The 72,089-nt window shown below is 38.6% G+C and overlaps 1 non-coding gene across 1 annotated transcript; it reads right to left on the bottom strand.

The window, feature by feature from the left end:
- Positions 1-49,764: 49,764 nt before the first annotated feature.
- LOC121213205 (small nucleolar RNA R71) lies at positions 49,765-49,871 on the bottom strand. Its single transcript, XR_005908578.1, has one exon. It is a non-coding gene; the product is annotated as a small nucleolar RNA R71 (small nucleolar RNA).
- Between the last annotated feature and the right edge of the window lie 22,218 nt (positions 49,872-72,089).

Here is a 72,089-nt window from a genome sequence, read left to right as displayed (position 1 = left end):
TATGTATCATTAAATCACCATACACTTGTCTATTTCCAATTTATTTCATAATATATCAATAATATTTATTATTTTAATAATAAATAATAAATATCCATTTACTTAAATTACAAGAAAGTACATTAGTATTTTACAATTGTCGACATATATTTATTACACATGTAATTTATTAACACCATACATATGTCAATTATTTAGTTTATTTATAATAATATAATATAATATAATTAATATAATTCAAAATATGATATAATAATATAATTTAATATTTAACCAACATAAAAATCAAAGATTTTTATGCACATTGCCACCTCTTTCATTGAAATAGGCTTAATTGCCTATTTAGTCCCTTTTATTTTCTTTTAATCTATAATTCAACTTTTACACTTTATTCAATTTAGTCATTCTTTCTAATTACTATTAATTACGCTAAATTCACCTAATTAAAACTTAATTACACTCACTATTAGACTCATAATTACTTTTAATAATTATTTACCAATTCAGTTTACTAAGATGGAGGCCTGATATTGCACTTTTTCGATGCTCGTGAATTTTGGGTCATTACAACTAAAGTTCTTACGTACCAAATGATAGGTAGATAATGTGTAGCAATCTCCGACGACCCTTGAATCCGAGCTAGATTTGAATTCACTATAAAATACGGGAAAATAAACAAAGTAAGCTATAAAGCTTAGTAAGCTCGTATGAGATAAACTTAATGCAAATGCAATCACATAAACACAACTCAATAATTTAAATACATCATTATGTAACTTTACTTAACTATCAAACCTTTCAAATACTCATTCACAAAACTATATACTTTCATCATCATTTCTTTAATTCAATGCTAAAATAGTTTATACACATACCTGTACCATCTTGTACCAATCTCATATACATTCTCATCTTTCATTTACCCGTTGAACCATTTGAAATAGAAGTTGAATACTCAAGGGTTTCATATAAGTACCTATACCATGGCCCGAAGCCAAATCAAGGTAACTTATCCAAAATACTAATATCATGGCCCGTAGTCAAATCAACGGATATGCATGGCCCAAAGCCAAATTGGTTTATCTCGCACCTGAAGTGCTATATCATGCCCCGAAGCCAACCCAAACTATCCCTAATGACATGTCACTAGCATCTTAAATTATTCCTAAGGTTCAACCGGGCTTCCAACTGTCGAATCATCGTCGAATCATTCCAAAACTTTTCTGAAGTCACATAATCAAAATTTATGCTATATCAAAGCATATAAAATACATTTGAAATGAAATTATAACATACGAACTTACCTCGGATACTAAAACGATGAATCGAGTCAACTATTCTGTGACTTTATTCTTTCCCCCGATCTAATTCCGTATTTCTCCTTTCTTGATATAAATATATTCAAATTTGACTTATTCAATCATCTATTCATTCAATTTAGTCCAAAATACACTTTAAAACACATTTACACTTTTACCCCTAATATTTCACATTTTTCACAATTTAGTTTTTATTTCATAAATTCACAAATAAATGAAATTCACATTAGACCCATGCTAGCCTAATTACTATTATGCCCCTAACAGCCCATATTTTTCATTTATTTCACATTTTAACCACTAACTTTACACATTTCACAATTAAATCCCTATTTTGCATTTTCACTGAAAATCACTTAACAAAACTTGATTAACTATCAACAACTATTCAAAATCTATCATCAAACATCAAAATACTCATGTATTCATCAGTGGAATCATTCAAAATCTTTAATAGTTTTGCAAATTAGTCCCTGGGCTAGCTAGACCTAGTTGCAACGATCTGAAAAACATAGAAATCACTAAAAATTGAACAAAAATGGACTTACAATCAAGCTTGCATGTGGCCGAACCCTAAAATGGAAAAAAATGGCTTTTTTCCTTGTTTTTTTTTGGTTGAAGATGAAGAATTAAAGATGAATATGGTTTTTTTTATTTTAAGCTTATTTACAGATTTACTTATTTAACCTTAATTAATAAACATTATAATCACTAATTATATGCCATAATAGTCCAATCACAAATCAAATGGTCCAATTACCACTTAAGGACCTTAAATTTAAGGTTCTATAGCTATTAAACACCTTTAGCTAATAGAACACAACTTTTACACCTTACGCGATTTAGTCCTTTTTATCAAATTGACTAACCAACGATAAAATTTTTAAACCAAACTTTCACACAATCATTCAATCATGCTGTAAAAATTAAAATAATAATAAAATAAATATTTTGCCCTCAAATTTGTGGTCTCGAAACCACTATTTTGATTTGACTAAAAATGTGTTGTTACACTCAACATTCCTTTCTCACTCACTCTAATTTCTCTCAATTTCTTTTCCCCTTTTTCCCTTGCATAGCCATCTATCCACTCTCCTTTATTTAGCCTTAAAAGCTTTGTCAGAAGAAATCTTTACTCGACTACCTTCTAAACCCTTAACAAAAGAAGCTTCAATCAGAGCGGAGGAGCACTTCAATTAGAACAGATTCGAAAGGCTGCTGAGCTGAGTCTACTCTTTCCTCATGTCATTTATTTTAAACATATTTGCTTTGAGTTTTATGTTTTTGACATCAACTATGAATTTTTAATTCTATCTACTAGGATGATTATATTAATTTAATGAGATTTGTTTAATTCATGTTAACATGTTTTGTGCCTCAGTCAATTATGTTTTCAATTAATATCATGATGCATTTCATTCATATGTGATTGAGTGCACTCAAATTAGCTGAGCGATCCTAACCAAACGATGGCTAGTAGACAGATAATGGAAATTTAGGTCATTAAACCCCACTAAGTTGTACTTCGTAATATCTTTAGTTAGCTCTATTGCCTTGCATGGTTTTTAGGTTTATGTACTTGAACTATTGCAAATTTAAATGTCCTTGTGACCTTGCATAAATTCTAAGAAACCATTTAATGTTGATTTTTTTTTTGCTAAAGCTTTCATTTCATACATTTTGGTAAATTGCATCTAAATTAGTTTTGCATTAGGGATCACTTTTACATTTAATTAATCTAATCATCACTATCCAAATTTATTGAGTTTTTTACATCAAATTGATAATTATAATGTTTCAATTAATTGCTTAAGCTTATACAGTCCCTGTGGAGACGATAACTCATTTATACTTACTTATTACTTGAAAAACTCCATTCACTTGTGTAAACACGTTACAAAATCATTACACCCACTCCTAAATCGATTACTGAGGTGAGATATTTCCATATAGACGTTTTTTGAAGGATTTCTCTACTATTGCTAGCCCATTAATTGAAGTTATAAAAAAACAATGGGTTTCAAGTGGGGTGAATATAACAGCCCGTTTTTAGTCAAATCAAAACAGTGGTTTTGGGACCATAAATTCGAGGTCAAAATATTTATTTTATTATTATAATGTCTACAGCAAGATAGTATGATTGTGTGAAAATTTCGTTAAGAAATTTTATTACTAAAATGTTTAATTTGGCAAAAGGGGCTAAACTACAATAAGTGCAAAATTTGCATGACAGTAGCAAGAAGGTGTTAAATTGCTATGTTTTTTAATTATGGTGGCCTTAAATGGTAATTAGACCATTTATAATTTTAGTGGACACTTTTGGACATGTGTTAGTGAATTTTAATGTTATATACTTAAGGTTAAATCAGTAATTTATGAAATAACATAGTAAAATAATAACATAATGCATAAGAATATCATCTTTCTTAGTTTCTTCCAAGAATTATCAAAGATTAAAAGCCATGGGAATGAGCTAGGGTTCGGCTACTTTGAAAGCTCAATTGGTGAGTAAATTTTCTCCTGTTTTTAATGATTTCTATGTTTTTGAGATCATTGCAGCTAGGTCTAGCTAGCCTAGGGACTATTTTTACAAAATTGTTAAAGATTTTGAATGTTTCCATTGCTGAATGCATGTGTGTTTTGATGTTTGATGATAGATTATGAATATTTGTTTATGAATTATACAAGTTATATAAAGTGATTTTTAGTGAAAATGTAAATTAGGGATTAAATTGTGAAATGTGGAAACTTAGAGGTTAAAATGTGAAATAAATGAAAAATAGGGGCTTGTATGATTACTAGAGAAATTTGGCTAGCATGGGATAGTCTTGAAATTCACAAATTTATAATTTTGTGAAATAAGGACTAAATTATAAATATGTTGAAATATTAGGGGCAAAAATGTAAATGTGCTTATAAATGTGTTTTGGACTAAATTGAATAGAGGGATAATTAAATGATCTCAACCTGATATTATATAGATCAAGAAAAGCGGAATTTGGAATTAGATTGGGGAAAAGACAAAGTACATGATTAATCGAATAATTTTCTCGTTTTTGAAACCGAGGTAAGTTCATATATTATAAGTTTTAATAAAAATGTATTTCATATGCTTTGATGTTACATAAATTATGAATATGGGATTATGGATATGTTCGATAGTGATTCGACGACGATTCGACATTCAAAAATTTGGCTTCAGGCCATGATATTAGAACATCGGGTGCGAGTTATACCAATTTGGCTTCAGGCCTTGAATATCGGCTAATTTGCCTTCTGACCATGATATCAGTACTTCGAATATAAGCTACCTTGATTTGGCTTCGGGCCATGGTATAGGTACTTAGTGTGTGAGACCCTTAAGTAATCTGACTTCTATTCTAAATGGTTCAACGGGTAAACGAAAGATGTGATTGAGTATGAGAATGATATGAGATGGTATAGGTGTAACACCCCAAACCCAGCCTAGACTTTACGGCCAGATCTAGTGCGCCACATCAAATCGTTCGTTTTGTAAAATTAGAACTTTCCGGTGGAAATCCATTACTAAGCCTAATTCCTTTTAATTTTATTAATCTAAGAGTTTACCCATTTGTTTTTCTAGGATATATTACCTCATTCTAAACCGCGGAAGCATTTTGAAAATTTTGTTGTTGGAACTCAAGTTCCTTAGGAGAAAACATACCTTTTTGAAATCCCGAGTTTTCCTAGACTAGCAGTTTAGTGTAAGAACCACAAACCAAATTTAAACTTAAAACCCACCAACGGCCTTATTACATAAATTAAAACTCAAAACAAAAACTAATAGTAACAAAAGAAATAGAAACAATAATGTGGTCGTCTCCGAGTCCCTCGCAACTCCAAACAATCTAAGCTTAAGGATTACCTGCACAGTAAGAAACGGGGGTGAGTTTACGAAACTCAGTGTGCAGTCCCCTAACAAACTACAGGAAATAGTGCATGCAATAGCAGTCCGGGCCTGAGCCCTAATACAGTATCAAAACAGTCCGGGCTTTAGCCCATAAGCGGTAACAATGTGGACTTAAGCCCAATATAGTCTCAGCGTAGTGCAAAATGCAACCTAACCCAAAGCCATCCAACACACCACCCATACCAACCAACACTCCATGTGGGGATATAAATCAGCCCACCCAACCAGCACACCAATATCGGAGCAAAGCTGCCAGTAAATATAATGCAGCATAGCTGCCAGTAACAAGAAGTGTGGCAAGCCACCAGTAATAATAAACGTGACATAATCACCAGTACAGTACTTCCTCCATATCGTAAACCCAACCCCATGCAGACGTCGTGTCATAAATAATATATACATGCAGTATGGCATACTCAAGCATTCATTTATATATATCGTACATACATCAACTCACCTACCCCTAGCGTAGTATCGGTTATAGTATCAGTTAGGGGGTAAAACAGTAATTCTTCCCCTCAGGGTATTTCGGTCATTTACCCGATTTTAGGGTCTTAAAATAGATTACGACCCTATTGTAGGTCTATAATTGTCTCGAATAGCTCATAACGCCCTTACGGCCAAAACCATATGAGTGGGCCTAAGGCCCATTACTCGGCCCAACAAGGCCCACAGCAGCCCTAGCCCACGAGAACGCTCATGACAGCCTCTACTATCTGTCACCCACGACTTGGGGCTTGGTTCACCACACGAACGTTTCCACGCTCGTGAGTCCACAAATACCGACGTTTCAGCTTTTTAGCTTTCACTGTTCTGCAATAAAATAGAGGTGTGGAAACACGTCTTTCGGCTTTTGGGCAGTATTAACAGTGGCGTACAGCTACACACCTGGTTTTACGAAAGCGACGGAAACCACCACGAACCCAAAGCTTCGATCGAGGGGAAGGCGATCAACAGTGTCTAGACTAACTAGGATCGACGTCGCGTATCTTGACCCCCAACTGCGCAAATAATAGTTTAGCAGACTCAACCAACTGATGAAAAATAGCCTAAAACCCCAAAACATAACATTCTTAAAATAAGGGATAATCGGCCTACCCAAGTGTTGGAAGTCAGGATTCCGATGGCTCAAGCACGTTCTGCGCCCCTGGCTCCTCAGCGATGGCTAAACCCCGTGAACATACATCATAAAATAGGAGACACCACACGTTAAACACAGAGAACTAAGAAAGGGAACATTTCGGCTTAGAGTAAATAACAAAAGAAACAATGTTAGCCATTGCTACATGATAATCTTACCACTAGCAGAGGGCACTGAATCCACTCAATCAACCAACCAGGTATCCCCGAGATTTAGAAAGTGCCTAAAGAAATTGGAAAGGGTTTAACAGATAGAGAGAAGAGATATGCGACTAACCCAGAAGTAACCCAATTTAGAGACGATCTAGATGAACAAGGATATTCAGCCAAAGTCTTAAGGATGAAATTGCAACATAGATGTGATAGCGAAAGGGTTTGAGATGAAGAAAAAGAAGAAGAATATTTCGGCACAGTGGTGGGTGAAAGTTGGGGTAGTGTTCGATCAGGGTCTTAGAAGAGAGAACAAAAGAATGAAAAAGATTTACCAATCGGCGCAACAACGAAAAGAAAAGAGCAAAGGTTTCGGCTCCTCCAAAAGACACACAAAGAAAACGACAAGCAGAATGGTACCTCAAATGACCAAAATGAGAAAGGAGAAAACAATAACCCAAAAGAAGATTTCGGCTTGTACTCTCTATCCAATTGCCGAAAATGCAAACTAAAACCCTTGACTGAATTTGCACTCCCACATCCCTCCATTCGGCAACAACTTCCCCCCAATTTAAACTCCATGACCATCTCCACGATTTCCTCCACATAACCCTCCCCTTTATCTCTCTACAATCTTCTCCCAACAACCCAGACCAATTCAACCTCACACATGGCAGAGTTTGAATTTGCCACAAACTCTTGCCACCCCCAACTAGGAAAATGACGCTCTCATGCAGCACCTGGGATTCGAACCCCAGTCCCACCTGAAGCCATAACATGCCACAAGCCACCAAGCCATAAGGCTTTCTTGTATTGGCAAAACACCTCATTTATTTAAGAGGCCTAGGTGCCAACGCCCAAGTTCCTTCAAAGAGAGAACCAAAATTTCGCAAAGGCCAGAGCTCGAACCCAGACCTTCCCAAACACCCCCAAGCACGCCCACAACATCAATCCGCCCCAACAACACATGATTTGGGTTAAACTTGGCAAAATTGCAAACCCTAAATTCTAGGGTGTTACAACTCTACCCCCTTAATGAAATTTCGGCCTCGAAATTTACCTAGTCCAAAAAGGTGAGGGCATTGATGCCGAAAGGTTTCTTCTGATTCCCAAGTGGCCTCCTCAACGCCATGATTACGCCATAGCACTTTGACCAGTGGAACAGACTTCTTTCTCAATACCTTAACATCATGCTCCAATATCTGTACTGGTTCTTCCTCAATGGTTAGATCAGGCCTAACTTCAATTTCCTCAACTGGTACGACGTGCGAAGGATCAGAACGATATCGCCTAAGCATCGAAACATGAAACATGTCGTGAATTTTCTCCAGCTCTGGAGGCAACTCAAGCTGATACGCAACCGGTCCCACTCGCTTAAATATCCGGTAAGGCCCAATAAATCTGGGGCTCAGCTTGCCCTTCTGTCCAAATCTCATAATCCCCTACGGAGTACTCGATCGCTTTTCGCTTTAAGTTTGCATAGGACTTTTGTCTATCAAACGCCTATTTCAAACGATCACGAATTAGCTTTACCTTGTCTTCTGTATCAGCAATTAACTCCGACCCCAAAATTCGACACTCACCCACTTCTGTCCAACAAGTAGGGGTACGACAATTACGACCATATAACGCTTCGTACGGTGCCATTCGAATACTAGACTGGTAGCTATTGTTATACGCAAACCCCGCCAACGGCAAGTAATCCTCCCAGCTACCCCTGAAATCCAACACACAACTTCTTAACATATCTTCCAATATCTGAATTACCCTCTCAGACTGTCTATCCGTCTGCGGATGAAACGCAGTACCAAAATCCAGTCGTGTACCTAAAGCCTCGTGTAATGTTTTCCAAAACTGAGATGTGAACCTAGGATCTCTGTCTGATACGATAGACACTGGTACCCCATGCAGTCTTACAATTTCAGCCACATACAACTTGGCCAACTTCTGTTACAAATAATCAGTGCAGACCGGTATAAAATGAGCAGACTTAGTCAATCAGTCTACAATTACCCAAACCGAATCTTTCTTAGAAGGCGTTAAGGGTAACCCACTCACAAGATCCATTGTCACCCTTTCCCACTTCCAGATTGGAATCTTAATTTGCTGCAACAACCCAGAAGGCACTTGATGTTCCGCCTTAACCTGCTGACACATCAGGCATTTACCCACATAATCAGTAACTTCACGTTTCAACCCAGGCCACCAATACAATTCACGAAGATCCCGGTACAACTTATTTCCACTAGGATGCATGACATAAGGACTACCATGCGCCTCTCGCAAGATAACCTGCCTCAATTCGAAATCTTTCGGAACACACACCCTTCCATGGAAACATAACACCCCTTCCCTATCCAATTCAAAATCTGAAGTCTCACCTTTCTCCACCCGCTGAAAATGAGGAATTAGCGACTCATCGAACCGCTATTTCTCTTTAGCCTGATCAATCCAAGTCAGTCTCACTTGCAACTCAGCTAGCAAGCTACCATCCTCGTACAAGCTAAGACGAGCGAACATTGCTCTCAAATCAGAGACCACTCTACGGCTCAGTGCGTCAGCTACCACGTTAGCTTTTCCTGGATGATACTCAATTGAGCAATCATAGTCTTTAAGCAACTCAATCCATCTTCGCTGCTTAAGGTTCAGCTCCTTCTAAGTAAGGAGGTATTTGAGGCTTTTATGATCCGTAAAAATAACCGTTCTTTCCCCATATAACTAATGCCTCTAGATTTTTAGTTCAAACACCATCGCTGCCAACTCCAAATCATAAGTGGGGTAATTTGCCTTGTAGGGTTTAAGCTGTCGCGACGCATAAGAAACTACCCTTCCTTCCTGCATCAACACACAGCCTAGCCCAATGTGTGATGCATCACTGTAAACAGTAAATTCCTTTCTAGGCTCGGGCTGAATCAAAACAGGGGCCTCAGTTAGAACTTTCTTTAATTTCTCAAAACTCTCTTGTTGACTATCGGACCATACAAACGACACCCCTTTCCGCAACAACTTAGTCAACGGTGTAGCTATCACTAAAAAACCCTCCACAAAACGTCTATAATACCCTGCTAAACCTAGAAAACTTCGAATCTTAGATACTGACCTTGGTGGTTTCCATCCTAACACGGCTTCAATTTTTCAAGGGTCGACCTTAATCCCCTCGGCAGACACCACGTGACCCAAAAATGTTACCTCTTGCAACCAAAACTCATACTTACTGAATTTTGCATACAACTGCTTCAGTCACAGAATTTGAAGAACAGTTCTCAAATGTTCATCATGCTCTTCCTCGGTTTTTGAATACACCAAAATATCATCTATGAACACCACCACAAACCGATCCAGATAGGGTTGAAATATACGGTTCATCATGTCCATGAAAGCTGCTAGTGCATTCGTTAACCCAAACGGCATCACTAGGAACTCGTAATGACCATAACGAGTCCTAAACGCTGTCTTATACACATCAACTTCCTTGACCTTAAGCTGATGATACCCAGATCGAAGATCTATTTTGGAGAACACAGCAGCCCCTCGCAACTGATCAAATAGATCATCAATCCTCGGCAAAGGGTACTTGTTCTTAATGGTCAGCTTATTCAGTTGTCAATAGTCAATACACATGCGCATGGACCCATCCTTCTTATTCACGAAGAACACCGGTGCTCCCCACGGAGACACACTAGGTCGAATGAACCCTCGATCTAACAGCTCTTGGATTTGAGCCTTTAACTCCACTAGCTCTTTTGGTGCCATACTATACGGGGCGATAGACACCGGAGTTGTTCCAGGTAGGAGCTCAATTCTGAATTTGACCTCACGATCTGGAGGCAAGCCTGGAAGCTCTTCAGGAAAAACATCCGCAAACTCCTTAACAGTTCTAACATCCTCAACAGTGAGGCTTTTAATTCAGAATTACTAACATACGCCAAGAAAGCTTCACAACCTTTGCGAACCAACTTCCCGGCTCTTAATACTGATATCACATTAGACAAATAATCCCTTCGCTCCCCTATTACAACCACCTCCTCATCCTCTAAAGATCTCAACACCAACCGCTTAGCGATGCAATCCAACTTTGCATGATGCTTTACTAGCCAATCCATGCCTAAAATAATATCAAATTACCCGAATGGCAATTCCATGAAATTCGTAGGAAATACGACCCCTTGAACTTCTAAGGGAACATCCTTGAGCAACCTATCCACGCTGACCGATTGCCCTAACGGGCTCAACACTGTCATTTCACTAGCAGTGCTCTCAGACTAAATACCCAACAATCCAGACACAGTGCACGCGACATACGAATGCGTGGATCCAATATCAATTAATGCAACATAAGGAAAATTATAAATCAAAAACGTACTGGTTATGACATCCGGGGCGTCACCATCCTTCCGGCGACTGACAGCATGAACCAAAGCTGGTTGCCTCACCTCAGTAACACCTGCGCCCCTGCCCGACATTCCACGTCCTCGTCCAAACACATTTCCACCTCTGGCCTCTCATCGACCTCTCATTGGTTGACCCCCTCTCATCGACCGAATATGACCCTATCCTGCAGCTTGCATCTGAGTAGCCCTCTGAGGGCAATTCCTGACTTGATGCTCTGTTAACCCACACCTAAAGCACGCTCCAATCTTTTTCCAACACTCACCTAAGTGAGATCTCCCACATTCAGCACAGGGTTGCAGTCTTGCAGAAACAACAGGATCTCCAACTCGAGCTTGCCCATCAAATCTGGCCCTCTTATTAGGCCTACTCGCTAAACCTGAGAACCCCGCATCCCTTTTTCCTCTACCCCTATCTCTCTCCCGATTCTGTCGCTCAGAACGCTTCACGTCCTCAGTAATCTTTGCTTTTTCAACAAGGGCAGCAAAATCCCGCTCCCTCTGCGGAGCTATCAAGACTCTCAACTCATCTCGAAGGCCATCCTCAAAACGCAAAAAGCGTTCGTACTCCGTCGCTACTATTCCACAAGCATAACGACTCAACCGTAAAACTCTGCCTCATATGCCGCCACAGTCCTACTCCCTTGGGTCAAATTCAAAAATTCCTTCCTTCGGGAGTCCACATAACTTGCACCCACATACTTTCCTTGAAAGGACATTTTAAAGAAGTCCCAAGTTAAACGATCGGCTTGTGTACCTTCCCACACAGTGAGCCACCATTGGTAAGCCTCATCTCGCAGTAATGACACTGCCCCCTTCAATTTCTGCTCCATGGTACAGTCCAGATCATCCATTATCCGTTCTGTAGCCTCTAACCAATATTCTACCACATTCGGCGCTACTCCAGAAACACCCCTAAAAATCTCTGCCCCATTGGACCGGAGTCGCTCAGAAATTAACCCCTGGGCCACTGATCCCGTGCTCACTCTAGCGACCTTTTCCAGAACACGTAGCATCGCCTGAGACAGGGCATCATCTCCAACTGCTCTATCATGAGACACTGTCTCGGTTACCAGTGAAGTCAGTGTCTCCCCTGCAGGCATGTGTCCCGATGCTGATGACCCAGAACCACCTCGACCTCTACCACGGCCTCGTGTACCCTTTCCACGAGCGCCTCTAGTACTCATATTACGCTTTGTTTGAATTGAAAAGTTTTATGCTATTAGTTTATAATTCCGATTTATTATTAAAAGATATTTTATGATAAACAATATTCAGAGTTTAGTTCTCACAGATCGAAATTTTGCTACCATTATCGGTCTTCTGCAGTCTCAGTTTGCTCTAATCGAGGATTTAATGCTACCAACTATAACAACAAAATTAAATACTAGCAGAGAACTTACAGATTTGGCGCCGGAGACTCGGTGTGCCACACTTTCCTGAACCATATTTCAAAACACCTTACATACTTTAAAAACAGTCTTATTATCTACCAAAATTTTGAAACCCAATCCACAGTCGAGTTTTGTAACCTGGCTCTGATACCACTAAATGTAACACCCCAAACACAGCCTAGACGTTACGGCCTGATCTAGCGCTCCACATCAAATCGTTCGTTTTGTAAAATTAGAACTTTTCGGTGGAAATCCATTACTAAGCCTAATTCCTTTTAATTTTATTAATCCAAGAGTTTACCCATTTGTTTGTCTAGGATATATTACCTCATTCTAAACTGCGGAAGCATTTTGAAAATTTTGTTGTTGGAACTCAAGTTCCTTAGAAGAAAACATACCTTTTTGAAATCCCAAGTTTTCCTAGACTAGCAGTTTAATGTAAAAACCACAAATCAAATTTAAACTTAAAACCCACCAACGGCCTTATTACATAAATTAAAACTCAAAACAAAATCTAATAGTAACAAAAGCAATAGAAACAATAGTGCAGTCGTCTCTAAGTCCCTCGTAGCTCCAAACCATCTAAGCTTAAGGATTACCTGCACAGTAAGAAACAGGGGTGAGTTTACGAAACTCAGTGTGCAGTCCCCTAACAGACTACAGGAAATAGTGCATGCGGTAGCAGTCCAGGCCTGAGCCCTAATACAGTATCAATACAGTCCGGGCTTTAGCCCATAACCGGTAACAATGTGGACCTAAGCCCAATACAGTCTCAGCGTAGTGCAAAATGCAACCCAACCCAAAGCCATCCAACACAACACCCATACCAACCAACACACCATGTGGGGATATAAATCAACCCACCCAACCAGCACACCCATATCGCAGCAAAGCTGCTAGTAAATATAATGCAGCATAGCTGCAAGTAACAGTAAGTGTGGCAAGCCACCAGTAATAATAAACGTGACATAGTCAACAGTACAGTACTTCCTCCATATCATAAACCCAACCCCATGCAGATGTCGTGTCATAAATAATATATACATGCAGTATGGCATACTCAAGGATTCATTTATATATATCGTACATACATTAACTCACCTACCCCTAGCGTAGTATCGGTTATCGTATCAATTAGGGGGTAAAACAGTATTTCTTCCCCTCAGGGTATTTCGGTCATTTACCCGATTTTAGGGTCTTAAAACAGATTACGACCCTACTGTGGGTCTACAATTGTCTCGAATAGCTCATAACGCCCTTATTGCCAAAACCATATGAGTGGGCCTAAGGCCCATTACTCGGCCCAACAAGGCCCACAACAGCCCTAGACTACGAGAACGCTCGTGACGGCCTCTACTGTCTGTCACCCACGACTTGGGGTTGGTTCACCACACGAACGTTTGCACGCTCGTGAGTCCACAAATACCGATGTTTCGACTTTTTGGCTTTCATCGTTCTGTAGTAAAATAGAGGTGTGGAAACACGCCTTTCAGCTTTTGGGCAGTATTAACAGTGGTGTACGGCTACACACCTGGTTTTACGAAAGCGACGAAAACCACCACGAACCCAAAGCTCCGATCGAAGGGAAGGCGATCAACAGTGTCTAGACTAACTAGGATCGATGTCGCATATCTTGACCCCCAACTGTGCAAATAATAGTTTAGCAAACTCAACCAACTAATGAAAAATAGCCTAAAACCCCAAAACATAACATTCTTAAAATAAGGGATAATCGGCCTACCTAAGTGTTAGAAGTCAGGGTTCCGATGGCTAAAGCACGTTCTACGCCCCTGGCTCCTCAGCGATGGCTAAACCCCGCGAACATTTCGGCTTAGAGTAAGAAAAGGAATTAAGAAAGGGAACATTTCGGCTTAGAGTAAATAACAAAAGAAACAATGTTGGCCATTTTGCTACACGATAATCTTACCACTAGCGGAGGGCACGGAATCCACTCAATCAACCAAACACGTATCCCCGAGATTTAGAAAGTTCCTAAAGAAATTGGAAAAGGGTTTAACAGATAGAGAGAAGAGATATGTGACTAACCCAGAAGTAACCCAATTTAGAAAGGATCTAGATGAACAAGGATATTCTTCCAAAGTCCTAAGGGTGAAATTGCAACAGAGATGTGATAGCGAAAGGGTTTGAGATGAAGAAAAAGAAGAAGAATATTTCGGCACAGTGGTGGGTGAAAGCTGGGGTAGTGTTTGATCAGGGTCTTAGAAGAGAGAACAAAAGAATGAAAAAGATTTACCAATCGGTGCAACAGCAAAAAGAAAAGAGCAAAGGTTTCGGCTCCTCTAAAAGACACACAAAGAAAATGACAAGCAGAATGGTACCTCAAATGACCAAAATGAGAAAGGAGAAAACAATAACCCAAAAGAAGTTTTCGGCTTTTACTCTCTATCCAATTGCCGAAAATGCAAACTAAACCCCTTGACTGAATTTGCACTCCCACATCCCTCCATTCGGCAACAACTTCCCCCTCAATTCAAACTCCATGACCATCTCCACGATTTCCTCCACATAACCCTCCCCTTATCTCTCCACAATCTTCTCCCAACAACCCAGACCAATTCAACCTCACATACGGCAGAGTTTGAATTCGCCACAAACTCTTGCCACCCCCAAGTAGCAAAATGACGCTCTCATGCAGCACCTGGGATTCGAACCCCAGTCCCACCTGAAGCCATAACACGCCACAAGCCACCAAGCCACAAGGCTTTCTTGTGTTGGCAAAACACCTCATTTATTTAAGTGGCCTAGGTGCCAACGCCCAGGTTCCTTCAAAGAGAGAACCAAAATTTCGCAAAGGCCAGAGCTCGAACCTAGACCTTCCCAAACACTCCCAAGCACACCCACAACATCAATCCGTTCCAATAACACATGATTTGTGTTAAATCCAGTAAAATTACAAACCCTAAATTCTAGGGTGTTACAATAGGTATGTACGTGACATGTATAAGCTTTGGTTTGAAGAAACTTGTGAAAAATGTGATTGATATCATAATTGTGTATATGAAAGGTTTTTTAGCTAATATGTGCTAAATGTTGATATATTCAAATTGTTGTATTATAATCTTGAGATTGAATTAAGTTTATTATATATGACCTTACTAAGCTTAAAAGCTTACTTTGTTTATTTTCCCATGTTTTATAGTGTTATTAAGCTAGCTCGAATTCGGGGATCATCAGAGATCGTTTCACACTATCCACCTATCACTTGGTACTTATTAACACTGGTATTTTAAGTATATGGCATGTACCTGAGACCGCGATAAAGTACGAGGCATTACCAGACACATACTCAGACATTTCAGAAAATATGGGTTATAAAATTTCATTCTAAATTAAAACCACTCAAACAACATCATAGTTTCCCTAATATGGACTACAAGGTCCAAAACATACATTAAAATTGATCTAGGACTAAACCGAGAACTATAGAAAATCTTAAGAAAATTTCCAGGTTTAAGCCTCACACACCCATGTGGAGGCAATGCACATGCCCGTGTGCTTGGGACACCCGTGTCCCTTACCCGTGTGGAATAATTGAATTTATTTTCCATTTCGAACATACAAGGTTTTTCACACGGTCGAGCACACGCTCTGTCTTTGGCCCGCCGTGTCCTTCACACGGCCTAGACACGCCCTTGTCCAAAAATTTGAGCATTCTGTTTATGACATCATCATGCATTTAACGGCACATGGACAAGACACACGCCCATGTGCTAGGATGTGTCCTCCACACGGTTGAGACACACGGTCGTGTCTCTGCCTGTATGTTTACTACCATGCATACTGACCAAAAACTTTTAGGTGCAGGGGACACACAGATGTACCACACGCCCATGGAACTGACCATGTGTCACACACGACCTAGACACATTCCCGTGTGTCTATCCGTGTGGACCTTTTTGGAGGCTACAATCCAAGCCAATGATCACTCTCAACATCCACACATATCTGTGAACTTCTATGGTATTTAATAGGGCCTAAATATGCCCAATGACTACCTTCAATGGTCCAATCCATGTTAACCTCATCTAATTGGTTTTATACATGGTAGATTATCCTCTTTGTATTAAGGATTACCATATCATCAAACACATTTAGACTTGGCTCATTTTATAACTCATTGCCAATTATAACCTAGCCATCTCCAAGTGATTTGGCCACATTCCACATGTCCATTTATGATATACCACATTTAACCATCACATGAACATTTAAACACCAACATGCACAATTAGTAAGTTAAACCTACATCAAAATGAGCCATGTCTTATGGCCATATACAAAACGAATAGGTATATCATTCAAGCCCTTACATTGGCTAACCAATGACACATATAACAAAATAACCAAAAACCTATACATGCCATTACAACAAAATAATATATCTATATACCAAAGAAAGATAAGCTGATAGTGTTGACAATACTCCAATCATCTTCCAATCTTCACGAATCCACGAGCTCTATAAAACAGGGAAAGGAAAGGGGGTAAGCATTAACATGCTTAGTAAGTTCGGATAACAGGGAGGTAAACTTACCGGTTCTTTTGCATACAACCATAAAATATATTCATGCTAAACATGCATAGTATAAATCCCCTATCACATACACTTAATCATCAAGTTAGTTTCATCTCAAGCAATATAGCATTAATCTTAGGTGAGCTCATCAATTCAAACATTTCCATTCTCGTGTCTTATTATAGTCCAGTTGAGTTTCTCGAAAATCTCGATAGGAATCTTGTTTACTGTTAAGTCATGCTAATGACCATTTTAAATATACACTACCGTGAACCTCACTCTTACGGCGGGATTACCAATCCAGGTTAAATCCCTCATAACATAAATTCAAGGAGTATTGTCGGGAGTACCATTCTGGGCTAAATCCCTTACAATGACAATTACTCCAATACACTCGGATCTTAAATGCCAGTCCAGGCTAATTTCAGTCCTTAATCGTATTACCCATCCGGGCTAAATCCATAATGCACATATATTCATCAGGAGATTTGATCACTTGAGGAACACTTGTCCGGGCTGGATCCTTACTATACTGAGATCATCGGATTACCTGCCCGGGCTAAATCCCTTTCTGCAACACATGCAAGATCTCATGTCATGTAAACAAGAATTTACCCACCAAATCTCCCTTTTTTCATTTTACCGGGACAATTTTCATCTTTTTCATTTTGCACTACCACATTTCATGGATTGTCATGCAATCAATATCTAAGTTAACATACATTTAAGAATATGCATTTTCAAGTATATTTAAATTTTACTTCGAGTTACATGGACTTACCTGGTAATTACTTCGGTTTAGTATTTCGGTTATTCCGAAACCTTTCGTTTTCCACGGTCAACCTCCGGAATTGGTTCCTCAGGGACTATATTAGTAAAAATAAATTATTAATACCTCATACTATTCATTTCAAATCTAAATTTTACCCTTGGGAAAAATGACCGTTTTGCCCCTAACATTTCGTATTTTTACAAATTAGTCCCTAGGCTCGTATAATGGAATGCATGAAATTCCTTGTTTACCCATGCCTAGCTGAATGTATCCTAAGCTCATATCAGCCCATATTTTTCTCTACTTCACATTTCTACCACATATTTTATACTTTTTACAAAATGGTCCTTTAAGCCATTTCCATGAAAACCTACCTACTAAAAGTTGTTTACCATTATTTAAACTCTCATATTCCTCCATAAATCATCAAAACAAAAGCATCTCATGCATGGATAAATTTCCAAACACGAACCTTAGCTTGAGATATGGGTAGAAATGGATAGAGCATTTTACGAAGATCTCAAAATTAAAAGGAACATTAAAAAGGAGGCTAGAGAGCACTTACTATTGAGCTTGAAATGTTGAAAACACTAGCTTATGGAGCTCTAGGAATTTCAGCAGCTATGGGGAAGAAGATGGCTGATTTTGGCTTTCTTTTTCCCTTTTTACTAAGTTTATTGCCAAATGACCAAAATGCCCCTACTTATAAAACTTTCAAATTTTTTATGCATGCCCATTTTTGTCCAAAACCTTAGAATTTCGGCAGATTTCTATTTAAGACCTTCTAATTTATAATTCAAAGCAATTTTATGCAAATTGCTTCTAGAACCCAAGTTTTGCAATTTATTCAATTTGGTCCCTAATTTCCAATTAGACACCTTAGGTTTATAATTTCTTCATGAAACTTTAACACATGCTTATTTTCATATCCTAGAACTCATAATAATCATAAAAAAATATTTTAACCTCACATTCGTTGTCCGAAACCACTATTCTAATTAGGCCCTATTTTGGGATGTTACATTTCTCCCCCCTTAGGGACTTTCGTCCTCAAAAGTCTTACCAGAAAACAGGTTCAGTTATTGACTTCTCATGGCTTCTTTACGTTCACATGTGGCCTCTTCCACCCCATGTCTATGCCATAACACTTTCACCAAGGTTATATTCTTGTTCCTCAACTGTTTGACTTCTCGAGCCAAAATTTTAACCGGTTCTTCACCATAGGACATGTCCGGTCTAATCTCAACATTCGTCGGTGAAATCACATGAGAGGGGTCCGATCTATATCTACACAACATAGATACATGGAATACATCGTGAATCATTTCTAATTCGGATGGCAGTGCTAAGCGATAGGCTAACGGTCCAACTTTCTTAGTAATCTCGTCAAAGGAGTCACAATCATCGAAAACCCTTTTACGAAGCGATGATGTGACCAACTAAGCCCAAAAAGCTTCTAACCTCGGTTACAGTCTTTAGAAGCTTCCACTCAACAATAGCAGATATCTTATTTGGATCAACTCGGATGCCATCTCCCGACACAATGTGATTGAGGAGTCCAACCCCTCGGAGCCAAAACTCACTCTTGCTAAATTTAGCATACAACTGTTTGTCCCGTAAGATCTGGAAAATCGTTCTCAGATGTTCCACATGCTTAGTCCCATCCTTGGAATAAACCAGGATGTCATCAATAAACACAACAGCAAACTTGTCTAAGTATGGCCAGAATATCCTATTCATCAAGTCCATAAATACAGCCGGTGCATTTGTCAACCCAGAAGGCATCACAAGAAATTCATAATGGCCATACCTTGTTCTGAATGCAGTCTTAGGTACATCTGACTCTTTTACTCGTAATTGGTAGTAACCGAATCTCAGATCTATCTTAGAAAACACAGTGGCTCCCCTCAATTGATCAAACAAGTCTTCAATTCTTGGCAACAGATACTTGTTCTTGATGGTTACCTTGTTGAGTTGTCGATAGTCTATACACAGCCTCATCGAACCATCTTTCTTCTTTACAAATAATACTGGAGCACCCTAAGGTGAAAAGCTCGGTCTCACAAAACCTTTATCCGTCAGTTCTTGCAACTGTGCTTTTAACTCTTTCAATTTAGTTAGTGCCATCCTATATGGAGCAATAGAAATAGGAGTTATCCCAGGCACCAGCTGAATACCAAACTCTACTTCCCTAACAGGGGGCAACCTAGGCAACTCTTTCGGGAACACATCCAGATATTCACGCACTATTGGTACCGACTCAGTCTTCAATTCTGTTTCTTTAGTATTCAGTACAAAAGCAAGGTAAGCTTAATATCCTTTTCTCATATACCTTTGAGCCATCACTGAGGTAATCAAAACCGGCAGAGTATCCAACTCGCTTGAATCAATCTGGAGAATCTCACCATCTGAGCATTTCAATTCAATATACTTGCTACCACAATTTACAATAACATCATGCACAGCTGACCAATCCATGCCAAGTATTACATCAAACTCATCGAATGGCAATAATATAAGGTTAGCCAGAAAACAATGACCTTGAATCGTTAAGGGACAATTCTTATAGACCTTATCAACAAGGACTGACATACCTAAAGGGTTTGACACCTTAATCACAAACTCCGTAGGTTTTACAGACATATTCATGCTAGACACCAATTTCATGAAAATATACGAATGGGTCGATCCTGGATCAATCAAGGCAATAACATGTACATCATTAAAAGAGAATGTACCCGTAATTACATCAAGAGCAGAGGCTTCCTCTCTAGCGCATATCGTGTAAGTTCTCACCAGGGCCCAAGTCTCTAGTTTTGCAGTTGTGTCCTTGGCAACATTTCAACTGCCACTTGCACTTCCAGGATGTCGGGGTGGCCTACCTCGTGAATTAGTAGCATTAGACTTTAGGGCTAGATCCACCTCTTTATCAACTCATTCCGGGCAGTCTTTAAGGAAGTGGTCGAGAGAACCACATCTATAGCATGCACCATTCCTCTTTTGACACACATCGAAATGGAATTTGTTGCAGCTTTCACACCTCAGCTTTTGATCATCCACACTTCCCACACTAGTTACCTTGGGGGAGGAACACCCGTCAGGGCTGGATCCTTACTATACTAAGATCATCGGATTACCCGTTTGGGGTAAATCCCTTTCTGCAACACATGCAAGATCTCATGTCATGTAAACAAGAATTTACCCACCGAATCTTCCTTTTTCATTCAACCAGGACAATTTTCATCTTTTTCATTTTACACTACCACATTACATGGATTGTCATGCAATCATTATCGAAGTTAACATACATTTAAGAATATGCATTTACAAGTATATTTAAAGTTTACTTCGAGTTACATGAACTTACCTGGTAATTGTTTTGGTATCGTATTTCGATTGTTCCGAAACCTTTGTTTTCCACGGTCAACCTCTGGAATTGGTTCCTCGGGATCTATATCAGTAAAAAAAATATTAATACCTCATGCTATTCATTTCAGACCTACATTTTACCCCAGGCAAAATGACCATTTTGCCCCTAACATTTAACATTTTTACAAATTAGTCCCTAAGCTCGTATAATGGAATGCATGAAATTCCTTGGTTACCCATGCCTAGCCGAATGTATCCTAAACTCATACCAACCTATATTTTCCTCTACTTTACATTTCTACCACATATTTTATACTTTTTACAAAATGGTCCTTTAAGCCATTTCCATGAAAACCTACCTACTAAAAGTTGTTTATCATCCTTTAAACTCTCATATTCCTCCATAAATCATCAAAACACAAGCATCTCATGCATGGGTAAATTTCCAAACATGAAACATAGCTTGTGATATGGGTAGAAATGGATAGAGCATGCTACGAGGATCTCAAATTACAAAGAACATTAAAACTGAGGCTAGGAAGCACTTACTATTGAGCTTGAAATGTTGTAAACCCTAGCATATGGAGCTCTAGAAGTTTCGGCAGCTGTGGGGAAGATGTGACAGCCCTAAAGTGACCCTAGTCGGAAAGCGGTTTCGGGACCGCTAAACCGAGTCACCAAATTATTTGAATATGATATTTATTGTCTAAAATATGTGATTATGACTGTGTGAAAGTTTTAAGCTTCGATTTAGTAAATTGCATGTGAAATTAGTCAATAGGACTTATGTGTGACACTTTTGAAATGTGATAGGTTAATCTATAAGGATCTATTAGTGCATGTAATCAAAGGGGTGGACTTGCATGTCAATTTCCCCCATTTAATTACTAGTGGCTGGCCATGACAAAGGGTGATGGGCAAACATGTCATAAAACATGTTGTGATAATGGTTTGTGTTAGAAAAAAATAAAATAAGGAGTATGGGCAATAAAATAATAATGGGAAGGTAAATAATGATGAAAAAAGGAAAAGAAAGAAAAAAAAAGCTCTCATGTTGTTCTTGGCCGAATAGAAGAAAGAAAAAGAAGAAAAAAAAAGCTCCCATGTTGTTCTTGGCCGAATAAAAGAAAGAAAAGGAAGGAAAAAGAGCTTTGAGGAAATCGGCTATGGTGGTTTGCTAGACTAAGGTATGTTTGATGATGTTCCATGAGATGCATGCATGTTTTAGTTGTTAGCTTGAGTTCTACCTAGCCCATGGTCTAAATCTTGCTATGTGATGGAGATGACACTCGGCCATGGATGTATCATTCTTGCTTGGTGTTGATGTTGTGTTGATGAGATATCAAGTTATTTTTGTGACCCAAGTTGAGATTTGGATTTTCGAATGAGTAAGGTTTTCTGCTATGGTAATTATAAGGGTGATGGATGTTGTTTCATGCTAAATCTAGATGAACAATGTTAGTGCTTATATCTCGATATTTATGAGTTTCTTTCTTGGTTTTACCTCAAACCCATGAAGTATTCTCAATTGGTGTTGTTAGAGGTTTCGGTCATGGGATTATAAGCTTGTTAGTTTTGATGGTGAAAGTTATGCCTTGTAAGGGTAAATGGTTCAAAGGAACATTCGGCCATGATGTAAAAATTATGGTGGAGTGATGTTAAATGCTTTGAATATTGAATATATATATTGTTATAAGTTGAATTTAAGGTTTGCTAAATTGTCTTTGTCATTGCCGAATGTGTGTATAGTTAAAGAGAATTTGTTTAAGTGCTTAGTTAATTGATATTGAGTTAATGATATGTGTATTCGGTCATAAAGTTGCACATGAGGAAATGTTAGATTAATGGTATTAAATTGCTTAATGTGATTAAAAATGCGTATAACCATTTTGTATTTGAGCTAAAGGTGGCCATATGACCTATCAAATTCATTGTCATATTCAGCCATAAGCTAGCATAATGAGACTTTAATAAGTTAAATTTGTTTGAATTAGCTCAAGAGCTTAGAGGACCAAAGTTGGATAGGGGAAAGGAAAAAGTGATCGAATAGTCGTCGAAATCATTCGACAACATCCGAGGTAAGTTTTCGAGTAACGAGACTTAGTTTACGATTTGATTAAGTCATGACGTATGAGCATAACAAATATACGGTGATATGATGATTCTACTTGAATTATATGTTGAGTTAATATGTCTATACGTATGACGGGTAGCCGTATGTGCATAGAGATCGTGTCACAAAGCAAACTAAACCATGCTGTTTGTATGTGGCTAGTGAGCCGAAAATGGGATTGCTTAATACGTGACTTGTGTTTGAACTCTAATTATGAAAATGAAATATAGATGTGTCATGATTTATTGATATGAGCATGAATATTTGGATGATAACCGGGCTAAGTCCCGAAGGCATTTGTGCTAGTGACTAGTTCCGGGCTAAGTCCCGAAGGCATTTGTGCGAGTTACTATATCCAGGCTAAGTCCCGAAGGCATTTGTGCGAGTTACTATATCCGGGCTATGTCCCGAAGGTATTCGAGCGAGTAGCTATATCCGGTTAAATCTCGAAGGTACTTGGCTTGGGAATGAGCGACCTTGCTGTAATAGTTTCAATTAATACGCTCGTAAAATCCCAGCGATGAGGTATGTTTCGTATATGCTTTGAATTAGTTGATCCCTTACAAATAGTATTCGCTCAGTTGATAAATGAGCTACCGGCCTTTGGCTAAGTTGATCTTTTGTGTATGAATATAAGGGTTGGTAATGTGAAGTAAGTATGATATTGAGAAATTGTGCATATGAAATTATCCGTTTAGCCATATGAATGTTACGCTTTAGTTGTGTCAAATTTTATGGCTCAAAACTTACTAAGCATTAAATGCTTACTTCGTTTCTTTGAATCTCTGTTTTATAGATTTTGGTTCGTCAGCTATCGGACTCGGGATTGTCGAAGTCGAAGTCGTCCACACTATCAAAGCCCCTTTTGGTACACTTTTGGTTGAACTTTGAAATGGCATGTATAGGACTACCCTTCTTGTTGTGGGTCATGTACCCTTTGGTTTTGTATAAATTTGGATAGCCATGCGAAAATGGCTTATATACACTTTGAGCGTAGTATTATAATCGTTTTGTATGTTGTTCATTAAGAGGTATGGAAATGTTTGGAAATGATTAGCCATTGGAATGGTTAATCATGATCATATTTTGTGCTATATATATGCTAAAAGGGCTAGTTGAATCATGGAAACTATGAAATAGGTAAAGTCTACCTTAAAGGCAGATGCTGACAGCAGCAGTGATGTAAATTTGAAAATCACTAAAATTAATAGGAATGGAATTAAATAGTGAATAAATTATGTAATCGAACCTTGATGAATCTACTTTCATATGGATGAAACGAAATGATCATATGAGTCATATGTTAAGAGATATTTAAGTTTTCGTGAGACAAGGCCAGAACGGTTTCTGGATTCCCTGTTCCAACTTTGGAAATTCATTATAAATTAACCAGTGATAATTAGAAGTCATGCCATATATGTATAGATTCCTTTTCGAGTCTAGTTTCTATAGAAACAAACTTCATCAGTATTGAAGCAATGTACAGGGAGATATCCAAGTCGTAGTGCGTGAAGGTCAAAGTAGTCGAACCCTGAAACAGGGGAGACTTTAACTAATAAACTGTACTAATTGGCTCGACCAAAAATTCTAGAAAAAAATTTGTAGATGAATATATGAGTCTAGTTTCAGGAAAAATTTACGAAACTGGTTTTCGAGTTTTGAAACTCAAGATATGATTTTTAAGGCGACAGTGATGCAGTAACCAGCTTGTCTGGAAATTTTTAAATGGACTGTGAAAATAAGTGAATTTAGTCTGTGAACCCCTCGTGTCCGTCTCCGGTAACGGTCTCGGGTACGGGGTGTTACAATTAAATTGGTATCATAGCTACAATTTAGTCGATTCTAGGACTACCGTAATACGTTTGGGTCTAGCTATACATGCCATTATGTGATTATTTGATAGTGTGGTGATTTCTGACATTTGCAAATGTGTTTACTTATAGTAATGGATCCCGATCCCAACCGAGCGGTAGCTGATGATCTTGAGAGTGTAGCGCCTGCTCCCGCACAAGGGACAGCTCCGGCGGACTCTCAACCTATTTCTAGTAATCCGAATGATGAAGCTAGACAAGCTTTCTATAGCGTGATGAATGATTGGTTTAACCAATACATTCGAACTAATACGGCTGTTCCACAACCTCCATTCCCGAATAATACCACCCTCGCACCTACAATACCTCTGGTAACTGACCAAATAAGGTCAAATAAGCCCCCAGTTGACAGAATCTGAAAACACGGGGCTACTGAATTTAAAGCTACTGACAGCGATGATGCCGAGCAAGCTGAATTTTGGTTGGACAACACTATTTGGGTACTTGATGAGCTATCTTGCACACCCGATGAGTGCCTAAAGTGTACTATCTCCTTGCTACGTGATTCTGCCTACTATTGGTGGAATACGTTGACTTCTGTTGTGCCCAGAGAGCAAGTAACTTGGGAGTTTTTCCAAACCGAGTTTCGGAAAAAGTATATCAGTCAGAGATTCATGGATCAAAAACGGAAGGAATTTCTTGAACTTAAACAAGGTTCCATGTCGGTTACCGACTATGAATGAAAATTTTTGAGGCTTAGCCGGTACGCACGAGAATGCATTTCTTCAGAAGCTGTGATGTGTAAACGTTTTGAAGATGGACTGAATGATGATATAAAGCTGTATGTTGGCATTTTGGAAATCCGAGAATTTGTGGTACTTGTCGAGCGAGCTTGCAAAGCCGAGGAGCTCAGTATGGAGAAAAGAAAAGCTGATATGGGAGCAAAGGAGTTTCGTAAGAGGTCTTTGGGGAAGCCCTTCCAACAGTCATCGAAGAAATTTAGAGATTGCTTAGGCCGGTCTAGAGACACTTCGGGCTTTTCTAGACGAGATCGTGATCGACCCCCTGTGGGTACACGAGTCACTTCAATCGCCATTGTTGGAAATGATCGTCGAGACAGAACGGAGTGCCAATATTGTGGTAAATTCCATTCGGGGAGTTGTAGATTCCATGACCGATCCTGTTACAAGTGCGGATCAGTTGACCACTTTATTAAAGATTGCCTGAGGTTGGCTGAACAGAATGTAAACCAGAGTGGGAAACCGGGTGCTACCACTGCTCGAGGTAGACCATCTAGAAACACGGGAAATCCTAGTGGTGGTCAGAGAGGATCTAGAGATGCTACAACTAGATCTGAGGCTCGTGCTCCTGCTAGAGCTTATGCTATACGCGCACGCGAGGATGCTTCCTCGCCAGATGTTATTACCGGTACTTTTACTCTCTTTGATACTAATGTGATTACTTTGATTGACCCTGGTTCTACTCATTCTTATATATGTGAATCCTTAGCATCCAGTAAGACCTTACCTATTGAGTCTACTGAATTCGTAATTCGGGTGTCAAATCCCTTGGGTCGTTACGTGCTTGTCGTCAAAGTGTGTAAGAAATGTCCCCTAGTAATTCGAGGTTCCTGTTTTCCGGCGGACCTGATGCTTTTGCCGTTTGATGAATTTGATGTTATTATTGGTTTGGATTGGTTGACTGTGCATGATGCGGTTGTGAATTGCAAAAGCAAGACTATTGATTTGAGGTGCGCAAATAACGAGATAATCCGAGTTGAGTCTACGGACTTAAAGGGGTTGCCAGCTGTAATGTCATCAATGTTGGCTCAGAAATATGTAAGAAAGGGGTACGAAGCATACCTTGCGTATGTACTTGATGACAAAGAGTTAGAAAAGAAACCCAAATCTGTGCCGGTGGTTTGTGAATACCCGGATGTTTTTCCCGAAGAATTACCGGGTTTACCACCTGTTCGGGAGGTAGAGTTTGGCATCGAGCTTGTACCTGGGACTACACCAATTTCGATAGCTCCGTATCGTATGGCACCAACGAAATTGAAGGAATTGAAAGCTCAGTTGCAAGAGTTAATGGATAGAGGTTTCGCTCGACCAAGTTTCTCACCTTGGGGTGCACCAGTATTGTTTGTGAAAAAGAAGGACGGAACCATGAGGTTGTGCATCGACTATCGTCAGCTGAATAAAGTGACAATAAAGAATAAATATCCGTTACCGCGTATTGATGATTTGTTTGATCAACTAAAGGGAGCCTCAGTGTTTTCAAAGATAGATTTGAGATCGGGTTATTATCAGTTGCGAATTCGAGATTCGGATATACCCAAAACTGCTTTCAGAACGAGATACGGCCACTACGAGTTCCTAGTGATGCCGTTTGGGCTCACTAATGCCCCTGCGGTATTTATGGATTTGATGAATCGAATCTTCAGACAGTATTTGGACCGGTTCGTAGTTGTGTTTATTGATGACATCTTGGTCTATTCAAGAGATGAGACCGAACATGCCGAGCACTTGAGATTAGTGTTGCAAATCTTACGAGATAAGTAGTTATATGCAAAGTTCAGTAAGTGTGAGTTCTGGTTAAGAGTGGTGAGCTTCTTGGGCCATGTGGTATCCGCATCGGGTATTTGAGTTGATCCGAGCAAAATTTCAGCCATACTTAACTGGAAGCCTCCGAGAAATATTACTAAGGTTCGGAGCTTTTTGGGACTTGCCGGTTACTACCGACGGTTTGTAAAAGGTTTCTCGATGATAGCCACACCAATGACGAAGCTACTTCAAAAGATGTTAAGTTCGAATGGACGGAAAAATGTCAGAAAAGTTTTGATCAACTGAAAACTTATTTGACTGAAGCTCCAATTCTAGTGCAACCCGATCAGGCAAAGAGTTTGTCATTTATAGTGATGCCTCGCTACTTGGGTTGGGTTGCGTATTGATGCAAGAAGGTCGAGTTGTGGCCTATGCGTCGAGACAATTAAAGCCACATGAGAAAAATTATCCGACCCATGATCTCGAATTAGCTGCCATCGTATTCGCTTTGAAAATATGGCGACATTACTTATTTGGTGAGAAGTGCCATGTATTTTCAGATCACAAAAGTCTCAAATATTTGATGACTCAAAGAGACTTAAATCTACGACAAAGACGTTGGCTCGAGTTGTTAAAAGATTATGAGCTTGTCATTGACTATCACCCGGGAAAGGCTAATGTGGTTGCGGATGCCTTAAGTCGTAAATCACTGTTTGCTTTACGAGCGATAAATGTACACTTGTCTGTTCTATCCGACAATGTGTTAGTGGCGGAATTAAAGGCCAAACCATTGTTGATTCATCAAATTCGTAAAGCTCAGAAAGTTGATGATGAATTGGTTGCAAAACGGGCTGAATGTGTTCTGAATATGGAATCAGAGTTTCAAATTGATGATGACGATTGTTTGAGGTTCAGAAGTCGGTTGTGTGTTCCAAGAAATTCAGAACTCATTTCGATGATTCTGAACGAAGCTCATTGTAGCCGAATGTCAATTCACCCGGGGAGTACGAAAATGTACAACGATCTGAGACGTCAGTTTTGGTGGCATGGTATGAAACGAGACATTTCCGATTTTGTCTCGAAGTGCTTAGTATGTCAGCAAGTGAAGGCGGAACATCAAGTGCCTACTGGTTTACTTCAGCCGATCATGATACCTGAATGGAAATAGGATCGAGTCAAGACGGATTTTGTGTCTGGGTTGCCATTGTCGACAAGTAAGAAAGATGCGATTTGGGTTGTTGTTGATAGACTGACTAAGTCGGCTCATTTTATCCCCGTACGTACGGATTTTTCATTGGATAAACTAGCTGAATTGTATGTTTCTCAGATTGTGAGATTACACAGGGTACCGATTTCTATTGTGTCGGATAGAGATCCGAGATTCACCTCGCGATTTTAGAAGAAATTGTAAGAAGCTTTGGGTACCAAGCTGCATTTTAGCACCGCTTTTCATCCACAAACCGATGGTCAATCCGAGCGGATAATTCAGATACTTGAGGATATGTTGAGATGTTGCATCCTCGAGTTTAGTGGTTCATGGGAGCGGTATTTACCTTTGATTGAATTCGCTTACAACAATAGTTTTCAATCAAGTATTAAGATGGCAACTTACGAGGCTTTGTACGGGCATAAATGCCGTACGCCATCGTTTTGGACTGAGCTCGGTGAAAGTAAAATTTTCGGAGTTGATTTGATTAAAGATGCTGAACAGAAAGTAAAAGTAATCCGTGAAAGTCTGAAGGCAGCCACAGATCATCTGAAATCGTATGCGGATTTGAAACGAAAAGACATTGAATATCAGGTGGGAGATAAAGTGTTTCTTAAAGTTTCGCCTTGGAAAAAGATACTCAGATTTGGCCGTAAGGGCAAGTTGAGTCCGAGATTCATTGGGCCGCACGAAATCTCCGAACGAGTTGGTCCAGTTGCGTGTAGATTGATTTTGCCCCCTGAAGTTGAAAAGATTCACGACGTCTTTCATGTTTCGATGCTTCGATGTTCTAGATCTAATCCGTCACACGTAATTAATCCATCAGAGGTTGAAATTCAATCCGACATGAGTTATGAAGAAGAGCCGATTCGTATCCTAGCTCGTGAAGTGAAAGAGTTACGAAACAAAAAGGTTCCTTTAGTAAAAGTGTTATGGCTCAAACACGGGATAGAAGAAGCTACTTGGGAACCCGAGAACTTTATGAAAGAGTGATACCCAAACCTATTTACCGGTAAGATTTTCGGGGACGAAAATTTCTTAAGTGGGGGAGAGTTGTGACAGCCCTAAAGTGACCCTAGTCGGAAAACGGTTTCAGGACCGCTAAACCGAGTCACCAAATTATTTGAATATGATATTTATTATCTAAAATATGTGATTTTGAATGTGTGAGAGTTTTAAGCTTTGATTTAGTAAATTGCATGTGAAATTAGTCAATAGGACTTATGTGTGACACTTTTGAAATGTGATAGGTTAATCTATAAGGATCTATTAGTGCATGTAATCAAAGGGGTGGACTTGCATGTCAATTTCCCCCATTTAATTACTAGTGGCCGGCCATGACAAAGGGTGATGGGCAAACATGTCATAAAACATGTTGTGATAATGGTTTATGTTAGAAAAAAATAAAATAAGGAGTATGGGCAATAAAATAATAATGGGAAGGTAAATAATGATGAAAAAAGGAAAAGAAAGAAAAAAAAGCTCTCATGTTGTTCTTGGCCGAATAGAAGAAAGAAAAAGAAGAAGAAAAAAGCTCTCATGTTGTTCTTGGCCGAATAGAAGAAAGAAAAGGAAGGAAAAAGAGCTTTGAGGAAATCGGCTATGGTGGTTTGCTAGACTAAGGTATGTTTGATGATGTTCCATGAGATGCATGCATGTTTTAGTTGTTAGCTTGAGTTCTACCTAGCCCATGGTCTAAATCTTGCTATGTGATGGAGATGACACTCGGCCATGGATGTATCATTCTTGCTTGGTGTTGATGTTGTGTTGATGAGATATCAAGTTATTTTTGTGACCCAAGTTGAGATTTGGATTTTCGAATGAGTAAGGTTTTCGGCTATGGTAATTATAAGGGTGATGGATGTTGTTTCATGCTAAATCTAGATGAACAATGTTAGTGCTTATATCTCGATATTTATGAGTTTCTTTCTTGGTTTTACCTCAAACCCATGAAGTATTCTCAATTGGTGTTGTTAGAGGTTTCGGTCATGGGATTATAAGCTTGTTAGTTTTGATGGTGAAAGTTATGCCTTGTAAGGGTAAATGGTTCAAAGGAACATTCGGCCATGATGTAAAAATTATGGTGGAGTGATGTTAAATGCTTTGAATATTGAATATATATATATATATTGTTATAAGTTGAATTTAAGGTTTGCTAAATTGTCTTTGTCATTGCCGAATGTGTGTATAGTTAAAGAGAATTTGTTTAAGTGCTTAGTTAATTGATATTGAGTTAATGATATGTGTATTCGGTCATAAAGTTGCACATGAGGAAATGTTAGATTAATGGTATTAAATTGCTTAATGTGATTAAAAATGCGTATGACCATTTTGTATTTGAGCTAAAGGTGGCCATATGACCTATCAAATTCATTGTCATATTCGGCCATAAGCTAGCATAATGAGACTTTAATAAGTTAAATTTGTTTGAATTAGCTCAAGAGCTTAGAGGACCAAAGTTGGATAGGGGAAAGGAAAAAGTGATCGAATAGCCGTCGAAATCGTTCGACAACATCCGAGGTAAGTTTTCGAGTAACGAGACTTAGTTTACGATTTGATTAAGTCATGACGTATGAGCATAACAAATATACGGTGATATGATGATTCTACTTGAATTATATGTTGAGTTAATTAGTCTATACGTATGACGGGTAGCCGTATGTGCATAGAGATCGTGTCACAAAGCAAACCAAATAATGCTGTTTGTATGTGGCTAGTGAGCTGAAAATGGGATTGCTTAATACGTGACTTGTGTTTGAACTCTAATTATGAAAATGAAATATAGATGTGTCATGATTTATTGATATGTGCATGAATATTTGGATGATAACCGGGCTAAGTCCCGAAGGCATTTGCGCTAGTGACTAGTTCCGGGCTAAGTCCCGAAGGCATTTGTGCGAGTTACTATATCCGGGCTAAGCCCGAAGGCATTTGTGCGAGTTACTATATCCGGGCTAAGTCCCGAAGGCATTTGTGCGAGTTACTATATCCGGGCTATGTCCCGAAGGTATTCGAGCGAGTAGCTATTTCCGGTTAAATCCCGAAGGTACTTGGCTGGGGAATGAGCGACCTTGCTGTAATAGTTTCAATTAATACGCTCGTAAAATCCCAGCGATGAGGTATGTTTCGTATATGCTTTGAATTAGTTGATCCCTTACAAATAGTATTCGCTCAGTCGATAAATGAGCTACCGGCCTTTGGCTAAGTTGATCTTTTGTGTATGAATATAAGGGTTGGTAATGTGAAGTAAGTATGATATTGAGAAATTGTGCATATGAAATTATCCGTTTAGCCATATGAATGTTACACTTTAGTTGTGTCAAATTTTATGGCTCAAAACTTACTAAGCATTAAATGCTTACTCCGTTTCTTTGAATCTCTGTTTTATAGATTTTGGTTCGTCAGCTATCGGACTCGAGATTGTCGAAGTCGAAGTCGTCCACACTATCAAAGCCCCTTTTGGTACACTTTTGGTTGAACTTTGAAATGGCATGTATAGGACTACCCTTTTTGTTGTGGGTCATGTACCCTTTGGTTTTGTATAAATTTGGATAGCCATGCGAAAGTGGCTTATATACACTTTGAGCGTAGTATTATAATCATTTTGTATGTTGTTCATTAAGAGGTATGGAAATGTTTGGAAATGATTAGCCATTGGAATGGTTAATCATGATCATATTTTGTGCTATATATATGCTAAAAGGGCTAGTTGAATCATGGAAACTATGAAATAGGTAAAGTCTACCTTAAAGGCAGATGCTGACAGCAACAGTGATGTAAATTTGAAAATCACTAAAATTAGTAGGAATGGAATTAAATAGTGAATAAATTATGTAATCGAACCTTGATGAATCTACTTTCATTTGGAAGAAACGAAACGATTATATGAGTCATATGTTAAGAGATATTTAAGTTTTCGTGAAACAGGGCCAGAACGGTTTCTGGATTCCATATTCCGATTTTGGAAATTCATTATAAATTAACCAGAGATAATTATAAGTCATGCTATATATGTATAGATTCCTTTTAGAGTCTTGTTTCTATAGAAACAAACGTCATCAGTATTGAAGCCCTGTACAAGGAGATATCCAAGTTATAGTGCGTGAAGGTCAGAGTAGTCGAACCCTGAAACAGGGGAGACTTTAACTAATAAACTGTACTAATTGGCTAGACCAAAAATTCTAGAAAAAAATTTGTAGATGAATATATGAGTCTATTTTCAGGAAAAATTTACGAAACTGGTTTTCGAGTTTTGAAACTCAAGATATGATTTTTAAGGCGACAGTGATGTAGTAACCAGCTTGTCTGGAAATTTTTAAATGGACTGTGAAAATAAGTGAATTTAGTCTGTGAACCCCTCGTGTCCGACTCCGGTAACGGCCTCGAGTACGGGGTGTTATAGAAGAAGATGGTTAATTTTGGCTTTCTTTTTCCTTTCTTATTAAGCTTATTACCAGTTGACCAAAATGCCCCCAAACAAAACTTCCAAATTTTTCTATGTATGCCCATTTTTGTCCAAAAACTTAGGATTTGGGAAATTTTCTATTTAAGACCTTATAATTTATAATTCAAAGCAATTTCATGCAAATTGCTTCTAGAACCCAAGTTTTTCAATTTATTCAATTTGGTCCCTAATTTATATTAGCACACCTTAGGGTTAGAATTTCTTCATGAAACTTTAACACATGCTTATTTTCATATCCTAGAACTCATAATAATCATAAAACAAATATTTTAATGTCAGATTCGTGGTCCAAAAACCACAATTTTGACTAGGCCCTATTTTGGGATGTTATATTTCTCCCTCTATTAGGGACTTTTGTCCTCAAAAGTCTTACCAGTAAACAGGTTCGGATATTGACTTCTCATGGCTTCTTTAGGTTCCCATATGGCCTCTTCCACCCCGTGTCTATGATATAAAACATTCACCAAGGTTATATTCTTGTTCCTTAACTGTTTGACTTCTCGAGCCAAAATCTTAACCGGTTCTTCACCTTAGGTCATGTCCGGTCTAATCCCAACCACCGTCAGTGAGATCACATGAGAGGGGTCCAATCTATATCTACGCAACATAGATACATGGAATACATCGTGAATCATTTCTAATTCGGATGGCAGTGCTAAGCGGTAGGCTAACGGTCCAACTTTCTCAATAATCTCGTCAAAGGAGTCGTAATCATTGAAAACCCTTTCACGAAGCGACAATAGTAACTGGCTAAGCAAAAAATGCTTCTAACCTCAATTACGTTCTTCGGCGGCTTCCATTCAACAATAGCAGATATCTTATTTGGATCAACTCGGATGCCATCACTCGACACAATGTGACCGAGAAATCCAACCTCTCGGAGCCAAAACTCACTCTTGCTAAATTTAGCATACAACTGTTTGTCCCATAAGATCTGTAAAACTGTTCTTAGATGTTCCGCATGCTCAGTCTTATCCTTGGAATAAACCAGGATATCATCAATAAACACAACAACAAACTTGTCTAAGTATGACCGAAATATCCTATTCATCAAGTCCATAAATACAGCCGGTGCATTTATCAAAAAAAGGCATCACAAGAAATTCATAATGGTCGTACCTCGTTCTGAAAGTAGTCTTAGGTACATTTGACTCTTTTACTCACAACTGCAAGTAACCGGATCTCAGATCTATCTTAGAAAACACAGTGGCTCCCCTCAATTGATCAAACAAGTCATCGATTCTTGGCAACGGATACTTGTTCATGATGGTTACCTTGTTGAGTTGTCGGTAGTCTATACACAGCCTCATCGAACCATCTTTCTTCTTTACAAATAATACTGGAGCACCCTAAGGCGAAAAGCTCGGTCTCGCAAAACCTTTATCCGTCAATTCTTGCAACTATGCTTTTAACCCTTTCAGTTCGGTTGGCGCCATCCTATACGGAGCAATAGAAATAGGAGCTATCCCAGGCACCAGCTCAATACCAAACTCTACTTCCCTAACAGAGGGCAACCCACGCAACACTTACGGGAACACATCCGCATATTCAGCCACTATTGGTACCGACTCGATATTCAACTCTAATTCTTTAGTATTCAGTACAAAAGAAAGGTAAGTTTCATATCTTTTTCTCATATACATTTCATCCATCATTGAGGTAATCACAACCGGCGGAGTATCCAACTCGCTTGAATAAATCTGGAGAATCTCACCATCTGAGCATTTCAATTCAATATACTTGCTACCACAATTTACAATCACATCATGCACAGCTAACCAATCAATGCCAAGTATTACATCAAACTCATCGAATGGAAATAACATAAGGTTAGCCGGAAAAAAATGACCTTGAGTCGTCAAGGGACAATTCTTACAGACTTTATTAACTAGGACTAACTTGCCTAGAGGGTTTGACACCTTAATCACAAACTCCGTAGGTTCTACAAACATATTCATGCTAGACACCAATTTCATGAAAATTTACGAATGGGTCAATCCTGGGTCAATTAAGGCAATAATATGTACATCATGTGTAACGCCCCTTACCCGTGTTCCACATCGAAATAGGCTACGAGGTATTACCAGATTATAATATATATCATTAAATGAAACCGAAATAGAAATATGTCATCCAAATAGATAATGTATCATTATAACATATGTCTTGAACAATATTAGCCAACTTCAATGGCTTATACAAAATAATTTGGTTAAATAATGTAGCCAATATTTTAAACCTAGGCAATTATGACACGTAACAAAATAACGAAGCCTACTATACATGCCATAATTCAAAAGAAATGTTTAGTTCAAATACCCAAAAGTATTGATAGTGTGGCAGATCTTCAACGATCCTTAACTCCCGAGCAATGCCGGACGACACTATAAGACAAAAGAGAGAAAAGAAAGTAAGCTTATATAGCTTAGTAAGTAAGTATATAAATAATAATTAAAGAATCTAATATGTTTACACATTAACTCAAGTGTATCTACTTTTAATTTCAATATTTACTCCACTTTGATTGAGCTGTCTCTCCTGCATCATGTTCATTAAATAAATCATAACTCGAGTTAAAAAACTCGAAATTCAAATCTGTAAACTTTTCCTGAAACTAGATTCATATAACTTCTTACTAATGTTTTTCTAGATTTTTTTCTCCAGCCAATTAGTACAGTTTATTAGTTAAAGTTTCCCCTATTATACAGCTCGACTAATCTGACCTCTATTGACTATGAGTTGAATTTCTCCCAGTACACAATTAAAACAGCCAAGAAACATGTTTCATTTAAAACTAGACTCAATAAGGAATCTAGAAATATAAACTATATTTCTTAATTAGTTTTGTACAATTTTTAATGATTTATCAAAGTCAGAACAAGGGATCACATAGTCAATCTGAACAAGTCACATACAAATATAAATATCTAAAAATATAGAGTTCCTTTGCTTGCTCTGTTTCTTTTATATGAAAATAGACTCATTGAGCTTTAATTTCATATCTCATTCAACCTCTAATTAAATCTATACTATTTTTGGTGATTTTTCAAAGTCACGTCACTGCTACTGTCCAAACAGTATTATTGCAAATTCACTCTTTCACACTTTCTTTGTATTAACCTCACTTAGCATACATATCACAATTCATTTTCACCACCTTTCATACATCACAAGTATAAGTCCATGATTACAATGCCACCGTAAAATTATCCCGTTGAACAATTTGGATCAATCTTCAATACTTGATGGTTTCAGCACACTGCCCCACTATCATATTTCATATAATTCGGCTCTCTTGTACACATGGTGAACACTTAGTACCACCCACGTGACCTAGCCAATTTATCTCGTAGCTCTCTTGTCTACATGGTGTCCTTCACCTAGAACCACACATGCGACCTAGCTATATATATCCCGTAGCTCTCTTGTCTACATGGTGTACATATAGTATCACCCATGCAACCTAGCTACATCATAATGTCTCGTAGCTCTCTTGTACACAGGATGTGCACTCAACACCATACATGTGACCTAGCTACGCTCCATCTATATTATTCAATCTTTCTGAATGTTCAATCGGGATTTCTCTCTCTATTACTTATTACCATTCCTCCAATAGTTGATTTATGTTTCAAAATTAGCTAAAATACATATAATAGGCTAAAATATAAAAATGTAAATGAAGTTAATGTATTATTTACATACAAACTTACCTCGGTGCAAAATATAGAAATTTTGCAATTTAGTCCAAAACCTTTTCCTTCCCTCGTTCGAGATCGATTCCACGCCTTTCTTGATCTATAACAACACATTTAGCTCGTTTAGCACTCATACTATTTATTTCAATCCAAAATCACATTACGGAAAATTACATATTTGCCCCCTAACTTTTACAAAATTATGATTTTGCCCCTAGGCTCGAGAATTTAATTTCAGCCCCTATTATTATGTTTTATGACACGCTGATCATTTTTCCCTTCTATGACAACATCAAATTCTCACTCTAACACATAGTTGTGAACAATAGGTATTTTTACCGATTATGTCATTTTGCTTGTTTTCGCTAAAAATTGCTTAGAAAAGATCGTTCTCCTAACTTCAAACATTCATATTCTACCATCAAACATCAAAATACATGAATATCATTCATGGGTAAAATTTTAAACATAAACCCTAGCTCGAAATAAGGGTAGAAATAGGTAGACCGAGCTACGAGGATTTTAAAAATGTAAAGAACATTAAAAACGGGGCTTGAATGCACTTACTATTGAGCTTGAAAGCTTGGGAAAAACCCTAGCTATGGAGAACATGTAAGTTTCGGCCAAGCTTGAATGAAGATGAACACATTTTTGTGTTATTTTTCCCATTTTATTTCATTTAATATACAAATGACCAAAATGCCCTTACTACTAAACTTTCTTAAAATTCCATCCATGTCCTAATTTTTGTCCATATAAAGTATAATGGTCTAATTGTCATTTAAGGACCTCTACTTAAAACCCCCATTTCAATCAAGTACTTTATGAACTAGAACACACATTTTTTTACCTATTTCAATTTAGTCCTAAATATCAAATTAAACACCCAATCGATAAAATTTCGCAACGAAATTTTCACACAATTATGAAATCATAATATAAACACTAAAACTTAATCAAAATAAATTCTTTCAACCTCGGATTCCTGGTTTCAAAATCACTATTCTGTTTTGGCCCTAAATCGAGCTGTTACAACTCTCCCCCCTTTAGGGATTTTCGTCTTTGAAAATCTTACCGGTAAAGAGATTTGGGTACTATTTTCTCATGGCTTCCTCTGGTTCCCACGTAGCTTCTTCTACTCCATGTATTTTCCATAACACTTTCACTAAAGCTATACTTTTCTTTCTCAACTGTTTTACTTCTAGAGCCAAAATCTTAATCGGTTCCTCATCATAGGTCAAGTCCGATCGAATCTCAATTTCTGTTGGAGAAATCCCATGTGAAGGATCAGAACGATAATGTCGCAACATTGATACATGAAACACGTTATGAATTCTTTCTAACTCTGCCGGTAAGGCCAACCGATATGCCACTGGTCCAATTCTCTCAGTAATCTCGTACGGCCCAATAAAACGCGGACTCAACTTGCCTTTTCGGCTAAATCTCAAAATCTTCTTGCATGGTGACACCTTCAAGAACACTTTATCACCTACCTGGAATTCAATCTCTTTTCTTTTTAAATTTGCATATGACTTTTGTCGATCTGAAGCAGCTTTCAAGCAATCACGAATTACTTTTACTTTCTCTTTGGTTTCTTTAACTAGATCAACTCCGTGAATCTGTTTCTCACTAAGTTCGGTCCAATATAAAGGAGTCCGACACTTACGACCATACAAGGCTTCGTACGGTGTCATCTGTATACTTGACTGAAAACTGTTATTGTAGGCAAATTCAACCAAAGATAGATATTTCTCCCAACTGCCTTCAAATTCTAAAACACAGCATCTAAGCATATCTTCGAGTACTTGGATTACTCTTTCTGACTGACCATCTATTTGTGGATGAAATGCGGTACTAAAGTTTAATTTTGTACCCAAAGCTTCTTGTAACTTTTTCCAGAATCTCGAGGTAAACCTCGGATCTCTATCTGATATTATAGACACAGGTACCCCGTGCAACCTCACAATTTCAGCAATATATAATTCATCTAATTTATCAAGTGAGTAATCGGTACGTACCGGTATAAAGTGAGCCGACTTTGTTAACCTATCAACCACTACCCAGACAACATCCTTCTTTTTAGGAGTCAGAGGCAAACCGATTACAAAATCCATGGTAATCCTATCCCATCTCCACTCAGGCACCATTACCGGTTGGAGTAATCCTGAAGGCACTTGATGCTCAGCTTTTACTTGTTGACAGATCAAACACTTGGTTACAAATTCAGAAATTTCCCTTTTCATGCCTGGCCACCAATATAACTTTTTTAAATCATTATACATTTTTTTGCTACCAGGGTGAACCGACAAACAACCACAGTGTGCCTCATGTAATATTTTCTGAATCAATTCATCATTTTTCGGTACACATATCCTGTCTCAAAACATCAAACAGTCATCCGGTCCAACTCGAAAATCTGAGTCGTAACCCGATTCGCACTGAGTTCTCTTGGTTCGCAACTCACTATCGTTCTTTTGAGCATCACAAATTAGCTGGAGAAATAACGATTTAGCCCTCATCTCTGCTAAGATTGACCCATCATCAGACAATGCTAACCCCGTATTCATGGCTCTCAAAGTAAAAAGAGATTTCCTGCTCAAAGCGTCAGCAACTACATTCACTTTTCCCGGATGATAATCAATCATTAACTCATAATCCTTCAATAATTCAAGCCATCTCTGCTATCGCAGATTCAAATCCTTTTGATTCATCAAATACTTCAAACTTTTGTGATCGTAAAAATTCGACATTTTTCACCATACAAATAATGTCGCCAAATCTTCAAGCAAAGACAATAGTGGCCAATTCCAAATCATGTGTAGGATAGTTCTTCTCATGCGGTTTTAACTGTCTCGAGGCATAAGCTACCACTTTACCCTCTTGCATTAGTACACATCCAAGGCCTGTCAATGATGCATCACTATAAATTACGAACTCCTTTCCTGGCTCGGGCTGTACTAAAATTGGTGCTTCAGTCAATCGTGCTTTCAGCTTTTCAAAGCTCTGCTGACATTTATCAGTCCATTCAAACTTAACATTCTTTTGTAGCAACTTAGTCATAGGAGAGGCAATCATCGAAAATCCCTCGAAAAAACGTCTATAATACCCGGCCAAGCCTAAAAAGCTTCTAACCTTGGATACATTCTTTGGCATTTTCCAATCAACAATCGCGGAAATCTTGCTCGGATCCACCTGAATACCATCACCTGAGACTATATGTCCCAAAAATCCGACTTCACGAAGCCAAAACTCACTTTTACTAAACTTAGCAAACAATTTCTTTTCTCTCAAGATCTGCAATATGGTTCTCAAGTGTTCGGCATACTTAGACTCATCTCGAGAATAAATTAGAATGTCATCTATAAACACTACTACAAACTTATCTAAATATGGCCGAAAGATTCAGTTCATCAAGTCCATAAATATAGCTGGAGCATTTGTTAGGCCGAAAGGCATCACAAGGAACTCATAATGTCCATACCTTGTCCTAAAGGCAGTTTTCGGTACATCCGACTCCTTAACTCTCAACTGGTAGTAACCGGACCTCAAATCGATCTTTGAAAACACTGTGGCCCCCTTTAACTAATCGAATAAATCATCAATCCTCAGCAACGGGTACTTGTTCTTTATAGTCACCTTGTTGAGCTGACGGTAATCAATGCAAAGCCTCATTGAGCCATCTTTCTTCTTTACGAACAATACGGGAGCAACCCAGGGAGAGAAACTCGGTCTCACAAATCCCTTGTCTGTTAACTCTTGCAACAGAGCCTTCAATTCTTTTAATTTAGTCGGAGCCATTCTATATGGAGCAATCGGTACTGATTCGGAGGCAATCTCTATCTCTCTGTTCGGAGGCAATCTAGGCAATTCCTCTAGAAATACATTTGGAAATTCACAGACTATCGGTACTGATTCAAGTTTCAATTCAGACAGCTCAGTATTCATTAAATAGGCCAGATAAGCTTCACATCCTTTCCTCATGTATTTCTATGCAGACATGTGCGAAATCGCCATAGGCAATTTATTTGATTCATCTGTTTCAACCCACAAAGTTTCACCGTTTTCACATTTCAACTCTAGTGTTTTCTGTTTACAATCTACCTTGGCATCATACAATGTCAACCAATCCATTCCCAAAATAACGTCAAACTCATCAAATGGTAACAACATCAGATTAGCCGGAAAACGGTGACCTTGAATCATTAATGGGCAATTCTTGCAAACCTTATAACTAGCACATATTGGCCTATGGGGTTCGACACTTTAATCGTAAATTTAGTAAACTCAACAGGCAACTTTTTATTAGATGCTAAATTCATACAAACATAGGAATGAGTAGACCCGAGATCAATCAATGCAATAACAATATCATCATATAGAGAAAATGTACCAGTAATCACATCGGGAGATGATGCATCCTCTCGGGCACGTATGGCATAAGCTCTAGCAGGCGCTCTAGCTTTTGATCTCACTGCTGAATCTTTCATTTCAATTTTACTGCTAGCTCCACCTCCAGTATTTCTCGGCGGTCTACCTCTGCTAGCAGTAGTACTCTGTCTAGCACTATGAAATTTTTCTTCTTTAACTTTCTCCGGACAGTCTCTGATAAAATGCTCGTGAGAACCACACTTGAAATAATCTCACTTGTTTCCCCAACACTCACCAAAATGTTGCTTGCCACATTGCTGACAATCAGGCTTTCTAGATTACACATTACCCGCACTTGCCACTGAAGTAGCTTGAGCTTTAGACCCCGAATATGCCCTACCACGATCTTTGTGTGAATCCCCAGCTGAAACTGTCATTCGAGGGTTTGTCTCTTTGGACCTCTTTGATTGAGATTGAAATGACTTGCTTATCGGCCTCTTTCTGACATCTCGAGCCTCAATAGTAGCTTTTCTTCTTTCTTTGTTCAATTCTTCGGCTTTAAGAGCTCGGTCAACTAATACTACAAATTCTTTCAGCTCTAAAATTCCCACAAGCACTTTAAAGTCCTCATTTAGCCCATCCTCAAACCTTTTACACATAATGGCCTCGATGGACACACATTCCTGGACATACTTGCTGAACCTTACAAGTTCGCGTTCATACTTTGCCACAGACATCTTGTCCTGCTTCAATTCAAGGAACTCCTTCCGTTTTTGATCAATAAATCGCTGACTTATGTATTTCTTTCTGAATTCTTCCTGGAAGAAATCCCAAGTAACCCTTTCTTTTGGCACCACTGCTACCAAAGTCTTCCACCAGTGGTAGGCTGAATCTCTCAAAAGTGATACAACACACTTTAAGCACTCCTCTGGTGTACATGAGAGCTCATCAAATACACGGGTAGAATTTTCAAGCCAAAACTTTGCTTTCTCAGGATCATCATTGATCTTTGCTCTAAACTCTTCGGCCCCTTGTTTTCGAATCTTGTCAACCGGAGGCTTGTTCATTCTTACCAAATCTATGCCTTGAGCAGCTACAGGAACCGTCTGAGGTATGGGAGGGGGTGGAGGAGGTTGAGCATTTGGGTTTGCTCGAATAAACTCAGTATACCAATTGTTCATCATTTGGAGAAAGGCATCTCGAGCCTCATCTCCCTGTCTCAATGTCTTAGGTCTACTTTCTACAGGCGCGGTCCCTTGTGCGGGAGCCGGCGCATTACTAGCAGCATCATCAGCCGCAGTTCCATCAGGATCCATTACTATATTAAAACAAAACACAGTTTAGAATAATTAGGAGTCACCACACTATCACAGTATATTTATGGCATGTATAGCTAGACTTTTACACACACTATATTAGTCCGAGAACCGACTAAACCATAGCTCTGATACCACTAAATGTAACGCCCCTTACCCGTGTTCCATATCGAAACAGGGTACGAGGTATTACCAGCTCATAATATATATCATTAAACGAAATCGAAATAGAAATATGTCATCCAAATAGATAATGTATCATTATAACATAAGCCTTGAACAATATTAGCCAACTTCAATGGCTTATACAAAATAATTTGGTTAAATAATGTAGCCAATATTTTAAACCTAGGCAATTATGACACGTAACAAAATAACGAAGCCTACTATACATGCCATAATTCAAAAGAAATGTTTAGTTCAAATACCCAAAAGTATTGATAGTGTGGTAGATCTTCAACGATCCTTAACTCCCGAGCAATGTCGGACGATACTATAAGACAAAAGAGAGAAAAGAAAGTAAGCTTATATAGCTTAGTAAGTAAGTATATAAATAATAATTAAAGAATCTAATATGTTTACACATTAACTCAAGTGTATCTATTTTTAATTTCAATATTTACTCCACTTTGATTGAGTTGTCTCTCCTGCGTCATGTTCACTAAATAAATCATAACACGAGTTACAAAACTCAAAATTCAAATCCGTAAAATTTTCCTGAAGGTAGATTCATATAACTTCTTACTAATGTTTTTCTAGAATTTTTGGTCCAGCCAATTAGTACAGTTTATTAGTTAAAGTTTCCCCTGTTATACAGCTCGACTGATCTGACCTCTATTCACTACGAGTTAAATTTCTCCCAGTACATAATTCAAATAGCCATGGAACATGTTTCATTTAAAACTAGACTCAATAAGGAATCTAGAAATATAAACTATATTTCTTAATTATTTTTGTACAATTTTTAATGATTTATCAAAGTCAGAATAGGGGATCACATAGTCAATCTACACAAGTCACATACAAATATAAATATCTCAAAATATAGAGTTCCTTTGCTTGCTCTGTTTCTTTTATATGAAAATAGACTCATTGATATTTAAATTCATATCTCATTCAGCCTCTAATTAAATTTATACTATTTTTGGTGATTTTTCAAATTCATGTCACTGCTACTATCCAAAACAGTATTATTGCAAATTCACTCTTTCACACTTTCTTTATATTAACCTCACTTAGCATACATATTACAATTCATTTTCAACACATTTCATATATCACAAGTATAAGTCCATGATTACAATGCCACCGTAAAATTATCCCGCTGAACAATTCGGATCAATCCTTGATACTTGATGGTTTCAGCACACTGCCCCACTATCATATTTCATATAATTCGGCTCTCTTGTACACATGGTGAACACTTAGTACCACCCATGTGACCTAGCCAATTTATCTCGTAGCTCTCTTGTCTACATGGTGTACACATAGTATCACCCATGCAACCTAGCTACATCATAATGTCTTGTAGCTCTCTTGTACACATGATGTGCACTCAGCACCATACATGTGACCTAGCTATGCTCCATCTATATTATTCAATCTTTCCGAATGTTCAACCGGGATTTCTCTCTCTATTACTTATTTCCATTCCTCCAATAGTCGATTTATGTTTCAAAATTAGCTAAAATACATATAATAGGCTGAAATATAAAAATGTAAATGAAGTTAATGTATTATTTACGTACAAACTTACCTCGGTGCAAAATATAGAAACTTTGCAATTTAGTCCAAAACCTTTTCTTTCCCCCATTCGAGATCGATTCCACGCCTTCCTTGATCTATAACAACACATTTAGCTCATTTAACACTCATACTATTTATTTCAATCCAAAATCACATTATGGAAAATTACATATTTGCCCCCTAACTTTTACAAAATTACGATTTTGCCCCTAGGCTCGGGAATTTAATTTCAGCCCTTATTATTATGTTTTATGACATGCTGATCATTTTCCCTTCTATGACAACATCAAATTCTCTCTAACACATAGTTATGAACAATAGGTATTTTTACCGATTATGTCGTTTTGCTCGTTTTCGCTAAAAATCGCTTAGAAAAGATCGTTCTCCTAACTTCAAACATTCATATTCTACCATCAAACATCAAAATACATGCATATCATTCATGGGTAAAATTTTAAACATAAACCCTAGCTCGAAATAATGGTAGAAATAGGTAGACCGAGCTACGAGGATTTCAAAACTGTAAAGAACATTAAAAACGGGGCTTGAATGCACTTACTATTGAGCTTGAAAGCTTGGGAAAAACCCTAGCTATGGAGAACATGTAAGTTTTGGCCAAGCTTGAATGAAGATGAACACATTTTTGTGTTATTTTTCCCATTTTATTTCATTTAATATGCAAATGACCAAAATGCCCTTACTACTAAACTTTCTTAAAATTCCATCCATGTCCTAATTTTTGTCCATATAAAGTATAATGGTCTAATTTCCATTTAAGGACCTCTACTTAAAACCCCCATTTCAATCAAGTACTTTATGAACTAGAACACACATTTTGTTTACCTATTTCAATTTAGTCCTAAATATCAAATTAAACACCCAATCGATAAAATTTCACAACGAAATTTTCACACAATTATGAAATCATAATATAAACACTAAAACTTAATCAAAACAATTTCTTTCAACCTCGGATTCATGGTTTCGAAACCACTATTCCGTTTTGGCCCTAAATCAGGCTGTTACATCATGAAGAGAGAATGTACCCGTAATGACTTTAGGAACAGAGCCTTCGTCTCTAGCGCATATCGCGTAAGTTCTCGCCGGGGTTCGAGTCTCTGATTTTGTAGTTGTGCCCTTGGCAACATTTCGACTGCCACTTTCACTTTCAGGATATCGAGGTGGTCTACCTCGGGAATTAGGAGCATTAGACTTTGGGGCTAGATCCACCTCTTTATCAACTCGTTCCGAGCAGTCTTTAAGGAAGTGCTCGAGAGAACCACATCTGTAGCATGCACCATTCCTCTTTCAACACTCGCCGAAGTGGAATTTGTTGCAGCTTTCACACCTCGGCTATTGATCATCCACACTTCCCACACTAGTTACCTTGGGGGAGGAAGATTTTAGGTTGTGACGCTTAGAGCTTCTTGTTCTGCCCGAATATCGCACCTATGTAGTGAAGCGCTCTTGTTGACTTTTCTATTTCTTTGTGGGAAAAGAGTGTGTTCTGCCACTAGATCTCTTATTCAAAATTCGAGCCTCTCTCTTTACTTGCTTTCTTTCATTGTTTAGCTCTTCGGCCTTCTTGGCTCGATCAGCCAGTGCTGTAAATTCTCGTACCTTAAGGATCCCGATCAACAACTTAATTTTCTCATTCAAGCGTTCCTCGAAGCACTTACACATTTCTGTCTCCAATTGGACCCACTCCATGGCATATTAACTTAACCTTACGAATTCCCTCTCATATTCTGACACGGTCTTATTTCTTTGCCTGATTTCTAGGAATTCTTTTCCCTTTGAGCCTAAAAATCTTTGACTGATTTATTTCTTTTTAAACTCAGTTTGGAAGAACTTCCATATAATATCTTCCTTCGGTACCACTAAAGATACAGTTTTCCACCAGTGATATGCACTATCTTTTAGAAGATATACAGCACACTTTAAACACTCCTTAGGTGTACATGACAAGTCGTCCAAAACTTGCGTAGTGTTCCCGAGCAAGAACTCGGCTCGTTCAGCATCATCATCAACCTTAGCTCTAAACTCTTCAGCCTCATATTTTCTAAGTTTTTCCACTGGGCTTTTCCAATTCTCACGGGTGCCATACCTTGTGCCACTTCTCCCTCAGGCCGAGCAGGGGGCGAAGGAGGACGTGGTATATTGGGCCGGTTTCTCAAATAATCCCCAAACCATTCATCCATCATCTCAAAGAAGGCAGCTCTTGCCTCTTCCCGGCTTTCATACATAGGCCCTCTACAACTACTACTAGCAATAGCTCGCTGAACAGAAGCTGGAGCATGGCTCTCAGCTCTCTCAGACTCATCTTGAGCTTGATTAGAAGACATTTACTATATTCGAATACAATTAAAAATGGTTAGGAGATGTCACACTATCATAACTTGTATAATGGAATGTATAGCTAAACTCATTACATGCTACGTTGTCCAAGAATCGACTAAACTGTAGCTTTGATACCACTAAATGTAACACCCCTTACCCGTACCTGAGATGGGGACAAAGTACAAGGCATTACCGGACTCATACTCAGACATTTCAGAAAATAAGGGTTATAAAATTTCATTCTAAATTAAAACCACCCAAACAACATCATAGTGTCCCTAATATAGACCTACAAGGTCCAAAACATACATTAAAATTGATTCGGGACTAAACCCAAAACTATAGAATATCTTAGGAAAATTCCTAGGTTTAAGCCTCACACGCCTGTGTGGAGGCAATGCACGCGCCCGTGTGCTTGGGACATGCCCGTGTCCCTTACCCGTGTGGAATTAATTGAGTTTATTTTCCATTTCGAACCTATAGGGGTTTTCACATGGCTGAGCACACGCCCGTGTCTCTAGCCCGTGTCCTTCACATAGCCTAGACACGCCCGTGTCATCGCTCGTGTCCAAAAACCTGAGCATTCTGTTTATGACGTAATCATGCATTTAGAGGCACGCGGCCAAGACACACGCCCTTGTGCTAGGCTGTGTCCTCCACATGGTTGAGACACACTACCGTGTCTCTGCCCATATGTTTATTACCATGCATATTGACCTAAAAATTTTAGGTGTAGGGAACACACAGCCGTACCACACGTCCATGGAACTGATCGTGTGTCACACACAGCCTAGATACACGCCCATGTGTCTATTTGTGTAGACCTTTTTAGAGGCTACAATCTAAGCCAATGGTCACCCTCAACATCCACATACATCTGTGAACTTCTATGGTATTTAACAGGGCCTAAATATGCCCAATGACTACTTTCAATGGTCTTTTGCATGTTAACCTCATCTAATTGGTTTTATACATGCTAGATTATCCTCTTTGTATTAAGGATTACTGATAAAAGCCAAATTATACATATTTATACTCCAAATACTTAGCATCTTTATGGATGTTTATCACTAGATTTGTGGATTTTAGTGCTCTTAATCCGGTTATTTCATGTTTTGTACTCAGGAGAGCACCGAGAGTCGAAAGGAGCCAAAAACAAGCTAAAAAGGGACAAAACGGACCAAATCGAGAAGATGACACGGCCTAAACCTTGCCACACGGGCATCTCACACGCCCGTGTCCTTCAGGGGTGTCGACCAAGGTTTTCACGATTCACATGGCCTAGCCAGTGAGCCCACATGACCGTGTGTAATTTAATGGATTGAACACGGCCTAGTAATCACTTCACACGGCAATGGCACACGGGCGTGTCCCTTTTTCAAAGAGTTGTATTTTACACGGAAATGGGTACTTAGGGAAGAAGAAAGTCAATCCAAAGCCTATATAAACACCCTAAGTGTGACCTAGAAGGAGGCCGCTCTTTCCAAAACTTTTCTAGAATACAGAACCACACGCCAGGAATTACTTTAAGAAAGCCAGACGATCCATCTCAAAAGCTAGAGCTACTCCAAGACTGAAGATCTCTCTCAGAATTCCTTTAAGGGTTTTAGAGTTTTCTTTATGTTTTGTTATTTTCATACTCTTGAGATGTACTCTTATTTTATTATGAACTAAACCCCTTAGATACCTAAGGGGGATAAAACCTATGATGAATCTTGTTATTATTATCTGAACTGTATGATAAATATTTGATTTGTTCTTAATTATGTGTTCTTAATGCTTGAGTTAATATTCCGGGTATTAATTCATGATTTGATATGCTTATGTAGAGGAGGAATAGACCCTGCCTAAGAGTAAATTTGGCATAATTAAGCGGAGTTGATCGAACGCCTAGAAATAGGGTTACGAGATTTTGTCGGATTAGGGTGAAACCTAATATGAGAGTCCATAGAGTGATTTACTGCTTCCCTAGGGGTTTTAATTAAGAAAGAAATTTCGATTAATTCAACTGAGGGTTAGACGTTATTAGTCTCGAAAGAGATAATAACATAGGTTAGGGAGTCTCACGGATCAAGTCAAGTGAATAAATCGTCCGGTTCAAAGTCAGATAACAAGTGAAATCTAGGTGGATTCCTCCTTGGGTGTCGTCTTTATCAATTGCTTTTCTTCAAGTCTTTTTCCAAATTTTCTCTTTGCTTTAATTAAATCAGTTAATTAGTTTAAACAATTAGTTAATTAAAACAGACCCTTTTATTCTTAGGCTAGATAATAAAAAGATAGTTATTACTAGTACTTTTGGTTCCCTTGGGTACGATATCCCGGTCTTGTCATTACTATACTATTGTTTGATAGGTGCGCTTGCCTTTTCGTTGTGATAATAGTTAGTCTAGGTTTGATCTTCATTATAAATATTTATTACTTGTTACGAATCACGTGATCAAGTTTTTGGCACCGTTGCCGAGGAACTAAAATATTAGGAACACTAAATTTTTATTACTTTAGCCATTTATTTTTCTTACAATTTTATTTTATTATATTATTTATTAATTTACTTTTTTCTCTCTCTTGGCAGGTTTTTATAGTTTATGACTAGAAGAAACCCATCAGGACCATTACTCTTTGACGAAGAAATCGATCATACAATTTGTAAAAATCAAAGAGAAATAAGGCATAGTTTACGCTACATGGAGAACGAGCGAGAAGATAATACTCAAACCCCAACCGAGGAGATGGCTGAAAACCCAGGCGATCAGTTGCCTCCTGCAATTGCAGCTAATCAAAATCCTACTCCACGTACAATATACGATTATGCTAAACCTTCTTTAACAGGAACTGAGTCTAGTATAGTTAGACCTGCTATTGCTGTGAATAATTTCGAACTAAAACCTAACACAATTCAGATGATACAGCAGTTTGTTCAGTTTGATGGTTTGTAGGATGAGGATCCCAACACGCACTTGGAAAATTTTCTTGTATTTTGCGATACATTCAAAATCAATGGCGTTTCTGATGATGTCATTCGTCTTCAGTTATTTCCCTTTTCATTGAGAAACAAAGCTAAATAGTGGTTGAACTTGTTACCACGAGTGTCTATCACTACTTGGGAACAAATGACCGAGAAATTTTTACTAAAATATTTTTCGCCGGCTAAAACACTAAATTGCGTAATGATATCTCTTCTTTTGTACATATGGATTTAGAAACACTTTACGATGCATGGGAGAGATACAAGGACTTACTGAGAAGGTGCCCTCACCATGGGTTACCGCTTTGGCTGCAAGTTCAAATGTTCTACAATGGTGTGAATCCCTCAACAAGACAAATGATTGACGTAGCTGCTAGCAGAACCATCAACAATAAAACACCAAAAGATGCATATGAATTTATAGAGGAGATGTCACTGAATAACTATCAGTGGCAAGTTATGTGCATAAAGCCAACAAAAACAATCGGCGTCTATAACATCGATTCAGTCACCATGCTCTCAGATCAGGTAGAACTTCTCAATAAAAAGATTGATAGTTTTCTTGGTTCTACGCAGGTACATCCAGTAATGAGGTGTGACTCAAGCGGAGGAGGTGTGCATACAGATTATCAATCCTTTAATCCCACAACCGAAGAGGAACAAGTCAACTATATGGGTAATAATAACTTTTGATCTCAAAATAACCCATACAGTAATACTTATAATGCAAGTTGGAGGAACCACCCAAATTTTTCCTAGGGAGAGCCACAAAATCCTCAAGGTTTTCAACAACCACCTTATCAATAGGAGAAAAAACCAAACCTTGAAGAGATGCTTTCTAAATTCATCTCGGTGTTAGAAACCCGTTTCCAAAATACCGAGATAGCACTTAAGAATCATCAAGCATCGATCCAAGGACTCGAAACTCAGATAGGCCAACTATCCAAACTAATCTCCGAACGACCACAAGGTAGCCTACCAAGTAATATTGGGTCGTTCGGTAGCCTACCAAGTAATACTGAACCTAATTAGAGGGAACACCTCAATGCAATTAGCACTTAAGATACGGAAGGATTCATTACACCTAAGCCAGAAATACAGCAAGACAACGCGATGAACAAAGGACGAGAAGAGGTAAACAATAATGATCCCAAACAAGTAAGTACAAATCATGAACCTCGTGTGCCATATCCTAAAGCGATGACGAAAGACAAAACAAAAGAACAACTCGGTAAGTTTGTCAAACTCTTAAAGAAATTACATATTAACTTACCCTTTACTGAAGTTCTTTCGCAGATGCCCAACTCAGCAAAATTCTTAAAGGAACTTCTAAGCAATAAAAAGGAAATTAGACGCTAAATCACATGTGGAACTCAATGTAGTCTGAACAGCTATTCTAAAGAATGAGCTACCTAACAAATTGAAAGATCCAGGGAGTTTTGCAATTCCTTGCTTAATTGGTAGTCTATCTGTGAATAATGCTTTAGCTGATCTAAGGGCAAGTATAAATGTTATGCCATATAAAATGTTTAAACGACTAGGTCTCAGTAAACCCAAACAGACTAGGATGAGCATACAATTGGCAGACAAAATAGTTAGATTTCCTAAAGGTATTATTGAAGATGTTCTCATTAAAATTGATAAATTTATTTACCCAATAGACTTCGTTGTCTTAGATATGGATGAGGATAATGAGGTACCTCTAATTTTAGGACGACCATTTTTAGCAACTACCAGAACCATTATTAATGTAGGCACAGGAGTGCTAACACTTCGTGCAGGTGACGACGCAGTAACACTCCAAGCACGCGACTCAGTCAAAACCTCTAAGACTCAAGATAATGCTCTAAAAACTGTCGATGATAAAACTAATATTCAATCGTCCTTGCAGGAACTTCCTCGAACAAAGAGAACAAAGACGTCCATGAAGGACGAAGACTACGGATAGAGGAGCTAGACGAATGGCGAGAACACAAACTGAAAACACATGATAAACTGAAACTACGCAAAAACAAGCCTGGTACCTCTCCTAATCAACTTCAGGTCGGTGATACAGTCTTACTAGATGTCGTTGATCCTCACATTGTCACTACCACACCAAATGAGGAAATCCCTCTTACGATACTTAGTATTTTTTCGTTTGGTACAGTAAAGGTGAGTCATCCTAAGTTCAGCACTTTTAAGGTAAACAACACCCGTTTAAAACCTTATTTTAAAATTGACAACAAGAATGAGGAGTATTAACTCCTCGAACCACCATGATCATTCAACGGAGAGGTAAGTCAAGCTTAGACTATAAATAAGTGCTTCTCGAGAGGCAACCCGAGTACAAACATATTTTGATTTCTTTATTTTTATTTTTATTTTCTCATACTTCGAATCAATTAACTTAATCTTTGAATTGTAAAGTTTTTCAGCACACACGACTAGGCACACAGGCGTGCCTAAAGCCATGGCCAAACAGGGGAAGAGACACGGTCGTGCGATACGGCCGTGTTGAAGCGGGACATGATTTCCCCAAAACACGGGGTGCGATAAATCCCCACGGCCGTGCGACATGGCTATGGGTGAACTTGATAGGAACACACGAGCGTGGTAATGAAAACCCATGGGGGTGCCAGGACAAGGCTCGATTCTGTTTCTTCGACACGGGCGTACAACACGCCCGTGCCATTCAGCCGTGTACAACAATATACGAGCGTGCTACCATAACACACGGGCGTTGGAGAAGCGAACAAAGCTAGGCATGGCCGTGCGACATAGCCGTGTGCCACACACGCCCAAGACACATGGGCGTGAGACAGTAGCCAGACACGACCTAAATTGAAAATTTCAAAAAACATGGGCTCACCCTCAAAGTACACGGGCGTGGCCCTAGGCCGTGTGACCCTCTCCTATACAAACAAACCACTGTTCATCTTCTTCCCCCTTTCAAAACCCTAGCCGAAAACTCCTCCTTCCCACTCCCTAATCCTTATTCCGGCCACCATTCCCAAGATTCTCACTTCCCCAACCCTCAAACCACCCTGAAATCCATTCCCCTTGCATTAATCCCCACTTTCCCCTCTCTATACCCTCTATTTTCCCCCCACACGACTATACCCCCGTGTCACACGCCCGTGCTCGACATCAACACGCCCGTGCGCCGCCATACAGTAGCCTTTGGTTCACTTTCTCAACTTTATTTTTCCAATTTGTATTGCTACATTAGTGTTCTACATGCTTTACATAGATATTGTAATATTTTGCTTTAGACAAGTAAAGAATTTGCCTTAGAATTTTCTATATTTGAATTATTTAAGCCACTAAATAGCATATACTAGTTTTGGGCATCTTGCTTAACTACTGATGTATCTTGGATTCTATCAATGCTTATATATTTTCATGTACATTATGTCGTCATCAAGAGGAAAGAAGGCCACGGTCCCATCCTCAAAGAGACATAGGGGACCAGATTCTTCCTCGATGCGTGCTACAGCCGAAGTTCGGAACCCGTTCCTTGAATTTCCACAAGCTTCGCAGGAGGAGCTATTTCAGATACTACGCGCACGACCCATCACCACAGGTCGCTGCATCGACTGGGCTATAGTAGAGCAAGTCCAGCTCAGTGACGCCATCCGTGCCCTCCTGTCCACAGACCCATGGGAACGATTCTTCACTATTACCGAGTCCACTTATTTAGAGCTAACTTTAGAATTATGCTCTACTTTTCATTTACAGGTTGTGATGACGAACAATGACGACCCAGGCACCATTCACTTCCGATTAGGCGGTCTAGTTCGTTCGATGAGTGTCCCAGAGTTTGGAGTTGCTCTGGGACTTTACACCGATGAGTTTATGGAGGAGGAGGACATGATGCACTACCACACAATGTCTACATCTCCCCTTCTTTGTGCTGGAAGGCTTTGGCACCACTCTCTTCCACCTACGACACTAGCCGCTCGAAGGCCTCAGCTCTCCCCCCTTCTCTACGATATCTCCATGCCATATTAGCATACACCTTGACTGGAAGGAGAGAGAGCATCGGCGTCGTCACCACCCACGACGCCTACTATTTATGATGCATGGCGAATGCACACGTGACCGACTTAGCATACTTCATTGCTTTCGCCATTCGCCATCAGACCGAGCAGCATAGGAAGGGAGTGATCTCCATCGGCACCTACGTGATGCTCCTTGCCAGACACTTCGGCCTCCTCAACACCGTGGCCAAGTCATCAACGCTTACCCTGATAGGTCAGATGTCCCCACAGGGCATCACGACTATGTTACACATAAGGATGATCGAGTACCGACGTGGGACCGATCCTCCTCAGTACCGTCTCTCACATGCCATTGACGAGACGGATCTTGAGGACATCCCGATGATGTTCCCCCACAGCATGAGAAGCCTTCTACCATGCCACCTAGGGAATGACCAGCTCATGCGGCTGCTTCATTGGCACACCTTTTCGACGGACTCGCCCATTTCGAGCAGTATTGCACTACACAGTTCGAGATGATCCACGAGCGAGATCGACGACGGGACCGAAAGATGGACAATATGCAGGCCATGATACAGTAGCTATGCCAACACTTCCACATCGCCACTCCAGCACTACACCTGAGGGCCCTACCGACGAGGATCATTGACTCCTCCTATTTATTATTATTATTTTTATTTTATTTTATTTTATTTTTATTTTTATTTTTATTTTCATTTCAATTTTATTATTTTATTTTGAAATACATATCTATATTAGTAAATTACTTTTTCTATTTTCTGGTATTTCTAACAAGTAATTCCACTACGCTCTCTTCCACACCAACTCTTAATAAACTCTTCATGATTCTACAAACTCCAAGCAAAGCTGCTAGGAATATTTTACGGAATGAGGAAACAAAAGGGAAACAATACCTCACGAGTGCCATGTTCAACGACCCAATTTCTTCATCTAGCCAAGAACAATGGCAGCCACCACTTTCCCCAAACACTCCATCCTCAGAATCAAGCTCCACATCCATATAACAGGGAATTTCACCTTCTTTCCTCTTATGATTTTCTTTATTTTGAATAATATATCTTTGTACATTGAGGGAAATGTACATCTTAAGTGTGGGGGGGGGGTGAACACGAAACCTAACTTTTTGCATTATTCTCAAATACATTAAGTTGGTCTTGTACTTAAGTGATTTTCTCATAATCTTGATCGAATAAATTCTGATTGATCTATAATTATTTTTGGTATGTCATGAATTAGACCATGGGAATTATGCATGATTATTTGATTATAGGACATTAGAGAATAGAGCATGATAAGTTGATATTTTGAGAACTAAAATTTTTTAGATTATTTTCCTAAATTGAGGTATTATCTTGAAATCTTAAGTATACAGGAATGACATCAAAAACCTAAATTTTTGGTGAGATTTTTGAGCCTTTTGAGCATATAGCTTTCTTTCTTGCTCACGTCTTTTGTGGTTTGAGTGTGTCAACATTGAACTGTTATTCTAGAACTTGCTTCGATTATACATATCGAGATCACACGTATGATTTGATAACTGAGATGATAAAGGCACTTAGGATTTAACCCATTTACTCCATAAAAAGCCTTCCCACATAATTAAACCCTTAGTGAAACCCCTTGAGCCTACTAACCTATTTTCATTGATTAACCCTCATCATTAACCCATTAACCCATTATTGTTGAAATCCTCCTACTGAATTTTACCCTTTTTATCAAGATTGAATTTAATATTGTTACCTCGCTATGTTCACCATTTTTTTTACTGAATCATGAAGTATGATTTCTATATTGTATCGACTTGATTTATTCTTAAAAAAAAACTCAGTATTATATTGTAATTCTCAGCAAGCTAAAGTTGTCATGAACTCATGTAAAATAGTTCTAGATATTTGTTTGTGGTTCAGTAATTAAGTTTTTGATGGTGGGGTAATATATTGAAATTATCTCGATTCTAACCTTTGTCTCTTCAGCTTGTATCCATACCTATAACCTAAACCCCGTTACAATCATGCAAAGACCTTTTGATTAGTGTATCATATCATTTACAAGTGGTGGAGATTTGATTTTCATGCAAGCCTATGGTAATAACTTTTCATGTTAGACAATCGAGTGCTTAATCTTGAACCTTAAACACTTTGAGTGATTTGAGTGAATCTTTAGTGAGGATGTCATCTCTTGTATATTTAGGACTAAATTTAATTACTTAGAGGAAGGAGATTACCTATGATTTTATTATCAAAATATTCGATTTAGATTGTTTGAGGCTTTTAATGCCCCTATAGTTGAATTCTCATTGTATGATTTTCTGTGGAATAACTTATAACATTATCAGCAATGATTATGTGATTGAGAAGAATGAATTCTAGCAGTAAATGAGAATTTTGCTTGAGGACAAGCAAATGCTTAAGTGTGGGGGTATTTGATAAACGCCAAATTATACATATCTATACCCCAAATACTTAGCATATTTATGGATGTTTATTACTAGATTTGTGGATTTTGGTGCTCTTAATCCGATTATTTCATGTTTTGTACTCAGGAGAGCACCAAGAGTCGAAAGGAGCCAAAAACAAGCTAAAAAGGGACAAAACGGACCAAATTGAGAAGATGACACGGCCTAAGCCTTGCCACACGGGCATCTCACACGTTCGTGTCCTTCGGGGGTGTCGACCAAGGTTTTAATGATTCACATGGCCTGGCCAGTGAGCCCACATGGCTGTGTGTAATTCAACGGATCGAACACAGCCTGGTAATCACGTCACACGGTAGTGGCACATGGGCGTGTCCCTTTTTCAAAGAGTTGTATTTTACACGGAAAAGGGTACTTAGGGAGGAAGAAAGCCAATCCAAAGCCTATATAAACACCCTAAGTGTGACCTAGAAGGAGACCGCTCTTTCCAGAAATTTTCTGGAGTACAGAACCATATGCCAGGAATTACTTGAAGAAAGCCAGACAATCCATCTCAAAAGACGGAGCTACTCTAAGACTGAAGATCTCTCTCAAAATTCCTTCAGGGTTTTAGAGTTTTCTTTATGTTTTGTTATTTTCATACTCTTGAGATGTACTCTTATTTTATTATGAGCTAAACCCCTTAGATACCTAAGGAGGATAAAACCTATGGTGGATCTTGTTATTATTATCTGAACTGTATGATAAATACTTGATTTTTTCTTAATTAGGTGTTCTTAATGCTTGAGTTAATATTCCGGGTATTAATTTATGATTTGATGTGCTTATGCAGAGGAGGAATAGACCCTGCCTAATAGTAGATTTGGCATAATTAAGCGGAGTTGATCGAACGCCTAGAAATAGGGCTACGAGATTTTGCCGGATTAGGGTGAAACCTAATATGGGAGTCCATAGAGTGATTTACTACTTCCCTAGGGGTTTTAATTAAGAAAGAAATTTCGATTAATTCAACTGAGGATTAGACGTTATTAGTCTCGAAAGGGATAATAACATAGGTTAGGGAGTCTCACGGATCAATTCAAGTGAATAAATCGTCCGGTTCAGAGTCAAATAACAAGTGAAATCTAGGTGGATTCCTCCTTGGGTGTCATCTTTATCAATTGCTTTTCTTCTAGTCTTTTTTCAAATTTTCTCTCTGCTTTAATTAAATCAGTTACTTAGTTTAAACAATTAGTTAATTAAAACAAACCCTTTTATTCTTAGGCTAAATAATAAAAAGATAGTTATTACTAGTACTTTTGGTTCCCTTGGGTATGATATCCCGGTCTTACCATTACTATACTATTGTTCGATAGGTGCGCTTGCCTTTTCGTCGTGATAATAGTTAGTCTAGGTTTGATCTTCATTATAAATATTTATTACTTGTTACGAATTACGCGATCAATTATCATATCATCGAACACTTTTAGGCTTGGCTCAATTTATAACTCATTGCCAATTATGACCTAGCCATCTCCAAGTGATTTGGCCACATTCCACATGTCCATTCATGATATACCACATTTAACCATCACATGAACATTTAAACACCAACATGCACAATTAGTAAGTTACAACCTACATCAAAATGAGCCATGTCTTATGGCTAGATACAAAATGAATAGGTATATCATTCAAGCCCTTACACTGGCTAACCAATGACACATACAACAAAATAACCAAAAACCTATACATGCCATTATAACAAGTAAGATATCTATATACCAAAGCAAGGTAAGCTGATAGTGTTGACAATACTCCAATCACCTTCCAATCTTCACGAATCCACGAGCTTTGTAAAACAGGGAAAGGAAAGGGGGTAAGCATTAACATGCTTAGTAAGTTCGGATAATAGGGAGGTAAACTTACTGGTTCTTTTGCATACAACCATAAAAGATATTCATGCCAAAAATACATAGTATAAATCCCCTATCACATACACTCAATCATCAAGTTAGTTTTATCTCAAGCAATATAGCATGAATCTTAGATGAGCTTATCAATTCAAACATTTCCATTCTCGTGTCTTATTATAGTCTTGTTGAGTTTCTCAGAAATCTCAATGGGTATCCCGTTTACCGTCAAGTCACGCTAGTGACCATTTTAAATATACACTACCGTAAACCTCATTCTTACGGCGAGATTACCAATCCAGGTTAAATCCCTCATAACATAAATTCAAAGAGTATTGTCGAGATTACCATTCCAAGCTAAATCCCTTACAATGACAATTACTCCAATACGCTCGGATCTGAAATGCCACTCCAGGCTAATTTCAGTCCTTAATCGTATTACCCATCCGGGCTAAATCCACAATGCACATATATTCATTGGGAGGTTCGATCAATTAAGGAGCACCCGTCCGGGCTAGATCCTTACTATACTAAGATCATCGGGTTATCTATCTGGGCTAAGTCCCTTTCTGGAACACATGCAGGATCTCATGTCATTTAAATAAGAATTTACCTACTGAATCTCCATTTTTCATTTAACTGGGACAATTTTCATCTTTTTCATTTTACACTACCACATTTCATGGATTGTCATGCAATCGATATCTAAGTTAACATACATTTAAGAATATGCATTTTCAAGTATATTTAAAGTTTACTTTGAGTTACACGAACTTACCTAGTAATTGCTTCGGTTTCATATTTCGGTTATACCGAAACCTTTCACTTTCCACGGTCAACCTCCAAAATTGGTTCCTCGGGGTCTATACCAGTAAAAAATAAATTATTAATACCTCATACTATTCATTTCAGACCTAAATTTTACCCTTGGGCAAAATGATCATTTTGGCCCCAACATTTTACATTTTTACAAATTAGTCCCTAGGCTCGTATAATGGAATGCATTAAATTCCTTGGTTACCCATGCCTAGCCAAATGTACCCTAAGCTCATACCAGCCCATATTTTCATCTACTTCACTCTTCTACCACATATTTTATACCTTTTACAAAATGGTCCTTTAAGCCATTTCCATGAAAACCTACCTAGTAAAAGTTGTTTACCATCTTTTAAACTCTCATATTCCTCCATAAATCATCAAAACACAAGCATCTCATGAGTGAGTAAATTTCCAAACAAGAACCCTAGCTTGTGATATGGGTAGAAATGGATAGAGCATGTTACGAGGATCTCAAAATTACAAAGAACATTAAAAATCGTGCTAGAGAGCTCTTACTATTGAGCTTGAAATGTTGAAAACCCTGGCTTATGGTGTTCTATGAATTTCAGCAGCTAAGGGGAAGAAGATTATTGATTTTGGCTTTCTTTTTCCCTTTTTATTAAGTTTATTACCAAATGATCAAAATGCCTGTCCTTACAAAACTTCCAAATTTTTCTATGCATGTTCATTTTTGTCTAAAAACATAGAATTTGGGAAAAATTGCTATTTAAGACCTTCTAATTTATAATTCAAAGCAATTTCCTGCAAATTGGTTCTAGAACCCAACTTTTGCAATTTATTCAATTTGGTCCTTAATTTCCAATTGGACACCTTAGGCTTAGAATTTCTTCATGAAACTTCAACACATGCTTATTTTCATAACCTAGAACTCATAATAATCATAAAAAATATTTTAACGTCAGATTCGTTGTCTCAAAACCACTCTTCTGACTAGGCCCTATTTTGGGATGTTACAGGGACTTTGGTCATGTTGGTTTTGTTCTGGTTATGATTTTAGCCATTTGAATTGGCTTGTAAATGTCTAAGGTTTGGTTTGCATATTTGGCCATGTGAGTTGGTTTATTTTGGTTGATAATTGGGAAGTTATGAGCTTGTGAATTGGTGAATGATGATGCGTTGTTTGGAAAGGTTTTATTAGTCGATTTGAATATGTGAAGTTGGTATGATTGGAATAAGTGAAACATGAGATAATAAGCATGTTAGTTATTGGTATTGAAATGGTATGTTTTAGCCTTGATTGTGGTTGAATTGGATGTTCATTTATGCCATGAATGAGTATCATTTGAATTGTGTAGGTGTGCACAAATTTGGGTGGCAAATTGGCTTAGTAAATAGCTTATTTTTGTCCACATGGGTAGAGACGCAATCAAACACATGAAAATCAGACCATAAAATTTCATTCCAATCAAGGTCATTCAAACATATACTTAACATCCCTTATACAGGCCTACGAGGCCCTAAACATGCATCAAAAAAGATTTGGGACTAAACCAAGAACTTTCGAAACTTTTACAACACTTAAAAATTTTTCATGTTTTGGAGAATCACGCGCCCATGTGGGCAGGCGGTGTGGTCACACAAGCCCGTGTGGCTTGGGACACACCCATGTCCTCAGCCCGTGTAACTCTCTGACTATGATGTCATCAACCAAATAAGGTCACACGGCTAAGGGACATGCCCGTATCCTTAGGCCTTATGGCGAATTAAATCCCAAAATTAGGTGCAGACTTCACATGGCCTGGGCACACGCCCATGTTCTGAAGCTGTGTCTCTCACACGGCCGAGACACACGGCCGTGTCTCTGCCCATGTGTTTACTACTGGGCATTCTATTTTGCATTAACTAAGGTGTAGGGGATGCATAGCCAGATCACACATCCATGGGGCAAGCCGTGTATCACGCACGGTCTACACACACGCCCGTGTGTCTACCCGTGTGGGCGACTTTAATGCTATTTTCCAAGCCACTTGCCACCCTTATTTGTACAAACACCTCTATGGCCGCAATGATACCTTAACACTCATAACATAGCCTATGCATGACAACTGCCTATCACATTATACTTGTTTAAAACTCCTTAATATGACAAATCAAATCTTACCAACACGCATATACGAATAAGCAATATTACTTAAACTTGTATGCGTGCATTTTCATACCATCTTATACACACACAAGACATTCATAAACATTCCATCATCAATAAACATAGGCCATATCATAATAAAATTGGCATATACATACATGGATGAATAGGTTTACAACCCAATAATCATTATGAGTCATATCTCATGGCCATACATAAAATGAATCAACTATCATTATAAGCCAACATATTTGGCTAGACCAATATGACATATAACCAAAAACCAAGTCCCTATACATGCCATACTCAAAATGTTGAGACTAACTATAACCAAAAGATCTAATTGATAGTGTGAACGAGCCTTCGACGTCCTTTGATCCCCAAGCTAGCTTAGTGATACTACAAGGAAATGAAAGAGAGAAGGAGTAAGCATAAAGCTTAGTGAGCTTGCATGTAACTAATAAGAAATAATAATATGCATTATCGTACACATACATAACATAACCTGACTCATCTCATTTTTAGTAATCTTTGTAATCACATCCTACCTCATTCAATTTACATAATGTTCAATAGAACTCGAGATCATAATATCTTTATTCTCATCTTACCGAAGTTTCATCATTTCGTAATCTCAATAACTACAAGCTTGGTGTACATACCCGTACCCTTTCAATATGATCATACCTCGACAAATCTTTGACAAATCCTTGGACTACCCGTTGAACCTTTGGGAATACTAAGGATACTCGGGATTATTATACGCACAATAAGATGCCAACGCCATGTCCTAGATGTAGTGATAAACCGTAATTTATACATATTTTTATCCCATGCTTAATACATTTATGGATGATTTCTCCTTATATTTGGTGAATTTGATGCTCTTAATTCTTTAATTTCATGTTTTATACTTAGGTGAGCATAGGAGAGTAAAAAGAACGAGAAACGGGCCGAAAACGGAGAAAATGGACCCACATGGCAAATCAACACGACCTGGACTTCCTCACACGGGCGCGTCACACGGCCGTGTCCCATTGGTAGGATTGAAGCACGACTTACATAGGTAGATTACACGCCCGTGCCTATTCAACAGCCTCTACCACAGGCTGGAGTAATCACACACGGGTGTGTCACACGGGCGTGTCCCTGCCGAGCACAAGTGTAACCCTATTCGAAAAAGGCCAATTTTGAAGGCTCTTAGGCATTCTAAAGCCTATTTAAACACCTGAGGAGGCACTTAGGAAGGAGACGCAGAGTAGGAGGCAAGAAATTACTTAAGGGAAGCCGATTGATCCATCTCAGAAGCTGGATTCATCATCAAGACTGAAGATCTCTCTTCAATTTCCATTCAGGGGTTTTGGGTTTTCTTTATGTTTTGTATTCATTATTCTTCTGAGATGTTTTCTTCTATAATTATGAACTAAACCCCTTAAATACCTAAGGGGCATGAAGCTTAAGACGGATCTTGTTATTATTATCTGAATTGTATGATAAAATTTGACTTTTCTTAATTATGTTTTCTTAATTCTTGTTTTAATATTCCAGGATATTGATTCGAGTTAATGCTCTTATTCAAAGGAAGAATAGACCCTGTCTAAGAGTAAATTTGTCATAATTAAGCGGAGTTGATTGCATGCCTAGAGATAGGGTGATAAGATTTTGCCGGATTAGGGTGAAACCTAATAAGGGGATCCATAGATCGAGTTAAGGCAACACTAGGTGTTAATTAGAAAGAGATTTCAATTAATCAACCTAGGGTTAGACGTTATTAGTCTCTAGAGAGATAATAATATAACTTAGGGATTTTTACGGATCAAGTCAAATGAATAAATCGTCTGATTCAGAGTCAAATAACAAGTGAAGTCTAGGTGGATTTTTCCCTGGGTATTGTCTTAATCAATCGAGTTTTCCCAAAAGCATTTCCCCAATTTCTCTCTGTGCATTCTTAGTTTAGTTAATTAATTTAGATAAACAAATCCCTTAATTTTTAGGCTAGATAATAAAAAGAAAGTAATTACTAGTACTCTTGGTTCCTTTGAGTTCAACAATCTGGTCTTGCTAAAGCTATACTACTGTTCAATAGGTACACTTGCCTTCATCGTGATAATAGTTAGTTTCAAGAACGATAAATTATAAATATTTAAAAGCTATCGCAAATATCATGTATCAAGTTTTTGGCACCGTTGCCGGGGAACTAGGATATTAGGAACACTCGATTTTTATTACTTTAGCCATTTTACTTTTATTGCAATTTAAATTTTTATTTTCTTTTCTAATTCTTCACTTATTTTCTTCTGACTGGTTTTTCTAGTTTATAACCAGAAGAAACCCGTCAGGACCATTATTGTTTGATAGTGAGATCGATCGCACAGTTTGTAGAAACTGAAGAGAAATAAGGTGAAGCTTAAGATACACAGAAGGAGAGCAAGAGGACGATATTTCAACCACAACTGAGGTGATGGCTGAAAACCAAGAAAATCCACTACCTCCTGTGATTGCTGCTAATCAGAACTATGTATGATTATGCTATACCTTCTTTAATAGGAACTGAATCGAGCATAGTTAGGCCTGCTGTAGCTGCAAATACTTTTGAAATGAAACCTAACACAATTCAAATGATACAGCAATTTGTTCAGTTTGATGGTTTGCAGGACGAAGATCCCAATGCTCACTTGGCAAACTTTTTGGAACTATGTGATACATTTAAAATTAATGGTGTTTTTCATGATGCCATTCGCCTTCGGTTATTCCCTTTTCATTGAGAAACAAAGCTAAATAGTGGTTGAATTCGTTACTACGAGGGTCAATCACTACTTGGGATCAAATGAATCTAACCCAAAGGAGCAAATCAATGCAGTTACCATTCAAGATGAGGAAGGGTTAGTTGCACCTGAACTAGAATAGAGGCAGAAAACTGTGGTAAGTAAAGGTATGGGTGAGGTGGACCACAATGACCAAAAAACGATAAGTAAATAGTACAAACCACGGGTGCCATACCCCAATGCGACAAGGAAAGACCGTACAGATGAATAATTCGATAAATTCCTTAAACTATTAAAGAAATTACATATTAACTTACCGTTTATCGAAGCTCTCTCGCAGATGCCAAACACAGTCAAATTTTTAAAGGAGCTTCTAGCAAACAAAAGAAAGTTGGATAGGCATCACATGTGGAGTTGAATGCAGTTTGCTCATCCATTCTACAGAATAAGCTACCCAACAAATTGAAAGATCCAGGGAGTTTTACGATTTCTTGTTTAACTGGTAGTTTAGATGTTCATAATGCATTGGTTGACATAGGGGCAAGCATTAATGTTATGCCTTATAAAATGTTTAAACAGCTAGGTATTGGGAAACCCAAACAAACTAGGACGAGCATTCAATTGGCTGATAAAACCATTAGATTTCCTAGGGGTATCATTGAAGATGTTCTTGTTAAGATCGATAAATTTATATACCCAGTAGACTTTGTTGTTCCACACATGGAAGAAGATAGTAAAGCACCTTTGATTTTAGGATGACTGCTGGCACAGGTGAACTCACACTTCGTGTGGGAGATGAAACAATCACCCTTCAAGCTCGTGATTCGAGTAACACATCGAAAATTGAAGGTGGTTGTATAAATCATTCTACTAAAACTGACCATATGGTGCACCCTACTTTGCAGGAAATAAGTTCGAAGAACCTACACGAGCCATGTTCAAGCAACATTAAAGGACCTATCTATGAAGAACGAAGGCTACAAATCGAGGAACTAGATGAATGGCGGACACAAAAACCAAGAACACCTGATAAACCAAAACCGAGCCAGGACAAACTCAATACATCACCAAATCAACTTAAGGTTGGAGACAAAGTACTACTAGTTGCAGCAGACCCTCGCATTGCCACTTCTGAACCTAACGGAGTAATCCCTCTTACGATACTCAATATTTTTCCATATGGTACAGTTGAGGTAATTCATCCCAAATTTGGCACTTTTAAGGTAAACAATACTCGTCTTAAAACTTATATTGATAAAGTTGATAGCAAGGATGAGAGTTGTAAACTCCTCGAGCCACCATGACCATACACCAGAAAGGTAAGTCGAGCTTAGACTATAAATAAGCGCTTCTTGGGAGGCAACCCGAGCACTAACAGTAATGATTTATTTGAATTCTAATTTTTCATATCTAACCTACTAACTGAGTCTTGAAACACAGGGTTTTCCCATCCACACGGCCAGGCACACGGGCGTGCCTTAGGCCGTGCTCACACCACAGGAGGAGACACGACCGTGCGATACGGCCGTGTAAAAACAGGGCAAAAGTTTTTCCACAACACAAGATGCGATAAGTTGCCACGGCCATGCGACATGGACATGGGCAAAACTGCCAAAATAACATAGGTGTGAGACACACCCGTGCCTTGAAGCCGTGGTTAAAATTCAGAATTTAACACGGGCGTGCGATAGTCCGTGTCATTCACCCGTGATCGACATTGTCAAAAAGAACACAGGCGTGGGAGAAGCAAACGAAGCAAGACACGGCCGTGCAACGCGGCCGTGTGCACCCACACGCCCAAGGAACATGGGCGTGGGGCGAATGTCAGACGCACCTAAATTTAAAAAATCACAAAACACACGTGCAAAAATTAGGGCACATGGGTGTGCTCCACGGTTATGTGCCCCAAAATCTCTAAACATCTCTCACTATTCATCATCTCCCTCCCCAAAAATCCCTAACCCTAGCCGCTGCAACTCCACACGCCCTACCTGCCACGCCCGTGTGTCGCCTACAACACTATTTCTAATGACTCAAGCTTCTCCCTTTTGCATTTGTTTACTCTTTTCTCTTTATTTTCTTTAAATATTTTTCCTATTTCATGTTTTGTCTGGTCCATTTGACTATTTTAAGTGAAAATTCATAGTAGAATAATAATACTCATACTTGTCATTAAAGAATATTGCCATTTTTCATACTACATTCATCCATTTTTCTTGTTTCCATGGATTTTATGTTTACCCACATACATTCATGTATTAGATTTTCCCATCGTATTATTCTCATAGTCCTATTTTAATAACTTGATATAATTACTTTAGTTATTTTAGTTTTGTTTTCTTCATTTAGTACGCGAGTCTCATGTAATATTCCTAATTAATTTTATTTTTCCATGCTATCTTTGGGATGTATTGGTTGAACTTCAACTTTTCAATGCAGGTACAATGTCATCCTCACGTGGTAAGAAGACCGCTGTTCCCGCCTCAAAGAAGAGGAAAGGAGCAGCGTCATCCTTAGGTCCTACCGCAGAGATTAGGCACCCGTTCCTCTAGGTTCCCTGGGGACCCCAAGAGGAATTATATCAGATATTACTGGCCTGACCCCTAAGTGTTGGCCACTGCATTGATTGGGCCATACTTGAACAAATTCAATTGGCTGACGCGGTCCGAGCCCTCTTGACAACTGACCCGTAGGGCCTTTTCTTTGAGATAGTCGAGCCGACGTATCTCGAGTTCACATTGGAACTCTGCTCGACGTTCCATCTTCAGACCGTCATGACTGTGACAGCCCTAAAGCGACCCTAGTAGGAAAGCGGTTTCGGGACCGCTAAACCGAGTCACCAAATTATTTGAATATGATATTTATTGTCTAAAATAAATGTGTGAAAATTTTAAGCTTCGATTTAGTAAATTGCATGTGAATTTAGTCAATAGGACTTATCTGTGACATTTTTGAAATGTGATAGATCAAAACATAAGGACCTATTAGTGCATGTTGAAAAAGGGGGGACTTGCATGTCAATTTTCCCCCCATCTAGTAGTGGCCGGCCATGACATTAGGATGGACATAGGGTGATGGGCAAAACATGTCATAGACATGTTGTCTTGGTGCATCATGGGAGGAAACAATAAAATAAAGTTAGTAATAAAGAAATGGAAAAAAGAAAGAAGGTGTGTGATTGTTTCTCCCCCCCTCCCCATTGCCGTGAATGTAAGAAAGAAAACAAAAAAAAAGTGTCCATCTTTTTCATTTCTCTTGGCCGAATGTTCTAAGGAAGAAAGGAAACAAGTTGTGTTCTTTGGTTCTTCTTGGCCGGATTGAGAGGAGGAAGGAAGTAGTGAAGCAATCGGTCATCTTAGGTCGATATTAAGGTAAGGAAGTTGATACTAGTTCTTGAAATCCTAGTTGATTTTGAGTGAGATATCAAGTTATTGTTGGTAACCCATGTTGAAATTGTGATTTTGGAATAAGTAAGGTTTTCGGCTATGGAGATTAATAAGGGTGATGGTTGTGTTTCATGCTAAATCTAGATGAACAATGGTAGTTGCTTACATCTTGATGATTATGAGTTTCTTTCTTGGTTCTACCTTAGATCCATGAAGTATATTTTTATTTGGTGTTGTTGGAAGTATCGGCCATGGTATATCCATAAGTGTGATTTATGCTTATTGCATGGTAGGTAAGATTTATGTTTTGGATATATGTTTAAATTTGGTTATAATCAAATTTGTGATTCGGCTCTTGCACATATATATATGATTGCACATGATGTATTGGTATGACCTATATATTATCTCAAGGTATATACTTACACATGATGGTGCTTCGGTTATGAATTAAATGATGGATGCGTATTGAGTTATAATATGTAATGCATTAGTTAGTAAAATGTATGCCATTTATGTGTGGTATTAAGGATATAATCGGCCTCAACATAGACATGCATATTCGGCCATAGGAAGAAGATTGGTGTTGCATGTATTCGGTTAGAGGCAAGCATATTGATGCTTTTGTCTTGGCTTAGAAAATTCGGCCAAGGGGGAATATTAGCTAAAATGTTGAGTTTGATTCATGATTCCATATATATATGTGACTCTAATGCCTAAAGTATATATGGGCTAAGTACCTTGAGGTTTTCTTTTGATGTTCGAATGAATTGTATTAAATTGCTTGATGTGATTAAAAATGCATATGACCATTGTGTAGTTGAGCTAGAAGGTGGCCATATGACCAATCAAACTCCTTGTCATATTCGGCCATAAGCTAGCATAATGAGACTTTAATAAGTTAAATTTGTTTGAATTAGCTCAAGAGCTTAGAGGACCACAGTTGGATAAGGGAAAGGAAAAAGTTATTGAATAGCCGCTGAAAACGTTCGACCACATCCGAGGTAAGTTCTTGAGTAATAGAGCTTAAATTATGATTTGATTAGATCATGTTTTAAGCAAATCAAAATCATGCTCTTTGTGTGTGGCTATTGAGCCAAAATTGCAAGAGTGATAAGTGTCTTGTGTTTGAGTTTTGCTAATGAAAATGAAATACGAATGTGTCATGATTTATTGTTAAATGTGCATGGTTATTCGAATGATGTCCGGGCTAAGTCCCGAAGGCTTTGTGCTAAGTGACCATATCCGGACTAAGATCTGAAGGCATTTGTGCGAGATACTAATTTCGGGCTAAGCCCGAAGGCATTGGTGAGAGTTACTAAATCCGGGTTAAGTCCCGAAGGCATTTGTGCGAGTTACTATAACCGGGCTATGTCCCGAAGGCATTTGAACGAGTAGCTATATCCGGTTAAATTCCGAAGGTACGTGATTTGGGAATGAATGATCTTGCTATAAAAATTTCAGTTAATACGCTTGTAACATCCCAACATTGTGGTATGTTTCGTATGTGCTTTGAATTAGTTGAGCCCTTACAAATAAGTATTCGCTCAGTTGATAAATGAGCTACCGGCCTTTGGCTAAGTTGATCTTTGTGTATGAATAAAAGGGTTGGTAATGTGAAGTAAGTATGATATTGAAAATTTGTGCATATGAAATTATCCGTTTAGCTACATGAATGCTATACTCTGGTTGTGTCTAAATTCTTTGCTCAAAACTTACTAAGCATTTAATGCTTACTCTGTTTCTTTGATTCTCTGTTTTATAGATTTTGGTTCTTCAGCTATCGGACTCGGGATTTTGAAGTCGAAGTCGCCCACACTATCAAAGCTCCTTTTGGTATACTTTTGGTTGAACTTTGAAATGGCATGTATAGGACTACCCTTTTGTTGTTGGTCATGTACCCTTCGGTTTTGTGTAAATTTGGATAGCCATGCGAAAATGGCTTAAATATACTTTGATCATAGCTTTATAATCGTTTTGTATGTTGTCCGTCGAGAGGTATGGAAATGTTGGTAACGGTTAGCCATGGGAATGGTTATTCATGATCATTTTTGGAATATGTATAACAAACTCTAGTTGATCCATGGAGGATCATGAAATAGGTAAAGTTTACCTTAAAAATAGATGCTGGCAGCAGTAGTGATGTGGATGTGAAAAATCACTAAAAATAGTAGGAATGGGATTAAATAGTGAATAAATTATGTAATCGAACCTTGATGAATCTATTTTCATAGGAAAGTAACGAAACGTTCATATGAATAGTATATTATGAGATGTTAAAGTTTTCGTGAGATAGGGCCAGAACGGTTTCTGGATCCCCTAATCTGAATTTGGAAATTCATTATAAATTAACCAGAGACATTTAGAAGTCATGCCATATATGTATAGATTCCTCTTTGAGCCTGGTTTCTATATAAACAAACGGCATCAGTATTGAAGCCATGTACAGGGAGATATCCAAGTCGTAATGTGCAAAGGTCAGTGTAGTCGATCCCTGTAACATGGGAGACTTTGACCAATAAACTGTACTAATTGGCCCGACCAAAAATTCTAGAAAAAAATTTGTAGATGCATATATGAGTCTAGTTTCAGGGAAAAAATCACGAAACTGATTTTTGAGTTGTGAAACTCAAGATATGATTTTTAAGGTGACAGTGACGCAGTTAGCCAGCTTGCCTGGAAAATTTGAAATGGATAGTGCAAAGAAGTGATTTAAGTCTGCAAACCCCTCGTGTCCGACTTCGGCGACGGACTCAGGTACGGGGTGTTACAATTTTATTGGTATCAGAGCTACGGTTTAGTCGATTCTAGGACTACCGTAATGCGTTGGGTTTAGCTATACATGCCATTTTATGTGATTATTTGATAGTGTGGTGATTTCTGACATTTGCAAATGTGTTTATTTATAGTAATGGATCCCGATCCCGACCGAGCGGTAGCTGATGATCTTGAGAGTGTAGCGCCTGCTCCCGCACAAGGGACAGCGCCGGCGGACTCTCAACCTAATGCTAGTAATCCGAATGATGAGGCTAGACAAGCTTTCTATAGCGTGATGAATGATTGGTTCAACCAATACATTCGAACTAATACGGCTGTTCCACAACCTCCATTCCCGACAAATACCACCCCCGCACCTACAATACCTCCTGTAACGGACCAAATAAGGTCAAATAAGCCCCCAGTTGACAGAATCTGAAAACACGGGGCTACTGAATTTAAAGCTACGGACAGCGGTGATGCCGAGCAAGCTGAATTTTGGTTGGACAACACTATTCGGGTACTCGACGAGCTATCTTGCACACCCGATGAGTGCCTAAAGTGTACTATCTCCTTGCTACGTGATTCTGCCTACTATTGGTGGAATACATTGACTTCTGTTGTGCCTAGAGAGCAAGTAACTTGGGAATTCTTCCAAACCGAGTTTCGAAAGAAGTATATCAGTCAGAGATTCATTGACCAAAAACGGAAGGAATTTCTTGAACTTAAACAAGGTTCCATGTCAGTTACCGACTATGAACGAAAGTTTGTAAGGCTTAGCCGGTACGCACGAGAATGCATTTCCTCAGAAGTCGTAATGTGTAAACGTTTCGAGGATGGATTGAATGATGATATAAAGCTGTATGTTGGCATTTTGGAAATCCGAGAATTTGTGGCACTTGTCGAGCGAGCTTGCAAAGCCGAGGAGCTCAGTATGGAGAAAAGAAAAGCTGAGGCGGGAGCAAGGGAGTTTCGTAAGAGGTCTTCGGGGAAGCCCTTCCCACAGTCATCGAAGAAATTTAGAGATGGCTTAGGCCGGTCTAGAGACACTTCGGGCTTTTCTAAACGAGATCGCGATCGACCCCTTTCGAGTGCACGAGTCACTTCGGTCGCCAGTGTGGGAAATGATCGTCGAGATAGAACAGAGTGCCAGTAATGTGGCAAATGGCATTCTGGAAGTTGTAGATTCCATGACCGCTCCTGCTACAAGTGCGGGTCAGTTGACCACTTTATCAAAGATTGCCCGAGATTGTCTGAACAGAATGTAAATCAGAGTGGGAAACCGAGTGCTGCCACTGCTCGAGGTAGACCATCTAGAAACACGAGAAATGCTAGTGGTGGTCAGAGAGGATCTAGAGATGCTGCGACCAGATCTGAGGCTCGTGCTCCTGCTAGGGCTTATGCTATATGCGCACGCGAGGATGCTTCCTCGCCAGATGTTATTACCGGTACTTTTACTCTCTTCGATACTAATGTGATTGCTTTGATTGACCCTGGTTCTACTCATTCTTATATATGCGAAACCTTAGCATCCAGTAAGACTTTACCTATTGAGTCTACTGAGTTCGTAATTCGGGTGTCAAATCCCTTGGGTCGTTACGTGCTTGTCGACAAAGTGTGTAAGAAATGCCCCCTAGTAATTCGAGATTCCTGTTTTCCGGCGAACTTGATGCTTTTGTCGTTTGATGAATTTGATGTTATTCTTGGTTTGGATTGGTTGACCGCGCATGATGCGGTTGTGAATTGCAAAAGCAAGACTATTGATTTGAGGTGCGCAAATAACGAGATAATCCGAGTTGAGTCTACGGACTTAAAGGGCTTGCCAGCTGTAATATCAGCAATGTTGGCCCAGAAATATGTAAGAAAAGGGTGCGAAGCATACCTTGCGTATGTACTTGATGACAAAGAATTAGAAAAGAAACCCGAATCTGTGCCAGTGGTTTGTGAATACCCGAATGTTTTTCCTGAAGAATTACCGGGTTTACCACCTGTTCGGGAGGTAGAGTTTGGTATTGAGCTTGTACCTAGAACTACGCCAATTTCGATAGCTCCGTATCGTATGGCACCAACCGAGTTAAAAGAATTGAAAGCTCAGTTGCAAGAGTTGACGGATAGAGGTTTCTCTCGACCAAGTTTCTCACCTTGGGGTGCACCAGTATTGTTTGTGAAAATGAAGGACGGAACCATGAGGTTGTGCATTGACTATCGTCAGCTGAATAAAATGACGATAAAGAATAAATATCCGTTACCGCGTATTGATGATTTGTTTGATCAACTAAATGGAGCTTCAGTGTTTTCAAAGATAGATTTGAGATCGGGTTATTATCAGTTGCGAATTCGAGATTCGGATATACCCAAAACTGCTTTCAGAACG

The sequence above is a fragment of the Gossypium hirsutum genome, chromosome A13 (assembly GCF_007990345.1).
Source record: "Gossypium hirsutum isolate 1008001.06 chromosome A13, Gossypium_hirsutum_v2.1, whole genome shotgun sequence".
NCBI classification, from domain to species: domain Eukaryota; kingdom Viridiplantae; phylum Streptophyta; class Magnoliopsida; order Malvales; family Malvaceae; genus Gossypium; species Gossypium hirsutum.
Note: the sequence above shows the minus strand (reverse complement) of the source record. Positions and strands in the feature narration are given on the sequence as shown.